The sequence below is a fragment of the Haemaphysalis longicornis genome, unplaced genomic scaffold (genome assembly GCF_048455015.1).
Source record: "Haemaphysalis longicornis isolate Haplotype H1 unplaced genomic scaffold, Haemaphysalis longicornis Haplotype H1 scaffold_2, whole genome shotgun sequence".
Classification (NCBI taxonomy): domain Eukaryota; kingdom Metazoa; phylum Arthropoda; class Arachnida; order Ixodida; family Ixodidae; genus Haemaphysalis; species Haemaphysalis longicornis.
The window spans coordinates 54,616,093-54,687,810 of record NW_027526295.1 but is presented as its reverse complement, the minus strand read 5'-3'; the positions used below and the strand labels follow the sequence as shown (position 1 = coordinate 54,687,810).

General features: G+C 47.3%; 2 protein-coding genes across 4 annotated transcripts; both read left to right on the top strand.

The window, feature by feature from the left end:
* The first annotated feature begins 33,593 nt into the window (after positions 1–33,593).
* LOC144167980 (uncharacterized) lies at positions 33,594–51,800 on the top strand. The gene is made up of 6 exons (XM_077697086.1): positions 33,594–33,749; positions 35,676–35,750; positions 39,161–39,261; positions 39,862–39,914; positions 50,729–50,847; positions 51,795–51,800. The coding sequence occupies exons 1-6, from the start codon at positions 33,594–33,596 to the stop codon at positions 51,798–51,800; spliced, it is 510 nt and encodes a 169-aa protein (XP_077553212.1).
* On the top strand, positions 44,393–69,536 carry LOC144167116 (neprilysin-1-like). Of its 3 annotated transcripts, none has more exons than XM_077696491.1 (7): positions 44,393–44,440; positions 47,806–47,873; positions 50,729–50,847; positions 52,323–52,388; positions 54,523–54,639; positions 65,907–65,983; positions 69,278–69,536. In XM_077696491.1, exons 4-7 carry the CDS (start codon positions 52,323–52,325, stop codon positions 69,375–69,377), a joined length of 360 nt encoding a protein of 119 aa, XP_077552617.1. In that variant the 5' UTR covers positions 44,393–44,440; positions 47,806–47,873; positions 50,729–50,847; the 3' UTR covers positions 69,378–69,536. The 3 variants fall into 3 exon arrangements, with proteins under 3 accessions (XP_077552617.1, XP_077552616.1, XP_077552618.1); XM_077696490.1 differs by lacking the exon at positions 44,393–44,440 and adding an exon at positions 47,412–47,546; XM_077696492.1 differs by lacking the exon at positions 44,393–44,440 and adding an exon at positions 47,595–47,673.
* The last annotated feature ends 2,182 nt before the right edge of the window (positions 69,537–71,718 follow it).

Below are 71,718 nucleotides of genomic sequence, written 5' to 3'. Positions count from 1 at the left end.
CGATAGTGTTGACCAATGTGAAGGAGAAAGTGTATGAGAAGTTACTAGACCACTGGTGCAAAAAAGAAAAGCACCGAATAGCGTTGACCAGGCATTATCAACACATGATATTCAAACCGTTTCGCCGTGGACCGGTTACCGTTATTTCTTTTCTGGTTCAGTTCCGGTTCTGGTTCAGCGTGCTCAAAAAATAACGGTTCGGGTTCGGGTTCAGTTCCGCCACACATACCGCTTTGGTTCCGGTTGCCGGTTCGGTTCGGTTCCGGTTCGAGACCCTGATATTTATATATATATATATATGAAGCAGGACCAGTTCTTGAAACCAGGTTTATTAATAATAACTAAGCCGTTTGACCTCGTTACATCTACGTTTTAACTAACGAAGTGTTTGTATTGCTTGTATTCACTGGCGAGGCGCGCATGCAGGCAACCGTGTCACTCGTTACGTTTGGTTCCGCGGGATGGCGGTACTTGTCCATGCTAAGCACATGACTACGTTGCACATTACAAACCTCGTCAAACGCAAAGAATTGCCTCGAGTCCAATGTGATTGCGATTAATAACATCTCTGTGGATGCCACCGTTCAGAATCGGGTTGAAACGGAACAGACGACGCCCGCCGGTGTTTTTTTTCAACGCCATGTCTGTGGTGCGTCGGCCGTGTCTGTGGCCGTTTCCAGTGTTGCCAAGCGAAGAGATTGACAGCTAAACGTTTAATTGAATGCCACCTGTAGCTTACTTAGGCATGGTTTTATTGCTCCTAACAGTCTAACCATGAATAATGCGTGCTAACGAAGTTGTATATCTCTTCCGGGAACAAATTGTTTCCCTTGTGAAAGTAATTGCTCATATGTACATGTCCAACCACCTTCGACACAACTCTAACCTTGCTGAACAAGGAGCCACGAAGGGGCAGCTCCCCATTTCCCGGTAATATTCAATTATCCGCACATAACCATTGCTTGGCCTATTTTATAGACCACTTCTAGATTTGAGAGCAACAGGCGAAGTCTCATCTTCGTCAGCTATAATAGAAAACAGTGTCAGTCTCTCGACACCAGTGTGAGGCAACCTCCTGCACGTCACTTCCTTCTATTTGGTCAAACAATTTGACCGGTACTAAGCAAAAATCGTTTAGTTCGTACGGCGGAAAAGCCCCTTTTCGGGAGTCGGACCCACATTTCTTACGAAGGATACCAGTGAAAGCGGAATGTAAGTGGAATATAAAAACAGCAGCTTGACTTCCATGCCCCCCGTTGCCAGAAACGAATACTGCTGCCGTCTTCCCCCTTGAGCGTGTACGAATGCAGCCATCGTCTGTCTTTACAGTTTGTGTACTCAGCGATTTCGAATTCCTTAACTAATAAACGTCTCGGGTGACTCCTCGCTAGTTTTGCAAAATTTGTTCGAGAACTAGCGTTCTTTCTATTCTGCGCCCTTTAACTTTAAAGGCCGAAGGCACCTCTGAAAGACTTCGTTAGTTTATCGTGAGCAGGTCATACCACCTAATCTTCGAGTTGCGCACTCTGATGCCTCTCCTTAAGAGAGCCAAAAATTGTTAAGCATGCTGTCAGGAGCCCTCACAGACAGGGAGGTGAAGATGCTCACGCACGCACAGAGGTCATCAGGGAACAGGCATTCGAGTGGCGGGGTTCTCATCGTGTGATCATCTCCGTATAACCTAGATTCACCGCGCCAGAAACGCTTTATGAACTGTGAAGCCGTAGTTAGGAAGCGAGAGGACCGCTTCTTCCAAGCTCAATTATTTGGAGGCGAGCGAGCAGAAATACAAGACGTCGCCCCAGGCCGATCCGCTGATGAAGAGGGATCATGGGTGACGATGAGTATGTGCAAGGGATCAAAAAGTGATGGCCGCAAGCCGGCGGTGATGATGGCTAAGAATTGATGCCCGCGGTGATAGACAAACCCTATCCGCAAAAAATGCTCACAGTATCATAAAGCGTGTTTTGCAAAAGTAAGTTGTTGGTTCGCGCATTGTTTTATGCGTGTTAAACCCATTTTGTTGATCGGTCCTAAAGCAGTGCGATATATCGAGAGAGTAATCCCTCTCACTACCCCACGCCTTTGTGCAGATTCTGTCGAGGAGCTGGGCCCGGCGCCGCTCAAGGACCTGCTGTCCAAGCTGCGGCTTACATTACCGCTCAGTGCGGACGAAGCCCGCCGCCTGGACTTGTCGTGGCTGGTGGCGACGGCGCTGCGGACGCTTGGCGTGCAGTCCTTCCTGTCGGCCCACCTGCGACCCGACGCCCAGCTCAAGGAACAGGCTGTCTGCGCTGTGAGCAAGCCGCGGCGTTTTTATCTTTTAAAAAGTCCTAGTGTCCTAGGGGTCCTCATGAGTTCCTCAGGTGGTCATCGGAATACCGTTTGTGAAGTTGAAACTGTTTGTAGCCGCCATGAAGGTGTGTGTAATTACTGCCGAAAAGAAATTCCAGAAAATTACGTTTCTGATGGGAATTCTCTAAGACAAATGAGAGATTTTTGTCCGCACTGCTTCTAAAGTCCGCTAAAGTTTCTGAACTTGACTGTAATCTTTTTCTTTTTTAATACGGAATCGCGTTCGTATGTGAAAGTAATGTGGGGCCGTAGCTCCCGGAGCTGTTTCTGAAATAGTGGGGAGTTTTCAGAATGGCACCATAAATTTTTTTGTATGACCAACCGTCAAGCATACACAGCAGCATGTGTGTGTGTGTGTGTGTGTCCGCCGAGATAAAACTACGATCGTACTTTGTTTAGTCGCTTAATATTGCGCAAATAAGAGCGTGAAGTCGACATGCCCAAGGTACGTCCTGTAGCAAAAACTGGCCTGATACCAACAAGCACATGCGAGTTGACATAGCAGTGGCTATAATTTTGTAAGACACGTTTCAATATTTTAGTTGACTTAAGTTAAAAGCACCACTCTCAATCAACGACGCCGAGAAAGAGATCAAACATATTTGGTAGGACCGGCCGCGTGCAAGAAATAATTAACCCTGCCTTACTTACAGAATGAAGCAGCCAGCTAATTAACTGGTTTTGCTTATTTATCAACATCACACTGGAAAAAGCAATAAAACAAGGTATATGTAATCCCAAAATCTTTTGTTCTGTAATGTCATGCGAAACTTGAACTTTTAATTATTTTTGACACCACAAAAAAATTGTCCAGTTGTGGAGCCAAACAAAATTGTATTTTCCGCTTAATGCAATGCTTATGGGCCTTTTCACTAATTTTAGCTGAGAAACACAGACCCTCACATGGTATTTGATGCGGGTTGGGCGCCGTTACTTATTACCAGCAATATTGAAGAACAGAGCTGGCGATCGTAGCCACTGCAGTATATCCTAATCATTGTCGGTTTTTCTTCCGGGGTGACTTTACCTAGATAACAAATGGTGCAATGATGTATGTGTGTTTAGAGGTCTAATAGTGAATTGCCACGTCACTCACGTTATGGAAACCGTGGCTACAGACGGGAGTAATGTAGGTGCTCGTTGTGTGTGACTCGCCCACCGTCATTTGACAGCTTTAGCCGCGTAAGCTGTGCGTCGCCATTACGGGTAGCCTCCTTTGTGGACATCGCCAGACGCTTGCTCCTGTTTCGCTGTAGGTACTGATTGTTGCCGAACCCTTCTCGTGGACCCGTGCTGTCAATTTTTTGCTGGCCCTTGCAGGACATCGCGCTAAAGGCCGTCTTCTTCTTTGTACGTGCCCCCAAGACGCGCCGCAACAAAAGGGGCTCCATAACTAGCCGCTCCTTGGCCTAACTCGGCCGCTCTTGCGTACAGCGTTTTAGGCCTTCCGAGTATGTTTTCGCAACATGGAGAAAGAATAAAACGATCTTAATGAGGCGCGTTGTAGGAACTCATGGCTGAAACTACGTAGCAGACACTGAACGAAACCTTTGCAGTCACACATAACACTGTCAAGCCCAAAACTGGGCATTGGCAGCATCTCACACTGAGAAGTTCACACTCCGGGCGCATGCTTCAAAAGAACAGCAGACGGTATTGGTTCTGTATTGGGACTGCTGCGTGGCACCAACGACAAAGGGCAAAAATTCCCTGGCACTTCCCCGAGGAAGAGAGTGTGTAAGTGCGAATGCACAGTTGTTGATTGCGCGATTACGGTGGATATCGTGATCTTGGAGTGGAGAGGAGGCTCCCAACACCCGCAGTCACTGAGCGGAGAGAGGGGAGGAGAGTAGCGCCCGCCGTTACGGCGAGGGCTACACGAGCGCCCTCCCGCGTCGGAATGCGGAGCGCCCGCTACGCGAGCGAGAGCTCTCCCGCCCGAAATGGAGAGGAGGCGCCCAACACCCGCAGTCACTGAGCGGAGAGAGGAGGAGGAGAGCAGCGCGCGCCCATCTCCCCCCGTTGCTAGGGAAGACGAGGAGGAAGACGAGGAGCGCGCGCACCCGCAGCTGTTGCTATGCGGACGACGGCGGCGGACGATTCAGGCTCGCTTAAGAAGTGAATTCGCACTTAAAAAGATTACAGCGAGGCTGCCACTAAACGCTTTGTGTTCAAAGATAAAAGCAGCCGTTCCCTTTGCGTCTGGGACAGACTATCAGCTGACTACGTCGAGCGGACTATCTAAATTCGGAACCCTCGCCCTCTGTCACCGACTGTGCATGAATCTAAGCAATTCGAATAGGCGGCAGTGTTTGTGCTGAAACTTCAAAAGCATGGTAACACTAGTGAACGAGGACGTGGGGAAATAGACGACAAACACAGAGGGAAAACCTTCGGTTGTTTATTCACTCGAGCAAAGCAGAAATACTAGCGATGCGGAATCTTGAAGGCGCCCTCGTGTATCTACCAGGAAGTGCGCTGAAGAAGTGTTTGGTAGAAGATAGCGCTTATAAAGTTTTAAAAATTGAGAAAAAGCCAAATATAGCTGAATAATAGGACGCTAAACAGCGAGACCAGCAGAAACACGTAAAAACAGACGCGGCACCACTTCTAAGTAAATTTTATTTGTTTAAACCCTTCGTTAAATACACTGTTTTGATTTCATCAAATCGCCTTACCAACAACGTGTGCGAACCTACACGTGTCTAAGAACTCGATTTCCTTGTCTGGCAATGCAACCGATGGTGTGCTTATGAATTTGTTTACCACCTTATGAATGAAGTATGCCTCTACAATCTCTCTTTCTTGCTTAAGTCTGACCCACTTAAAAAATGTGGCCTTTTTGAAGAGTGGAGTGCATTTGGAACCTTTCAGAGTGCACCTTTTGCGATGCTCAGCGATGCGGCTACTAGCGTTGTTCTGTACCACCCAACAGTGCTCGCGTGGCGTGTCCTTGAAACATCTGCCTGTTTGGCCAATACAAGATTTGGTAGAGCTCATAGGAATCTCGTACACAACTCCCAATGTTCATTCTGTGTAAAATTCAACGTGCTTCCTGGAGCAAAGTTGTGGCTTCCTTTGCGTCATCAGTGGGCAAACCTTCGCCAATTTCCAGGGCGGGCTCAACGCAACATTAACATCGTACCTTTGAGAAACAGTTTTGAGGTTATGCGTGATTCTGTGCCAATACGGAATAACATGAACTTTCTTTTTTTATATTTTCTTTTGCACATCACCTTCCTCCGGTTTTTGTTTATTTTTTTTCAGTTTTTGTTTATTTATTGAACCGTTGAAGATTTAAGAAACGTTTATTGCTCGATCGCTGCTATTCAAATTTCCCCCTCTGGTCCACAGGCCTTCCCTTTCCCTATAAAGGACTTTACTGCTACTATTCCCACAGGCTTATCTACTACGGCTGCCACGTTTTTCGTTTTTTCTGTAAAGGGTGCCCCACAGCATAATGAGTTGTATTGTGGTAAAGAAAACTATGGTTTGAATACGAAGTGACTCGCACTCATAGCACTACTCACGCTCGCAGTACTCGCACACCAACATTCGTTGTGCGCACGGTCAAAGCCTTCTTGTCCGTGGTAGTTAGTGAGGTAACAGAGAGTAATTTTTGAAAGCCGAAGAGCGCTTCCTATTAAATGCAAAGAATTGTGCCTGCAATTTTCTATACTACTGCAGCTGTACTTATACGTTACGTACGTCTCTGATTACGGTATTGCGACGTAAGTTTGGTCACGTAAACACGGATGCTGTCCTTAAACAACCTCTCGCAGAGCTTGCGCTGGCTCATTACGTTTATGGGACCGAATGGACCCGATTAGCTTGCTAAAATTAATACCCAATAAAGCAAGCCCGGATTAAGTTCCTCTCCCTTATCATTCGCTGTGCTGCCTTCCTCGTTTTGCTATAGTTTATCCTCGCTGAGGAAGAGACCAGTTTGAACTACGTCCGGCCATTGGTGGTAGTCGGCGATTTAAGCTTCATAGTGATATAGGCAAAAAAAATGCTAATCCATTTTGTGAAAAAACAAAAACTTCGAGCTGCGCATGGTCGCCGGTATCGATGCTTATACAACGCTAAACGGCACCATCACGGAGTGGTGGACGGTAACTATTCTCCCGGAGCAATCTTGTTTATTCTATTCCTAATCGATGCTGCGCGTTTTACGTGTTTTGCTCAAAGAGAGTGATCCTGACTTTTTTATTAATTGCATGCCCTTACCGAAAAACTTCACCTAATGCACAAACGTGTACCGTAGCACTTGAACTTCCCGGAAACTCTCGCCTTTTTTGCACATAGGTTCAGTGCTAATAAAAAATAATGTGGTTAATAGATGTTCACTTAAGCGTAAGGTAATCGCTTCCGTGATTTATAATCTAACATCGAAATGTTTGCGAATTAAAAAGAATTGTTCTCTGTCATACAGAACGGCTGCTACTACTTCAGCAACAACTATTGCATATACAGTAAAAAAGAACCATAGCTGAAATTGTAAAGAAAAAAAAACGTTTTAAAGTTTACCCTGTGAGTACAACACCCGTAAGTGCAGCACAAGCTGGCTACAAGAAATCAAAGCCCCTTTCTGAAGAGAAAAATGGTTCAAAAGCGAAGGTTTCTCTCATGAAACCTGAGTCAAAGTCAAAACTACAAACTGCTCCGACGGTTTCACAATGACGCAATCGGGTAGACCTTGGCTTCATAACGCGAGGGACCGAGGGTCGATTCCGTCCACGTTAAGCATTTTTTTCTTGGGACACTTGATGCGCTTTTGTGCGAGCCCTTTGTATAACCTGGCTTTCCTTCTGTGCGTTTCGGGCGTCACGATTTGGATATTGAACTTTGATTAGACTTTGGACATTGGCTTTCGACCAGGGAAGGCTTTGCGTTTCAACAATCTTTCACTTCGCCCTTGATCATCATCATCATCGTCGGAGAAAGTTGGCTTCCCTGCAGTGCCTTTCGGGGCAACGTTGCCATCAGTGAAGAATGGAAAGCTCCGCTTTAATAAAAAGTTGGGCCTGTTTGTGGTCGACAGGGTTCCATATACTTCCATGCGGAGAAACGAACACTGGTGAGTAACAAACCAGCGTTGTCTCTGCTGCATTTCTACCGTAGCCTCGTTTTTTTCTCGCGAATGCTTTAAATTAATAACAGGATTGTGCACAAATAAAAAATTTTCACGCAATCCTTGCAGAATGAATATCACCTCGTTAAAGTTATCTAATAGCGGAATTGATTATTCAAACTTCCTTTCGTGTAGTCCTGTCTCACAGCAAGCGCCATTTTTATTGAAAGCCTAACGTCTTTGCTGGTAATTATGATATTTATTGGCATCACAGGCCTGCCTCGAAGTACTGCTACATGTATCTCTAGTACTAGAGATAACCTAAAAGGCTCCCATGCGCAGTGGTGATCTCGCTAAGAGTAACACGGGAGCGCGTCGCCGCCGGAATATCACAGCAGCCTACCCTGACCAGCGCGATCCATCGCGCATGCGCTGTGCGTGCGGAGCGATATTTTGCTTTCTGCGCGCGTATCACTTCATCGGATCGTCTGCTCGGCGTCGGCTATGTTGCGTCTCGGCTGCTAGTGGTGCCTTGCTTTGATTCTAGATTCCTGGATTCTTGCGTGAAAACGCCCAAATATTAAAAACGATAGTTTTCTCCCGTATATTGAATGAAGGTCGTAGCGCCTGGCCACCCTTGAGTGGCCAATTTATTCTTGATAAAGATTGCGCACATGTGCTCCTTCAGTTTCACTGCAATGAGCAAAAGGATTTTAAGCGTGTAACAACTGGAAGTCTGTCGCATGCGTGTTGCGCTTGATTTGATTGATTGATTGTGGTATTTAACGCGCCGACGCAATGCAGGCGATGAGGCGCGCCGTAGTGGAGGGCTCCGGATTAATTTTGACCACCTAGGGATCTTTAACGTGCGCCGAAATCTCGCACACACGGGCGTTTTTGCTTTTCGCTTCCATCAGAAAAGCGGCCGCCGCGGCCGGGAATCGAACCCGCGACCTCGTGCTCAGCAGCGCAACGCCTTAGCCACTGAGCCACCGCGGCGTGTTGCGCTTGCTGGCGTATAATTTTATCAACAGATTACTGGTTCCCAGCATGCCCATCTGGAAGAGCAGTAATAAAGTTGAGCTGTCTTGGTACAACGTGCCAGAATGCTGCAGATTTTCATGGCACAAGTACAAAAGGACCAACGACGCGAGATTCTTCAGCTCGCACAGAGCGGGCATTCATAACGGTATATTGGTTCTTTTGTAGGAAGGCCTTCAAAAACTGTGAACCGAATAATACAAGCCTTTAAGGACGAAGGTGGTGTCCGCGGTGCCCCCAGGGTGCCTCCGCCTAGAATAACTACAGAGGACGAAGATTCCTGTATCATAGCCGCAGCAGTGCAGGACCCTTTTCACTCAGCGAAGCCATCCGGTACACGTTGGACCTGAATGTTTCCGACATTACTGTTCGCTGTCGGCTCAGAAGCGCAGGCCTCAGCAGTCGTATTGCATCGCAGAAGCCACTTTTCACAACTTCGAACAGGAACACCAGGCTGCACTTCGCAACACAGCATGCCTCCTGGACCACAGATGACCAGGGCAGAGTGATTTTTTCCGACGAGTCCACGTTCTGCCCTCGACCGGACCAGAGAGTGCGCGTTTGGTGGCTCCAAGGATGTCGGTAAGACATTCGTTGTCGTGTAAGAAATGTTGAGCGATTATTATATTTTTATCATGCAGTAGCCATCCAGACAACGTGAAAGGTGTCTCGGCCAGCGGTAAAGCAAGTGTCAGCGTATGGGGCGCGCAGTCACGACATGGCCTTGGTCCGCTCTGCCATATTACAGGCACACTGACTTCCGTGCAGTACTGCAACATTCTTGACGGTGTTCTGACACCTTATGCCCAAGGCTTGTTCCCCGATGACAATGCGCAATTTCAGCAGGACCTTTCACGGGTTCATTACTCCAGGCCGGTAAAGGATTACTTGACACAGCAACAAATACCGGTGATGGCTATGTGTCCAAATGTGCGGACCTTAACATAATCGAAAATTTGTAGGATCGTCTGAAAGCTGCCATGGTGCGCAGGCGAATTCATCCGGCCACTGCAGGCCTGATGTGGACCGCAATTATTGGCGAGTGGAAGCAAATTAGCGGTGATACGGCTTTTGTTTCGGCCCTCTACCAGACCTTGCCGTGTCGCATAGAAGCAGTGATGGTCGGGGATGGGGGGATGACAAGATATCGAGAACAATGCTGTCCTGTATCTCAAACATGCATGCAGGGATACGAAGCCTTGAATTTCGTGCTTCCATGTGCATCTAAAAGACGTTTTGTAGCACTTGCAAAAATAAAGGGCTGTTAAAATCTGCGTAATCTTTTGATTGAGTTTGCTTGAAACAAGTGCCCCAAACGGCATTCTGTAGTCCATGAAGCCGCTTGCCTCCCGCCACTTTCGTTTTTTTTGTAATTCCTCTGATGCCCTGGGGCAAAATGACCCAATAAAAAAAACAATTGCGCGAGTTACGCTGCTGTGCCGAAACCATTGCATTGGAGCGAAAGAACGAATTACTTTTTCATGTGGATGGTAGTTTCCACTCATCCATACAGTGGCTGATAGCTTCTCCGCTACACGCGCGATAAACACAGCAGACGACGCGCAGACGCTGCGATGACTCTGTGCGCGCGCTGAAAGCAGTCTGGCTCGGCATGCACAGCGCATGCATGATGGTTCGCACTGGGCACGGTAGGCTGCTCTGGTAGTACCGGCGGCAACGGGCTCCCATGTTCACCCTTGGCGAGATCACGACTGTGCTTCGTACTTATGTTTTTAACCAACGAAGTTGTCACGTGGGGCCACTGTTTTGCGTATGAGGCATGGCCTAGTTATTTCCAAGTGACGTGTTGTCGTGTTTACGCTGCTCCACCCGCACCGCCCGCTGCGGTTGTTTGCCTTCAGATTGGGGTAGTAGCTCGCCGAGGGCTCGCCGCTACGATAAACGCAGCCAGTCTATCTTCCCTCACTCCTAACTCCTCTCCAACCCGGTTTTTTCACGCCAGTATTCCGCCGGAGGCATTTTCTGCGTACACAAAACCACCGTATTTTTCTTTCGCCTAGCCATATAGAGTTCACTTTAAAATGAATACATTAGAAAGGACGCATTCTTTATCATGTATTTTACTTTTTCCAATCAACCCGATCTGTGGGCCATCGTAGGCGATAAATCTAATTGTTGAATTTATTTTTTTAAACATATTGCTTGTTGGCCTTACGAGAGATTGTTAACGTCAAGTTTTGCAGTACGCGGTTTTTTTTACTGACATTTTACGACTTCTATCGGTATGTGTCTGACACACAAAGTGACGGTTTGTCCATTTAAAACTTCGTTGCCGCACTGACGGTGAATCGAAGCTCGCTGTCGAAAGAAATACCCTGATCCTAGGGTCCTATGGTGTCTTCATGGTATGAACTCGCGAACTGTCCTTTATGCGCTTTGTATCTGTGCCATTTACCTCGGTTCCGTCGCACGCCTTTCTAATCGAGATGTGCCTTACCCCGTAAAAGCACGTCTGTCGGAAAAGCATTTCAACCATGGTAACAAGGCGACAGAATTCCTCGCGAGCAACAAAATTCCTCGCGAGCAAGGCCCGCGACAGAATTCCTCGCGGGCCTTGCTCTGCTAGCGTTATTCACTCTGCAGTTACTTATATACCCAGCCCTGTCATTACTTGGGAAGTGACGAAAGTGGCTTTATCAGTGACCACGCTAGGCACAGCAGCTGCAGTAGGCGTCAACGGAGAGCACAGTCGCTGCGCGGGATGCGCAGAGCAGGAAGCGTCGAGAGAACGTCGGCGTACATGTAGCCGGAATACCGGCTTACATTGGCTTACCTTAACATTCTCAGTCGTTACCCTAGTATTCTGAATATTCAGAGCCTCCAGTGGAGGAGATCCTTGAAATCGATTTGCCCATGCATTGGCATCGCGGAATATTCCCTCAGCCGAGTGGAGGGAGCACATGGAGTGGAGGACGGACTCGGAATACGGCGCTTACCCTGTTATTCTGAGTTCCTGCTCCACTCCAGCCTCCGGTAGAGGAGATCCTTGAATTCGATTTTCCCATGCAAAGAATTGCGGAATCCTCCCCTCAGCTGAGTGAAGGGAGCAAATGGAGTAAAGGAGGCAGTCGGAATATTGCTTTGCATGGGTAAATCTATTTAAAGGATATCCTCGACCGGAGGCGAGAGTTTAGGAGGGACTCAGGATACCAAGATTAGCCTCGCAGTTGTTTCAGAGAATAGACGAGCTAAGTGGGTTGAGCGATATCGATACTTAGCTTTGAGCTTGTCCAGCTGAACAACAGCGCAAGTTACACCAAGCTCAACCTGCGTCCGTTACCCAGAAAGGCTAGTAATCTCAACATAAAAAATGTGCCAATGCACTCCGTACAGATTGTTACCCTGTGATGCTGTGACGCGCGGCTCTACCCCCACCGCCCCCGCTCGCTGGGGGTGTTGCGGTGCCGGGTTCACGTCTTAGATGTGAGAGGGATTCTTTTTTGCTTCGTCCGATGCGCCGTTCCTACATACCAGTATCGGTATATGCGAGTGTCGCTACGTCATTCATAAGCCCAGGCAATCTATCTCTCGTCTTGCTGTAACTCCTCGCCAACGTGGGTTTTTTCGTACATGCGCATGAGGTTCTGCCGGAGAAGTTTTCTCCGTACACGGGACCACCGTATTCTCCTTTCGTTTGACCATATAAAGCTTTGCACTAAAGCAAGATAGTTAAGTACAGGTATGGTTCCTACAAAGATTTGCTGTCTGCGTTCAACGACCGCGAAGGGAGCTCCTTCGTGATGCATGCAGCGGTGGCGCTGCAGGCAATCGGAGCGCGTCCGGTCAGTGCTGGCACGGGGAGCAGTGCAGCGGAAGGCGCTCCACAGTGCTGCCTTCGTAGGTCTGGGCGATTTCAGCCGATTTTAATTACGCGTTTTCGTCCCCTCGTCGTTTCTGTCTGCACAATATATTAGCCAAATTGGTTCCTACGAATACGAAGTTTTTTTACCGAAGCATGAATTGATGGCAGTACGTTTGGCGTATCACGAGCGATCGAGCCAAACCACGGAATCGTGTCGCTGCGCTCTAACCTCCGTATCCTCTTGCAGGCAAAAGGTTTCCGCAAATACTCAGGGGCATCGGAAACATTGTCGGCACGGCCTCTTTTGGTAGCTGGGGCACATCAAGCAGAATTTCGACTACGTTGCCAAACAAAGCAGTGTTTTATTTTATTTATTTATTTCCTCCAATACTGTTACCCCTTGCGGGGTGTTACAGGGGTGGGAGGAAAATAATTTTCCACCAACATGTAACGCCAGCTCCACGATAAACAAACAAGGCATTCAGAAAACACATAATGACAGCTTACGCTCAAATGATTCAGTTGTGGGTGTGTCAATAATTACATCTGCGTCAAGATTGTGCCACTCGACAATAGTTTTTGCAAGAAAAGAATACTTGAATTCATCAACGCGTGGCCCATACGGCATCACTGCGTGAGAGTGACGTGTTTGTAGCGACACGACTCTCGCCCGGGGGGGGGGGATGCAAGTATAGCCTGGAATCCAAGTTAACTTTATAATTATACAATTCATACAAGAATCTCAACCTAGCTATTTTTTTGCGCGTTGAGAGTTCGGGCGCACCGGCACGAGATAACGCAGGTACAGACTGCGTTCATCGGTACATACAGAATATAAACCTTGCAGCTAGTCTTTGAATTCGTTCCAATTTGTTTACCAAACCCACTTGGTGCGGATCCCACACTATACTAGCGTACTCCAGTGTAGGCCGTATAACGATTGGTACGCCTACGCTTTGAGCTTTACGTAGGGTGTAGCATCTTTTAACTGTCGAATTAACAGACCGAGTTTTGGTTGAACTGATCCGCTGATGTTATCAATGTGCTCGTTCCAGTTCAAATTGTTCGTTTTTGTGACTCCGAGAAATTTAAGCTTACTGGCATGCTGAAATGGACTATTATTTGTGTAAGTAAGAGGCAATGGGGTTTTCTTGCTAGATACAGTCATATAAGCCAAATTATCAAATTATTTTTATGTCCCATGTTAATACACCAGTCGTAAATTTTTTGAAGGCTTTCGTTTAACAGCACTTGATCTCTTGAACATTCTTGAAACGACAATATATCAGGCAACCGTCCACAAATAGACATAGTTCAATGATAGAATCAATGTCATTGGCAATGTCATTTACATATAAAAAAAAACAAAATTGGTCCTAAAACTGACCCTTGCGGCTCGCTCGACATATGTATATGCCCGGCATATGCATATATTTGTATACCCCGCCGTACACTGCCACGGATATGTAAACGCCTGGGAATATTTGTGCGGTGTGTGGGCATTCCTCGAATTCTTTTGTGGCCCTTGGGATCCATCCTGACTTCTCTCTGCTTGATAGTCAAATATATGCTTGAACGGTATCTGACCAATTCCCATCGTTCAATAATTACTCCCTATCGCACTTGTTCCTCCGCATTTGATAATTTGTGAAGTATAAATGCCGAATAAAATATTACGTGTGTACGTATGCATACGATGTTTTCCGGAACTTTCATTCAACAGGTAGAAAAGAGGGTACTGTGAAATCATTTATTTTGTGCGCTTGTAATTTTTGCGAATTCCACAATTGGGAAAATTCGCTAACTTAAGGGACAGGCGAAACCTATTTTTAATAAAATCAGGCTGCCAAACAGTAACTGCGCGTGCATTCTTCATGCACAGGGCTTTTTTTTATTTTTGAATCACCGGCATATTCTGATTGAATCGCGAAATGCGCGCAGGGAAAGCCACAAAAGAGAATATGCGTAATGGCCAAACACTTTCTTTGCAGCTATTGTGAATTATGAAGAAACGTTCTTGAGACTCATGTAGTCCGATGACCATATTGCTTGCTTTATCCGCCCCCTGCTTCCTCCCCGAAGTATTTAGAAACAGGTTGTTTTTGGTAAAACATTTCACTACAGCTTTTCTTCCCCTATTTCTCGAGCTAGCCTTGCCGGCTACATGACTAACACTATTAATGCATGACGTTCAGGGATAACTCAGTAGTTTTGACAATAAAGGGACACTGAAGTGAATTTATCAACCCCCCGTTTTTGCTTGCACTGCGTAGACTGGCTCAAATTACCACACTTTTAATCGTTTATCCGGTTGATAAATCGGTAATAATTTTATAAAGAACGAAAGAAGGAAAACTAGCATGCGCGGTCTGTAGCGGCCGCACAAACTAAAGGCTGTGGCGACAGGAGGAGATGCACCTTATTTATTTCCAAGTGACGTGTTGCCGTGTTGATGCTCCTCCACCCGCACAGCCCGCTGCTGTTGTTTGCCCTCAGATTCCGGCAGTAGCTCGCCGCGTGCGCGCCGTTACGATAAACCCAGCTAGTCTATCTTCCCTCACTCCTAACTACTCTTCAACCCGGTTCTATAACGCCCGGAGATGCACAGGAAGAGATAAGCTTCCCAGGATGGCTTGGAATCGTAGCAATCACTAACCAAGGCCTACGAAGGGGATGAACTTTCTCCGCGTCACCGCAGACCATCAAATGCCATGCGCTTTTCCCGCATATTCGGAGCTTGCCTCACTCATGATGATGATGATAGTTGGGTTTTATTGGCGCAAGGCCGACTATGGCCAAAGAGCGCCAAAAAGAAGTTACTGAATTGTGATGAGACCGTAAATACTAGAACATGTGACTAAAAGACAATAAAGTGATGCAAAACAAGACAATGGAGATGGCTGGTGTATAGGGCCGGGATGATTACACGTGATATGACAAGAGCTGCAGAAAGTTCACCTCAGCTAAAAACTTAAAAACACGCTGACTAGAAAACATTGGTTCGTCGGCTAAAAAATATGACGGGTGCAAAAAAATGTGTCGTCTGTATAATTCAGGGAAATGTTTGTGTCGTGTTGTGTCAAGTGCTCTGCATGTGATTAGTATGTGGACCACGGATAGGCCCTTTCCACACCTGCTACACGTGGGTCCCGAAGTTCCAGTGAGCAGGTGGGAGTGCGTCGCACGTGTGTGGCCTATCCACAGCCTAGCCAGAGCGACTTCAGTGTATCTGTTGTGTGAGTCGGTTATGTAGCGTCCCAGTTGTGGTTTTATTACGTGTAGTTTGTTGTCTGTTTGTTGACTCCAGTGTAGTTGCCATGTGTTACGAAGCTGTCGTCTGATGTGTGTCTTTAGGTCGGTGTAAGGTACTGTTATGTCAACTGTGGTCATGAGAGCAGCAGCACCAGTCACTTGATCAGCGGTCTCATTGCCAGGGATCCCACAGTGACCTGGTACCCAGCATATGGTTATTTCTAAATCTGAAGCATATGCAGTCATTATAACCTTTAAAAGAACATTGATTACATAGTTTTTTGACGACCTTCCTGATGACAATGCCTGCACAACGCTTAGAGAATCTGTGTAGACGATGGACTTTGGAATCTTATGTTCGAGGATGTGATTTGACACGAGTAAAATGGCATGCGCTTCTGCCGTGTAAATACTGCTGTGAAAATTCATTGTTTTGATAACTCTAAAATTTGGTCCGTGCGCTGCACAAGAGACAGTAGAACCAGTTTTGGACGCGTCGCTATAGAATTATGCGCACCTGTACTTGTCCTGCAGGAACAGGAAGTGCTGCAGAATTGCATTCCTGGGTACCCTATTTTTTTCTACAAGAGTGAATGACAGGTCGCACGTTACAGGACGAAGATGCCATGGTGCGATGAAATTAGGAATGGGTGTCTTGTGCGTGTCCGAAAAGGGGACATTGAGCGCAGAAGCCTCCTCCCTAACTCTGAGAGAGAACGGTAAGGGAATAGATGGCCTGTTTAAAGAGTTGTAAATTTGATGTATCGTTCATGATGGGATTAAAAGGATGGTTGGTCAGAGAGGCGATCTTGGATGCATACAACAGGTCAACATACTCCCGCTGATGCCCTAGGCACCATTTGTCGCACTCGACATAAAGACTTTCAACAGGGCCAGTGCGGAATGCGCCACATGAGAGGCGAAGGCCAAAATGCAGCACTGGGTCGAGCATTTTCAGTGCTGTTTTTGTAGCCGACCCATACACGACACTGCCGTAGTCGAGCCGAGACCCCACCAACGCTGTGTACAGGCGCAGCGGGAGTTGTTTGTCGGCCCCATAAGACTGATGTGAGAGGACCTTAAGAAGATTCATTGTTTTTAAGCATTTGCATTTGAGCTGTCGGATATGTGGTATGAATGTAAGTTTTTCGTCGAATAAAATACCTAAAAACTTGTGCTCCTTGTTCACAGGAATTGGCACATTCGGAAGAGTGATGTCTGGGTCCGAGTGGACGCCACGCCTCCTGGAGAAGAGAACACAAGAGCTCTTCGCGGAATTAGGATTAAAGCCATTCTTGTCAGCCCAGCCGGCAAGTTTCTTGACGCCGAGCTGGACTTGACGTTCGCAGATGGACAGGTTACACGATTTAAAGGATATCTGGACGTCATCTACATACATAGAATCGGAGATTGTAGGCGGCAGTGCCTTTTCAAGAGAGTTCATTTTTACTATGAAGAGGGTGCAGCTCAACACTCCACCTTGCGGCACGCCATTTTCTTGCACGTGAACATTTGACAGTGCACAACCAACTCTGACGCGAAAGGTTCTCTCTGACATACAACTACAAAGGATGTTCAACATGTTGCCCGCAACACCGATTGACTTTAGGTCACTGAGGATACCGTACCGCCAAGCGGTGTCATACGCTTTCTCTATGTTGAAAAACACCGTAAGACAAAATTTCTTATGCACAAAGGCATCCTTTCTATATGTTTCAAGAGCTACGAGTTCATCGTTCGTTGATCGCCCCGCCCTGAAGCCTGCCTGGCAGCTCTCGAGAAGACCGTTGTACTCAAGGAAGTACACGAGCCTGCGATTTATCATCTTCTCGAAAAGCTTGCACAGGCAGCTGGTCAGGGCAATGGGTCGATAGCTAGCAGGAGAGGAAGGGTCCTTCCCTTCTTTCAAGAATGCTACAACTATGGCCTCCCTCCAAGACTTTGGAATGTGCCCCGAAAGAAATATCTTGTTGTAAAGGTGAAGGAGTGTTACAGGAGTGTCTGTGTGTAAGTGCTGTATCATTGTATATGTAATGTTGTCTGGGCCTGGAGCTGAGGGTTTACACGTGCTTAGAGCAGCCCTCAGCTCATGTAGTGAAAACAGGGAGTTGTAAGAAGTCTCTGATTTGTTGTTGTCATGTAGGGACTTCTTTTCACAAGAGGCTTTATGTTTCAGGAAAGTGTTTGTGTAGTGTGCAGAGGTTGACACGTGTTGAAAGTGTTGTGCAAGTGTGTTAGCCTGATCTTCTAGTGTGTCCCCAGTCGTGCTGACCAAGGGCAGGCTATGTGTATGTTGTCCATTAAGTTTACGTATTCGTGTCCATACCTTGCGAGTGTCTGTGTATGAATTTACGGATGTTATGAAGGAGCGCCAACTATCCCGTTTTGCCTCACGGCGCACGCGCTTTCCCAAGGCCTTTGCTCTTTTAAAAGAAATTAAGTTAGCCGACGTGGGGTACCGGCGAAGGACACCCCACGCCTTGTTCTGGGCCACTCGCGCTCGCCTGCAGTCCATGTTCCACCAGGACCTCCTTGGGTTGCGTGGGGCCCCGGAGGCCTGGGGAATGGACTTTGCGGCGTCGTCGAGGATGTGCGCCGTGAGCAGTTGGGTCGCCTCTTCTACGTGTAGGTGTTTTATGGATGTGTAGTGCAATGTAGATGTTTTTGTCAATGTACTCCAGTTTTCTCTTCCCTCATTGAACCTTTTATGAGAGGGGGAAGTGTTTGAGCCTTTGCCTATGTATGTCAATTTGGTGGGGAAGTGGTCACTACTATATTGGTTTGTGTCCACATGCCACTCAAGAAATGGGAAAAGAACTGCAGAGCCAAGAGCCAAGTCAAGATGTGAATAACTGTTTTGTCCTATGTTATAATATGTAGGTTCGTTTTTGTTAAAAAGGCATGCTACCGATGATGTTAGAAATTTTTCAATTACGCGACCTCGGGCATCTGTGCGGGAAGAGCCCCAGATTGAATTATCTGCATATAGGTCGCCTAAGACTAAGTACGGTTAAGGTAGTTGATCTATCAGGGCCTCAAAATCAGTGTTCGATAGTTGGTAATCCGGAGGGATGTAGAGGGAGCATACCGTTATTATCCTATCATAAATAATTGTTCGAATTGCGACAGCTTCAAGCATGGTGTTTAGGTGGATGGTGTGACAGGCTAAGGATTTTCGGGCTACTATGGCCACACCACCTCAAGAATAAGTGCAAGTGTGCCTGTCTTTTCGAAAAACCAAGTAGCTATTCAAGAAGTTAGTATGTTTACTATTTAGGTGTGTTTCCTGAAGACACATGAGACTTGGCTGATGTGAATGAAGTATCTCGTACACATAATATAGATTGTTGATAACGCCTCTACAGTTCCATTGAATGATGTTGTCTGTTCCCATTATTTACATTTAAGAATGACTGGAGTGTGTGTGTGTGTGTGTTCATGTGTCGTCTTTCGGGGCTGTTACTCTGGGATTGGGCTTTTTCGGCCGGTCTGTAGGCTTGGAAGTCGGTGGGCGCTCCTTGCGCTGCGTTGCAGGCAGGAACGGCCCGACATCCATCTCGTCGTCGGATGTCCGAGGGGTGCCCGACGGACCGGGCCCCCCGGACTTGGCCCCCCCTCGGGAGCCCTTTGTTTGAGCCGCCACCGCCGAGGGCGTCCGGGGCGCCAGAGGTGGCACGCGCGGTGCGGTGACGTTGGGAACCGGTGCGGGGCCCGTGGTGTCCATCACCTCCGTACCCTCCAACGCACTGGAGGATGGGGAGACAGAGGCGGGAGCGGCACCGGTCCCGACGGAAGACGTTGCCATCACAACCACTGCTGCCTCAGCAAGCGGCGTGGTGGCGGGTTGGGCTGCCAGAGGCAACCCAGGGGGGGGGGGGGGGGGGGGGGGCGCAAGGAGGGAGCAGGTCAGACTCGCTGAACTGGGTCCCTGTGGACACCAGACGCCGTTCCGCCCCCCGGGGAGCCGCGTCGGCGTACCTCCCCAGGGGGAAAGAGGCGAACCTCTTTCGCCCCTCTGGGAGGGCGATGTTCTCAGTTACCTTTATGTTGATTATCTTTTTTTCCAGTTGGAATTTTTCACACTTGCGGGAGTACGCTGCATGCGGCCCGCCACAGTTGACACAACAGAGGGTGTCGGATGGACAGTTGTCAGTCGGATGATCGTGCGCCGCGCACTTTACGCACGTCGTTCGGCCACGGCAACAGTTTGTACCATGCCCGAACCGCTGGCACTTAAAACAGCGCCGCGGATTCGGGATGTACGGACGGATGGAACAACAGATAAAACCTGCATGTATGTGTTGTGGAAGAACTGCCCGGTCAAAAGTCAAGATAATGTGCTTGGTGGGAATCTCCCTGTCGTCTCTGCGGATAGTGATGCGTCTCACGGCAGTGACGCCCTGACCCTTCAAGCCGGCAAGGAGATCCGCATCCGTTTCGTTCAGAAGATCTGTTTCGGATATCGCACCCTGCGAGCTGTTGAGGCTCCGATGGGGTGTGACCCTGATGTCGAGATCAGCCAGTCTAGTCTGAGCTAGAAGCTTTGAAGACTGCTGCTTGTCATTTATTTCGATTAGGAGTTCACCAGACCTTTGTTTTTTGCACTTATACGATTTTCCTATTATTGCTTCAAGATACTTGGCGATCAGGAAGACTGACTGAGATGCTAGAGGGTGGGTTGGATAGAGGGACTCCATGACAAGAAATCGAGAGTAATGATCTGGTTCAGGAAATGTCAAAGCTGGCAATGGAGGAAACGATACTTCGGTGCGGCCCCTTTTAGGGGGCCGATCACGGTTGGGGGGGGGGGGGGGGGGGCGGGTTTAGACAATACCATACGGCATAGTATAAAAGCAGGGAGACGGGGGTACTTTCTTCTTTGACCTTACCCTGGTAGTCAAAGAGGTCCTGGAGCTCCCTGCCTGGTACACAGGAAGGGAGCCCATCGGCCGGAGCTTGACCAAGGCTCCGACGGCCACCGTTAGAGGCTTCTACCCTTCACCTTAAAAACACATCACCATGGTAGGTCACAGCTTATGTTGGGGGGCTCGGGGTCCGTGGTATCGCCAGTACCGTCACCAAAATTACTCAAGGTGCCCCGTGCGGGATTGCCTCACTCATGCCTGTGTCGTAAAACGTGTGTTGGAACCAGTGCAAGGGTCTGCTGATTCTGGCCTGTGCCCACTGCACGCAAGTAGTCGGTGCTTGTAGCAACAGCACGCCAACGAGAACTCGCTAGCGCGTCAGTATCAGTTAGCGCGCGTTCTACGAACTTGCTCGTGGAGCAGTGAACGTTACTGCCCAAGAATGGTGAACTCAGTTTAGAAAACATCGGCCGCAAACGAAAAAATCCACTTACAAAAAAAAGCATGTACCCTCGGGGATTCGAACTTGCGAATTGCAAAACAATACTCCTAGCGCTTCAGACTACTCGGCCACGAGCCAGCGCGGACGAGAGTGGATATATGAGGTATATAATGTACAAACAGTTTACAGTTTTATTTAGTTTTAGCATTTCAAGTACTTTCGGTGACTATTTGTTGTATAGCACTGGTGCAATAAGCGTTCCCCCGAACTTCCACAATATCGCACGGCTAGAAATTGCATTTCTTAGACGGAAAAGCGTTCGCAGATGTGTAGGTCTTGCTGCTAACCGCTGTGCTTGTTCATCAACCGCAAAAAAGTGCTTCCTGCTCCCTAGTTTTGCGCTGTACGGTAAAAGTTTCAGATTATTTTATTTCCTTAGTACCTATATTGACTTCGCTGCCTCTTCTAACGCCTTCAAGTGGACTTAAATTTTAATACTACCGTACAAGTCAGCGAAGCGTCGCAGGTGCACTTGTGCAGCGCTTGTGTGGAGCGACCCGCTCTCGGAGCCTGATACAGTACAAACAAATAAAGTAAAGAAAGGCACATTCTTTCATTCACAAACGTGTTGTGCCTTAGTTTCAACTGAACGAGTGAATTTGGACGACCCGTCGGCAGCCGGTGGACTAAACGCTGGGCTGACTGACTCGTTCGGAAGGTTGGCGAGCCGTCCAGTATGTAGCGCAGCTCATCTCCTCCTGACGTCACACGAAAACGCCACAGAAAAAGGGTGAGGGTGCAGAGAGGAGAACAGCATATTTCAATTGATTTTTCTACTAAATAAATCCGCGTAAACGAGCTCCGAGCGATCGAAACTAGGCCTATGTACTCCGACTACAGTTTGCGCTTGTAATGCCGCAATGTTTACAAATCCCTTCAGTGTCCCTTTACTTGAAACAAACACTGAGCGTGGGGCTGCTGGGCTCTGTTTGAACAGATCTCACTGTCTGAACATTGCGCGAAATAATGGATAAAGCAGCGGTGGCGAAAGGGCTACTCTCCTTGCTGCAATTTTATGCTTCGGTCTCACTCCCGAAGGTCAGCGGCCCCAAATGGGTTCCATAGCCAGATTCGCAAAAACCTCGGGCCATCCACCGCGGTGGCCCAGTGGCTAAGGCGTTGCGCTGCTGAGCACGAGGTTTCGGGTTTGATTCCCGGCCGCTGCGGCCGCTTTTCTGATGGAGGCAAAAAGCAAAAACGCCCGAGTGTACGAGATTTCGGCGCACGTTAAAGATCCCCAGGTGGTCAAAATTAATCCGGAGCCCTCCACTACGGTGCGCCTCATAGCCTTCGTAGTGTCGGCGGGGTTAAACACTCAAATCAATCAATCAATCAATCAATCAATCAATCAATCAATCAATCAATCAATCAATCAATCAATCAATCAATCATTCAATCAATCAAAAAACTCGGGCCGCCAATATGAAGGGCCTTATAGTGGTTTCATCGCAACTTCAATTGTGAGCTGAAGTACATCAAGGTGTTGGATTTTAATGCTGTAACTGGCCGACAAACCCCGATATACGCCCGCTCTCCGCGGCAGTAGCGCCAGGTAGGGCGGGGCACTGGCCGGCCGGTGGCCACTCTCTCTCTCGCGGCGGCTGCGGCGCTCCGATGCTCGCAGCGCCCTCTTCTCAGCGCTGGCGTACATCAGCGGCGTGGACACGCCTCCCCATAGAGAAGGTGCGGGGACGGCAGACTAGCAATTATTTCTAGGGACCATAGTACAGGCAGTGCAGGGCTCGCCAGGCTCAACCGTTTTTCTACATTTAATATGTTCTTGAAATGCTGAACCTGAATTTTCGGGTTCCTGGTGAGTGCTGCTAGATATTGAAGTAACAGGCAGCATACTTGTCGCTTCTTACTATCCGGAGGGTGTGGTAGAGGGAGTCTGGGACAAATGTGTAACTGCGGGACACGCGTGTGTTTCGAAATGGCGCAAATTGTTCCTATAAGTACAGTGTACTTACAAGAAGGTAAGATGTGTCGTGCGGGGAGGGTTGGGGGAACCAATGGAGAGCGGGGGTCCCTTTTGGGATGAAAAGATTGTATAAAACGCAGGCGTTTCCAAAGCACTCCTGTTGTAGCCAGCGCAACTTATAATTTTTAAATCAAAGTAAACTTTTATTTTAGGGGTTTAGAAAATGTTACATCATAAAGTAAAGAAATAAGGCTATTTATGGCAACAAATCATGATTAATTTGACAAACAAATATTCTGAAACCAACTGGTAAGCAGCGGCCGCCAGGGGCGCTGCTTACAACAGGAGTTCCTCCGCAGAAATTACCATCGCAAAAGCGACACTAATCTGCCCCGAACAACACACCTATTTCTCATTGTGAGAGAACACTAGAAGATCATGTTATGATCTAAAATATGATCACGCTTATCACTTCACGCTTATCACGTTATGATAACCGTGAAGTCGTTCTAAACACAGCCAGCAAAGCTAGATTCAGTGAGAAGCTCAGTTTTCCAGCAGAGCCACGCGCCTTTGTCCCTGCCCGCGCAGATTGGCGCCCCCGACGAGTTAATGGAGTCGCCAATGGCAGACGACAACGTGATACGGCTTTCGTGGTACCAGGGGCTGATGGCCAAGGCGTTCTTCTACCTTGTGCAAGACGAGGGCTACGCGTCCCGTCTAGCAGAGGACACGTTCAACCTGGAGAATGACATTGCCCTGGTGAGAGCACTCGGGGCAACTTCCCAAGAGCCATCGTTTGTCTTGCACTTCTAACGCAAAGATTTTGCCTCTATTTGGCTGTGAGGGTGGAGGCTTGAGTGAGTTAGTGTGCCATAGGTAGAAAAATGCGCAAATTGACGAATACGCGATTAGGACAATGGCACAAACATAGCACTGACTCTCAAGTGGAAGTCTATTGTCTCTCATCTTCCTTGTTTATTGTCTTAGTACTTGATAACATGGCATTTATACTGCGTATGAGACAATCAACTCACAGTTGGGAGTCACCACCGTCTTTGTGCCTTCCTTTCTGACTTGTATTTGTCTTTTTGCGCGGTTTTTATTATTTTACTGTTTTGACTGCTATTTGGAAACTAAGGCTTTGTTTCATTTTTTGAAAGCGTGAATTTTTGTTTTCATGTGCTGGGGAGGAGGAGAGGTTGCCTCGAAGCTGCCGCATGTTTTCCAATATGGCACTGCACGCAATGCATTTTTTTATTGAAACCGAGGCAGTACTTCTGGAACGCCGACTGGACGACACTTTGCTCGTGGCATGTCTCCGTCACGGAAAGGATAAGCAAGGTGTCACGACGCCAAGCTTCATAAGGAAGCGTGGCAGACCACCCGAGAGGAGAAACAAGAAGAACGCCGGGATTTCGAAGAAACCAAAACGCTGAAGTACATACGTGGTCAACAAGGAAACCAAGAACGCATAGTAATAGTTAAAAATACGTACTTTATTGTAAATCTCCAGATCTGGGTGCACCGTTTCGAATTATAAAGTACTGCTTGACTAAGACTCCCTCAAGTGCCGCTAGGGGCTGAGAATTTCTTTTAGTAATATTTTTCTAGAACCACCGTGTGGCGTGCACTGCGTATGCGACACTGGTTTTACTGGTAGCACAATTATTTACGGTACTTGCAAATATTACCTGCCGTGCGTCGGAGCCTGCGTCGCGGTTGGAGCCTCAATGTCTCGCAATTAATTCTGTCACCCTGCCTCGCTGACACCGTGCTGAATAAAAACCCTCTGCGTATTCACACCCTGTTTTGCCAGTTTTAGTCAGCTTCTCAAAGTGTGTTAAGGTTGATGTAGCAGAATTAAAAGTGTACGGCCTTCATCCGGCGTGAAATACGTTGAGATTGTTAAGACTGCCATAGCCATACAGTCGCATTTTCGCTAGGCTTTTCAGCCAGGCTAAATATCGCTGCTGTATCCGTTGATTATATGGTGGCAGATAAAGACGCACTACCCAGCATCAACCTGCCTCCCATAAGTGTGGGTTCGATGCTAGAGCTGATCGCGGGCGGGGAACAATTACGGTGAACCGTTTCGTATAAGCCTTGCGTGGCTGTCCCGTCGGTCGGCGCCATTCTGTTCGGTATAAGACACTGAAACCGCCTCCGCCTTCTACTAGTTCGTTTACAACACTAGCAACATTCTTTTTATTAAGTGCTGAAGGGGACTAGGAGTTCCATTTGCCAGTAATTTAAAGAACGGTGGAACAAATCCTTGAAGACACGTATACTAGGATAGAGTTGGTCAACACACATAGTGGAACTAGCAACAGTTTAATGAATAAAATTTCGAGAAATATCAGGGCATGCGTCGTAAAAACTAAAGTAAAATGTCAAGTTGATGATGCAACTCAATGTCGGCTGTTTTTCTAGTGTTCAGCTTCTATGCCTGATACCTTTAGTGAGGGAACACTGACGCACTTATCAAAACCGTGCTTTCGGATTTGATAAGCATCGATAAGCTCCCTCTCGCACTATGTCGCTTCGGATACCGGATAGCTCGGACGGACATGTGTCCCCTGCTTTAGAAATGCTTCATTAGCCGCACGAGGAGGACCGTACGTGTCTTGTTCGCGTTCACACAGCGAGCTCACTGTTTATCCGACAAGCGCCGTCTGACACACCTATACCGCCAGTATGGGCTTTTCTTTGCGGTATTGCGGTAATTCCTACCAGCGGCATGTTAAAAAACACGTCAAAGCAGAAGAGAGCTCGGGCATGAAACGCGCCGGGTCAAACCGTTTTATTATACGCAATGAACGTCCTTCCTGGGAAGGCACAGAGCAAACCAGCGGCGCACTCAAGCAGGGTGCAAGCGTCTTTGGACAAACTGCGCCCATGTCTTGTAAAACTAAGTCTGCTAATAGAGCAAAAAAGGTAAATATAGACGAACGCGATAGCTTGTAAGCGTACTGCAGGAAGCGCTAATTAACCAAATGTGCCAACACAACCACCGCCCCTCAGCAGGCGGCGCTTCTCTTCGCCTGAAGTGCGAGGGAAAAGCCGTTAGATAGCAGGATCGCTGCTTTATGATGGACATGGAGGAATCAATGACGTACATGCATTTAAATGACGGTGTCCAAAAACACGCTCGAAAGGGTGGGAAAGCGGCGACAAACCTTGCAGGGAAAGTGTGAGCTTTGCGCTGCACGCAAAAAAGTTATACTTGGCACAAATGACGTTTGCCACCCAAGCTAACGACTGCGCTTGTTCATTCAGTCTGCTCCAAACGCCTTTCAGGGTCCCTTAAAATGGTGTAGTGGGATGTTTTGAAATGGCAGCGACTGTGAATGGCTGAACGCAGTCGTGCGGTTTTTCTGTTGCAGGCCAAGATGGTGGATGCGCCAGGTGACTCGGCTCCCCTTTACGAACGCCTGGTCGTCAAGAACCTGCTCCCTCTTCCCCAAGTACTGTCCCCGATGTGGGCGCACATGTTTGTTTATTCTTCTAGGAGCAGGAGTATTTATTCTAGGCATTTCTCAATACCCACGGTCCGAACTTTGTACTGAGTGCGGCTGCAAAGCAATTCGAATACAGCTATTCAATATTCAATAAGCAACTATAGATATAATCACCGCAGTAGCGAATATATATGCAAAAGACACCATACCTTAGAATTCACCACACCATAAAAACCCACCCAGTGGAAATGAACGGGTCTTATCAAAAATTATTTTCGTTCGAGAAAATGTAACTAAGTTCGCCCGACCTTGCGGTTGTGGTTACCCTTTGGGACGCCTGGTACTATTAAGCTAACAATATGCACGCCGCCAACATTCACCGAACTTGTTGCAAGATAATGCAGTACATTTGGAGAAATGTAATCTCAGCTTTGCTCAGCAGTGGGTCCAAAGGGTGCCAAGCCGTAAGCTCCTTCGAACTTAGCTCAGCTAAACCTGCAGTGTTTACTGCTCTCCCCATGACTGAAGTCGTCCATTCGGGTTTTGTCGTTAGGTGCAACTCAATTGATTTCTGGGTTGCGAAAACATTCAATGGCCAATTAATCAAGAAATCCAGCTTCAGCGTTAGTGTTGGTGTCGGAAGGTGAGAACGGATCCACTTGGTTTCAGAGCTTTCCATAGCCCGAGCTCCCTTCCAATCAACAATAACACATGTAGACGACGACGGAGCTAGACAACGCTTGTCACTTGCAGGGTCACGCGGTGCATAGATGAGAGTTGCACCTGTGGCTGGGATTGCAAACTTGGGAGGGACTTTAAGCACACACCCCGCTGACGGGGCACAGCCCCGAAATAGCTTCTATTAACCGCAGCGTGAAACTCGCAGGAGCACTCAGTGGCGTCCATTTGGACATTAACGCTTTCGCATTAACAACTCATTAGGAGTACTTAGGTGTACTCGGACTTTCTGATGCTGCACTTTCAATCTGTTACCGTTCTTATTCTTAAGTAGAAAGTCCTCCCGGCAGAATGAGACATGAAGCATCAAAAGTTATTCGCCTTCCCCAAGGCCCGTGTGGCAAACGTTGTAAGTTTGAAATTGTATTGCTTTTCAATCTCTCCCTAGTGGAGCTGGACAGAGTTTCTGTCCACGCTTTTCGGCGTCAAGAAGTCGTCGCTCGGCGAAGACGTCTACGTTCTTGTTGGCTCAGTGGATTTCCTGCGCCACCTTGTTCCAGTCTTCGGGAACAGTTCGAAGTAAGCCATGCATAGGCTTCCGCGCCTATTTTATTTCGTATGGCACATTAGGCGCCTTAATCTGGGGATGAGATATACGTGTTCTTGGGAGTGCTGCGTGTGAACTGTGTTGGAAGTGATGAAGCTTAGCTTATCGGTTTGTATCACATTTCGCCGTAAAGCACAGAGACGTGCACATCTAAACGCTTCACATAAGTAGCGTGTTATTCCAAGCAAAGTTTTTCCTCCTGTCTAAAACAAAATTGCGCCTCCGTCGAAGGTAGGACCTTGAGAGGTTGGTGGTATGTATTAGAATGAAACAGCACCAACGGGACAGACAAGAACAGGCGCGCTTACGTCGCGAACTTAAAAAGGGACATTTTTTCTATATATCAGGACGAGTAGTTTCAAAGTGAGAGACAACTACTAATTAAGAATTCTTGAAGTTACAACAAAGTAAATGTACACATCATTGCTCCGATTCCCGGCCTGATAAATGAATGCCCCTTGTAGAGAGCGAGGACAAAGGCATGTTTTCGCAGTTTTCAGTGAGTCTCGAATATTTAACTCAGACGTTTAGATAGTACTGTACGGGGCGGGGAAGTGGGCTTTTTTGAGTTTCTATCATTTGTACTTTGTGATAAGGGGAAGGCATCCACCTGTCTGAAATTTGCAGTCGAAAGCTTCGTTTACTACATTAGAAGCAGCTTGTTGGCCCTGTGTCGAACGTACCTTAAGGGACGAGTCCGTTTGCGAATTAGCTCGACACAAAAATACTGGAAAAGCTTTCAATAGACTTCCTCCCTCATGCGGCTCAAAGCGGTAGACGTGGTTTCTCTTGCTAGTTTCGTTTCGTTTTAAAGACGATAGTCTTCTTGTCTGACGATCTGTCTGTTTCTCTGTCTGTGTTTCTCTCTGTCTGTCTGTCTGTGTGTATGTCTCTCTGTTTGTCTGTCTGCCTGTCTGTCTGTCTGACAAAATGTAAATTTGTATTTTTTAAAAATAACTAGCCTTTTGTAGCTCACTCAGTTTAATTTGAACCACAAAATATTTTTGTAATCGAAAAGAAAGCGCGAAAGATATTCAAAACTTTCACATTTGGCCATGCATTGACATAATATGGGAAGTAATTCCGTAATATTGGCCACCCTGAAAAAAATCCTTATCGGTGTGTAACTGCCCTACAGCATTCAAGTGACGCGATCCAACAGAACTGGAGGCTTGGGGATGACCCCGGTGGACGGCCACCAATGACACAAATAAGGTTCTGCGACTTCATAGAGAAGCCGCCGGAAAGTGCCTGGGAAGTCACGGCTGCTTAGCCTGCGTTATTTTGTATCTCGATTATCTCTTTGAAGTTTGCAAAAATTTTACATTGCTGTTACAGCGAGCAAGCCGTCCTTGTAATGAACAAAACTAGCCTTTCGTTTTCATGGCCTCTGTGATCTCGGAACGCATATTCGGAAGTTTCAATGCCCTTAAACACCGAAAGAAATCAATAACACCCCAATCCATTCAAAAGTTTGCGTTTTGAATTCATTTTTCGTTTACCATAGTCCATTTTCATCAAATCGTATACTGTGGTTGGAAAGGAGCCTGGGTCGGCACTTCTTTCTGAGCCAGAAAGGCAGGCGGGACGCAGAGTGGGCAAGGCTGCACGATGCAGTTGCCTGGTGTTCTTGCATTGCCTTCCCGCTTGTTTGTCGCTAAAGTAAAAGCAAGCGGGGATACCGATGCAAGGTCAGGGAAAGCGACACGTGCCACTAGATATACTGGTTAAAGTGAATTAATACTGCGCATTTACATACGAGTACCGGCGAAGTACTAAAAATGAAATGCGCAGAATAAGGGGCGAGTTTCGCATGTTCACATAGACGCACCATACTAACCAAGCATAATTTTTTGTGGTGAGATAATGACTCACGGACAACGTACAGCGTAATCTATTGCGGGTTACATCAGCACATGGCACTAAGTGCCCACAGGGGAAAGGTATCTCCCCTTTGTTCTGCTGTGCTTATCAAAAACGGTATTTTACATCGTCATGCAGAAAAATCCAATAAACATTTGTTCTCGTTATTCTTCTTCACTTCTCGTTAACAGTTCTCAAATCGAAAACACTACAAACGCCTCCGTGTTCACTGTTGAGCGCAAGCGTCAGCAGCTGCCTTCTTACAAATGTTGCACCGATTATTCACACACGCTTGTTTGTTTGAAAATGTCGCGCTTAGATTGCTTGCTTTTTACGGCTTAGTTAGTTCATGTAAGCATTGTCCATATGATTTTCTTTGTTAGTCTAACTGGAAAATCGTTTGGCGCACCTAGGTCTGCATGAATTCTCTGAATGCGAAAGCTCTGTGGCTTCCCCTGGCGAAACGCAAGCAGACTTGGGTTCCCCGACGACTGATTTTTACATCTTTCAGTTCATGACATTCAAGTGTTTAGGTGCGCTGTTTGACGTGGACAGCTCAGGTAAATGGGAAGCACCACAGACTAGGCGAACGAAAACATGCTTCACCTCGCCTGTGCTTGTTCTTCCCGTTTGTCTTGACAAACAGCGCACCTAAACGCTTCGATATGATCCATAACCAACCAGCCGAATGCCAAGCGCTGCAGAATGACGTCCTGCGCTGCGCAGTGCCACATCTTATAGCACATTATTCTAGAAAAAAACAGAGGGAATAAACAGCTTTAATTGCGAGTTAATTGGTGGTAGAGGGTGAGAGCAACAGCCGTTGTGGGGGGCGTCCGCTAGTCCGGGATTGCTTGGTCCTCGCTCGCTGCTCGTGCCCTCTCTATCGGCATGCGCTGCATCAAGAGCTACACCAACTATACTATACTGTATTATACTACCAGCTACAGCAACTACGCTTGTACGTGGGACGGGGATTTGGTGTGATGGGTGGCGATTTTTGGCGTTCCCATACAACTGGGTATGCACGCCGCTATCATTGACCGAATTTGCTTAGTTTGTGGTATGTGTTTGTCACCCGATCGCGTTGTGGCAAAAGTTGAACCACGGGATTACCTTACAGTGTTTGGTCAAAGCTGGATTTGTCGTTTGAAGGATTACACAGTGCTTTCGCGATAATAAACATGCGGGCTTTCACATTACCGGGTCAAACTTAGAGAGAGAGAGACAGCAACGTAGGGAGAAGGATGGAGCTTCTATGCCTCAGAACGCTGAAACAACCAGGTGGACAAGACGCCATTCTGAAGCACGCTTTGTTTTGTTTCCATTCGTTTATGTGCTTCATTTTTGCGAGCAGTTGGTACGCCATACCTTCACATCACTCCGGCATCCTCGGCCGTGCAGGGCGAGTCTGGCCACCCTGGTTGCGTGGCGTGTGCTCGTCGCCGTGTCTCCGCTGCTTCCGAGGCCGCTAGACGAACTGTCGCGGTTGCAGGCCCAGGGTGAACCCATGCTTGCCTGCTACGCACTTCTCGAGCCGGTTCTCGGTGCTACTTTTGCGGCGACCCTGATGCGTCGCCACCAGTCCATCAGTGTGCACAAGGTTCTAATTTCTGTGAACTCCGATTACAGATATGAGGCGATTTGTTAGAGCGGTATCTTTAGTGCGCCATTTCTCACGAGGTCATCTATCATGTCGCAATGACCTTGAACCACCGTAGCGCAAGTGTTGCAGGTATGAGGTCAGGTCACGCGACCCGCTGCAGAGAGGCGTCACAGCTTCGCTCGCTCGGGGCCTCTCAGCTGCAGTACCACGTGACTTGGCGAAAGTTTAAAGGCTGCTTCGTCGGCGCTTAGTCGCTTAGCCTTGCAATAGATGGAGCGCCGGCTGCGCCGTCGGTGCCTCTGCCTCAGCGAAAGCGGCAAGCTAAATCCAATCATCCAGTAGATGTAACCACACGGCAGGCTGCAAAAAGCGGGAACGTGTGCTGTCATTTTTTTGTATGTTATTTTTCAAGTGCAGAGCAGTTTAGTGTTTCGCCTTGTTGTCGTAGCTCGCTCGCTGGACCCAAGTTGCCCCACACGGTGTTCTGTCGTTGAGGCATAATACAAAGGCTTCGAAAGCCAGGCAGTTTATACAGTAAAAGCTCGTTGATTCGGATCTCACGGGACCGGGAAAAATGTCCGAATTATCCGAATTCCAAATTAATGAATGAATAGGAAAAACAACATGAAGATCACGTTGCAGAAGCATACCTTTATTTGCTGAAGTATTTTGTAATATTCATCTGCTTTGTTGCGAATATTCCGGCTGACATTACAACTTTTCTTAACTCTTCCAAGTGGCCAACAGCACACAAACTGTCGGAACTGCTCAGGCAAACGTCCTTCAATATCAAAAGCGGCTCCGAGACTTCTCGTAAGGTGCGATAAGGTCGCGGCTGCACCTTCTCGCATGACTCTTCGTCAGAATCGTGGTTGATGACGATGGCAATGCCTCTCAGGTTTCTGTTTCACTGCAGTGGTTCCAGTGCTGCTAATTTACCACACTTTTGTGCAGCGGCAGCCGTCAGGATTTGTCCGAATGAAGCGGTGCGGGGCCGAATTCTGACAAAATAACGAAGGTTTGGTCCCATAGACTAACATGCGCTTTGGCCGGGACCAATAGAGCCGTCCGAATTATCCGAATTTCTGAATTAACGGGTGTCCAATTAACGAGCTTTTACTGTATATGTAATAACCTTTCGAAACTCGTGAACCGCTGGCGCTTGTCAAACATCACTCGTTTGTGTAGCGCTTACACAACTGAACGTACATTTGAGGCAAAATATACGTTATTATCCTGCAGCGCCCGCGTTCATTTATTTGGGGACGCTCGTTGGTTTGGTTTTTGCTATAGTAAGCGAAAACAAATGGCAGTGCAACGCCGGCACGGGCGGGTGGAAAAGCAAGCACAAAAAGAACAGGACTCCCGCTGGTGCAGTTTCAGGCAGGAGCGCGCGAGCACTGCGAAAGCGGAAAATATGAATTGCATTGGGCGGTGGCAGTGAGCGGATAATGTCTCTACAGCCCATTATGGCGGATCACTGCTGTGCACTTCCTACCGCTTTCACATTGAGAGGAACGGCTTTAATTTCTGCAACGGATATGCACTGCACAAAGAGCAGAGACAGAGAAAGAGAATAAACGTTTCTTGTGCCAAAACAAGAAAAAAACAATGTGAGTAGCAGAAAAATATATTTTCGCAGTTTTAACGGCACCATGCTGGGTTACTTTGATTTCCTGATGCAAAAACAAGCTTTGATTACCTTTTAGTACGCTGTGACCAAGGACAAAAAACGTAACCTTTTTTGGATCCCCATTTCCTCCCAGTTTTTCTCCTTTACGCACGCCTGCAGCCTTTTTGTAAATGTGACGAGTGAACCTCCCGCGAATTCTCGTGAGTATGATTGTTGGGGAGAAACGACACAGGACCAACCTTCGGGCATCAGACTAAAAGGAAATCTTGAAAATGTAGCAAACATCGATTGCCATTTTCTTCAGATGCGTGCAAATGGTTTTTCTTATTTTCGTGAAACGTAGTTTGGCTACAAGGACTACCATTTGTGGTGGTGATGGTGGAAAGTATACTCACCCGTTCACCTTGAGCCAATCCACTTGTGTAGCCCACAATTGCACAATGAGCTCCTCGACGAATATAGAAGAAAGGGGGGACCCGTGGGCGACCATTATTGACGTCATTCATTCTCGCGCATTTCCCATTTAATCCACAAGTCACACCGTCATAGCGTTGCGCCCTATAACAGAGTAGACTAATACTGGTCCCATAAGGATATGCTGAAGGGCTGGTTGGTGCATAATACTTCTGTGAAAAACAGAGAACGACGGGAGGAAGGAAAGGAACCACACAACCGAAATTTGTCATCTGGCTGGTGTAACATCACGGGCTCAACGCTGATCAGTCAGAAGAAAATCGGGGCCCGAAACGCTCGCACTGATTGGTAGATGCCGGAAGAAAAGGGCCAACCAAAGTGGGTGCCACGATATTGCAACAAAGGTTTTCAAACGAAGAGTTGGACCATAGTGAGGCACTAGTCGAAATGTTTCACGTTGGCAGGTCACAACAGCCTGACAGTCTGACATGCATCCTTATGGTACCACAGTTCCTCAAAGGGTTATTTATGCTAGATAATTTTTGGTGTCTCCAGATCAGGACGCTGCTGCAACAGGTGCAAGAGGGAGTCCTTCAGCTGCTCAAGGCCTCGCCCATCATGACCAACGAAATGATCTCCGTGGTCAGTGACAAGGTGCGGCAATGTTTCCAACTTGCTCTTTCTGCCTCTAGTTTTTTTTGTGTGGTAACTATGCAGGTGAAGCATCAAGGTAACAAGCTTTCTCTGGAGTTGCTGGTTGTGTACCGCGCCCATGTATGCCATTCAGTGAAATGAAGTCAACAAATAAGACATATCATAATGGCAACATATGTACAAAACAGCAACGTGTTTTTTTATCCCTACAACTTATACTGTGTATATAACTATACCATCCCATAGGTTCCTCTAATGGCACTTAAAAACCAGCCAGCGGTACAACACGCATATAGGCGTCAAAATGTTTAAGAAGTGTAGCAGGGTCCTATAATCCTACATAGGCTAAATCCATGATTTGGACTTTGTATAAACCTCAAGAACTACAGGGATGGCCACTGAGGATGTTGAACGATCAGCCTGAAAGCTGCGTACTCTGGCAACGCCGTCACCTTTAACAGCGCGCAGAATGATGAAGCTCAGGATTGTAGCGAATTTGGCTATTCAGCAACTATCATGGAGCAGCAATTCAGCCACTATAAGGACGGCTGAAAGAAAAGGGACGAGTGCACAGTACGCGATCTTTCTAGCCCTGGTTTTATCCGGCTCGGTACAGGCCTGTCGGTTCAGGCACTGTTTATGTACTCTGGCAATTCGGGCTGAGATAAAATATAAAAATATATATATATGAGATAAACGGTAAAAAAATAGTCTAACCTTCCCCTATGCCTTCTTTGGCGTTGTAGACTGCCGGCATTTCTTTCTGTATTTCCTAACGAGCCCCTCATTTCCAAACCCTATTATCGCGCGAAAGCTTAGCGAGGGCCTCGGTTCTGGCAGCCTTGATGCCAAGGTAGCATAAGAGGGTTTCCCGCCAGTTGACCGCTCATGACAGGCTGTAGACGTTCGCGTCACGCCCCGGGGGTTTAAAAAGAAGGTCCCCTTCTCCCCGTGTAGTCTGAGTGGCGCTGGCTACCACCCTCAAGCGTCAGATACAGTTGGAGTAAATATAAATACCCCAGAAAGTGAAGCAGAACACAGTCGCCCAGATAGCCGAATTGGTAAGGCATTCGAGATCTAATCGAAAGGCGTGGGTTCGGTCCCCACTCTGGGCGCGTGTTTTTCTTTCTTACTTTCTCACGTAATTAATAAAAATTCATAATAATGTAATGTCACTAACGGTAAAAAAATAGTCTAACCTTCCCCTATGCCTTCTTTGGCGTTGTAGACTGCCGGCATTTCTTTCTATATATATATATATATATATATATATATATATATATATATATATATATATATATATATATATTCGATCAGCGGTGTCCTGTGCTTGTTTCTGCTAAGCTTTTGGCCCCCTCAAAAACGTGTCGCTGACACCTCGTGAGCTTCGTCATTGAAACGGGGTTCTGTCAGTGACGTTTTTTTCTCCTCCCGCCCGCTATCCCAGGTTTTATAACGATAACACCTCGACAATGCCGAGGTGCACGATAAAGTGTAAAGAGAGGCGAAAATATGGTAGGTCGGCGAGCGTAGACAAGAGTGAGAGAGCGACTTGGAAGCCCTTTGCGGCCGTCCAAGCGCGGATATATTTCCGGTGGATCAGCAACAGGAGCAACGCAGCACGCGCTTTCACGCACCAAATAGCTTGTTACTGACTGGAAACTTCGAGCAGGGTACTAACCCAGTTTCAACGTCAGCGTAAACTTCAATTACCATGCTATTCTGGCAAGAGTAAGGAACTCAAACGTATCAAAAAACGTTAATGATTGCAAAACCAACGCAATGTAATTTCGCCACCTTGTATATTGATCCCCACAGGTGCGCCTTACCTATCATCAAGTAGTGTTATCGCACCGGGCCATGTTTTAATTTACTGTTGTGCATGTGCAAAATCTATTCTTGACAGTCGTGTACGTTGTTTTGCAGATGCGCGATATAAAATGGCACATCTTCCCTATGCACATGGAGGGCGTCAAAGACATGGACTCCATTTTTGAAAAGGTAAACTTTGTGGCGGGCAGCATTCCCTATTTTAGTGCGTACTCATCTCTCGCTTCGTCTTCGCCGGAAAAGCGTACGAGCCTTCATGAGGTGAAATGGAAAAGGGGTTCTGTGCGCGTTGGTGCAGCACAAAAAACATTGTGAACCTGTAGGAGTTAGACTTCAGTGCAGACGTTATTATTAGTTCTTGCGTTTGTTAAAGCTGCTTATGATTTACAATTTTGTCTTTGAAACCCATCAGAAGAAATACCCATATCAAGGAATCTGGAAGTGTCCTTAACGCATAATGTATCGGTAGCTCTGTATACAACAGCTTGAGTTGAAACCTACAGAAACGTTGGCTTAAAATATTTCCCTTCTCAACGGCACGAGAAATTATTTTGTCTCTATCCTTTCAGAGTAAAGGCTACTTTCTCAAGGAAACAATGACGACAAATAACTGTGCGACGTATACTGCCATAGCTCAGTTAAGGGTCTCTGGCTTTTTTCGCCGTCTGCCGGTGTGCTGGCATGTATTTATTGTGATAGTTTTTAAGAAATGCGGAGTAAAACTTGCTAAAGACAGCAAAGGGAGTGCATTTCGTGAAACTACGCTCTAGACTAGATATTTTTGAAAATGTTTTTTTTTTCACAAATAGTGCCTGTCGCATTCACAGCACAATCACCCAAAAATTATTGGGTATAAAACTTAGCACTACATGCCTCCAAAGTGCAAGTGAATGTCATACGCGGCAGTGCTTTGTAAACGTAGGAGGATAAACAAGCAGGTTATGCAGAAAGAACCACCGCTGTTTAGTTTTCGATATTAGTTTTTGATATCATTTGCTGCTTGGCATCAAAAACTTAAATTCAAACCACGTCCAAAGAGTAGCATGGTGCAGGGGTGATAAGTGCCAGAGCCTAATTTGCCGAATCAGGATATATAGTGCTTTTGTGTGATGATCTGTCGGAAATCTTGGGAGGGCGTCCTTTGGCAACTGAAAACACAGGTTTCACAAAACAAGAAGAATTCCGGTTGTTTGGAAGCCAACGGAAGCTACATTTAACAAGGATATTCCTCGTCATTTGCTGGGGGTGGCGTAGTATGGCGTTTGCAAAACCTTGTGTTCACAACCAATGTAGTATCGTCCTAACACGCACGCAGGCGCACATCACGACTTCTCAACTTCAAAGTTTGGGTTGAAATGGTTCTTTCTGTGGGTGTAATCAGAGCATTCAACAACTCATCATCCAATCCCCTAGAATGATGTGTGTCCCATCACAATTAGTCTTTTATGAAAAACACCGCCCTTGATTTTCTCCTGTAGTTTCCTTTGATTTTCTCCCAAATCAAAAGTCTTAGACAAGGCCGACTGACACAATGAGATCGTGCACAGCAGCGCATGACGGAGAAAAAGCAAAGGCCATCCGCCCTGATAAGCTTTCTTTAAAAATCTAAAAAGGCACTGCACTGCCAAAGCAAGGCTTCATTATCGCTTACCCACAGACAATACAATTACACATACGTTCCAGATTTCACTCCTTCATTGCCCATGGTGTTTTGTGAGCCCAGCTGATTTTTTTGAGTATATTTAGGGTTGTGGGCCTCGGTTGTCTGGCGTTCGCTTTTCCCAAAAGACTTTTGTCACATAGCTGTGCATGTTTTCTGTGATTTACGCAGACATGGATTAAAAACTGCTTCCGTAGTCGAAGGTCTTAGAGATAAGAGCAGTCACATTGAGGGACAAGCGCTGAGTACATCCTGCAAATTCCACGACGCGGAATTACTTCGCCTTTTTACCGTGAGGAATGAACACCTGATACTTTTTTTAGGGAGGGGAACTGCACAGAAGGTGGTACTTATCCAACTGGATAAAATGTACTGCAACCAAAGTTGACATAGTTGGTATGTATTCATGTTGAAATGTAACAGGGCAGTGAAAGACGAGGGACACAGAAGAAATTCACAAGATGCTGCCCGTCTTGTGAATTTCTTCTGTGTCCCTCCTCGTTTATTACGCCGTTGCATTTCATCATGAATAAATTGTAGTGCCGGCGGTCTTTGTCGGCTGTCTGTGAAGTAAGCTTTGCAGGTGGAGTGCAGAGTACTAGTATTGTCCTAGTATAGTCCGAGCAGCGGCACCTTAAGTGTGCTGTAGCAAAATGCACAGTTGGGCTAGTTGGTGGCTTCTCAAATTTGTGGTCAAGATGAACAGCCACGGGTAGATTACATGACTACTAATAGCAACTAATAGATTAAAGTAGTAGTTCTGTATCGTATTTTCTCCCTCGTCCCTGGGTTGTGAGAGCTTTCACCACCACTCTGAATTGTGCGTAAGCACTGTGTCGAAGGAAACAGCTGCTACAGCTGGTGGTATACTGAACTAGATGGGAAAGCAGTCAGCACACAATAAAGTTAATAAACATGATTTAGCATGCTTGCAGGGTAGAAGGAAGAGGTGAGCTGGAAATAAACCTACATGCTAGAACTAAAACGTTGAAGCAGCAAATTGAAGTACAAACCCAACTCCCACACCAGATTTCTTCCTATGGACTTCTACCAGACTTCTTGCTACGGTTATCACAAGCCAATGTTCTTTCAACACTCAGGCTGAAAATTCCCTTTTGGTTCAGCGTCTTAGATTCTGACTCATTCTTGATGATATTAAAGACATAATTTAGCCGTTGCGGGGGGGTTCGCACCTAAAATGCTGTCTAGCTGTAAGCGGGAAAAAATGCGAAAGTAAAGCACGAATCTTTCCGGGGTCCTTTAGGAGCGCAACCTGCGTAACTGACGAAATACTTAAGTACAGGCCAGAATTGGGACATGGTAGGAGAAAAAAACGTTGTTATGCGAAACAGAAATCGTACAGAAAAGCTACGGCCAACCGGTCAGAAGTTGTGTTTGCTACTGCAAGTATCTCACCCGTTATTATTAGAGAGGTGGGTTTAAGCACCTGGGCATTTCATGAGAGACGGGACCTTATTCCTTATATTCGTGAGGTTTGGACTGAAATCGCGGCTTCTTTCTTAATAAAGACGTGCATCCGGGTCTTTCCCTAAGAACGTTTTCTACAAGATGCTGAGTTTTCGGTGTGCACTCGGGGACATTTGAGCAGAAGCTGCTTCAGCTCTGGGAGCACTGAAGGGTTCTGTCCGCCATTTCAAAATACACCGGCCTAACAACACTAAAATATTTTTATAACTTCTTAGCAAAACCTCTTATTCTCCTTTCCTCCCAGTCTCAAAATTTAGTAAATTTATTAATCTCACAATCGTGACGCTTTCAATTGACTTCTCAGTGCGCAATAATGGCTGTTCGTCTCGCATAGTTTTCTACACTTTTAAATTTCTGCCCTTCAAATTTTTGTACGGCACTTAACCTTCAACTATGGATTTTATAAAGTGAAAGAAATCATTTGCTCCGACAGGCTCGTGACATCAGCTCATCTCGTGTACTGGACGGCTTCTTCACACTGTCTTCGTTGGCACTGCAAAGCCGTTGGTCACTGACGGCGCCACCGCCACAGAGGTATACTGCTCGGAATGCTCTGGCTTCGGCGCCTACTCCCGGCACGTGTTTTCCATACTGTCTTCACTTCCTACAAAAGCGGTGCACGTGTAACATCTTAGAAATCGTCAATTAATAGGTGTTATTGCGTCAGCTAGCAATAATTTTGTCGGTAAACTCCTGCCACACAAAAAACTAACATTTAAAATATGAGCGGGGCATGACGGTAAGCGTGAAAGTTAAGCCGAAAGTCATTGTGCTTCTAACTGTAGTCCTACCGAGCTTCTTTGGCAACTTAAAATATGTGGCCAATCTGCTGGCTGGCCTCCATAAACAACTTACGTGAAATTGTGCTTAAGAATATCCAGAATATTATCCCAGGTTATCTGGAATACATGGCATCTTACCGGAGAACAAACTGCTTACAGAAAGCAAATAAAAAAATGTTTTTTTTTCTCTAGAGACTCAGTTTGCACGCACTGCCAAATGGCAGGTCGTATTAAGGGATACACACCAAAATTATTAGTGACGCTTAATTTGTACCTCCCCAAACATGTACATTTTCCTCGAGACCATGCTCTTTCGTCGGTGCTTTCTTTAAATGATTCCTTTTGTTTGCAGCTGGACGTTCCTGGACACGTCTCCCTTCTACGACGTATTTAGAAATATTTTAGGTAAGACATTCGCCACGTAAGAGAAAAGTTGAGCCCGCTTTCCAGCTCGTAATCTGGGCTAAAAGAGTAACGCATTTGTTGGGTGTCTGGACTTTGCTTTCGAGATAAGTGATAACAGCTAGACATTTACCTACTGGTATACAACTATAATCATTACTGTAAATTGTATCATCATTAGGTAACATCTTCCTTCCTAAACATTTATTTTTGCACCTCGTTTCTACGCCTCTAACGTTTTCTTGCTTTCTCAAACCAACCTATGATTGGCACCGGCGCTCGGCTGCCGGCGGCAGTTTAAGCATGAAAAGGAAATGAGAGAGACTAAGTGTGTCTTTTGATTAGAAATCCGCAGTTTCTGGGATAACGGAATAAAAGTAGCAGGGAATGATCATTTATTTAACTTTGTTGCGTTGTAGATATCCCGGTCTTAGAATTCGACATATCTATGCTTTCAAATTTCCCATTTGGGCTCATAGAGTCCCAAAATACAACATTCATTTAGCTTGGCCACCCTCCCTGTCTCGTGTACGGAAATAGACTCAAAGCCAATATTGTTATTAAGGTTCACAGAAGCTTCTGTCATTGCTGAGGCACACTGAACGCCTATCCAGCATCTTTTCCGCTTCCACCGACACGTTCTCTATTCCTCGCACAATGCCGAACTGACCCCCGAGAACTAGCCGACGTGGACAAATGGCCCATTCGCCTGTTCAGAGTCAACGGTGACATTATCTTTAAAGGGGTGCTCTGTACTAGACGCTTCCTGTTTTGACGTCAGTCTCATTTATGAGCCATCTTCTCTCCACTTCTCAAACTTTCTTTGACTCACTTTCGTCTGCCTTTCTCTTCTAGAAAAGCGTATAAGAGTGCGCTTATTTTCCGGTTCTATAATCAATTCACTGACAGTGTGCTTAGTTTGGAGAGAGACGCTCTTTAAAAAGAGGGCCGTATTCCCCCGATCAGTCTATGAAATGAAGAACAGCGGAAACTTGACAAGACGAAAAGCCAACATAAGCGCTTTCTTGAAAAAGCACTTGTGTTGTTGCTTTCTATTCGTCCTTGTAATAGTAGGAGATTTTATCGCACAACTTAACACCTGAGGCAATCCAGGAGTTAACAAAAAAGGTCAGCACCTAAACAAAGACATCCAAAAGAATAATCTACATTTTTTATTATCTTCGATGTGCCTACCAGAATTGAGATTAGTGTCTGCAGAGACACCACGCCGGATTTCAGGTTAACTTATCATGTTGAAGAACCCATTCGGGAATGGCTGTAGGAAACGCTGGTCAGTGATCTTGTTATTATATAGCTGCTGCTCCCCTATAACACAGCCGAACAACAAAAAACAGGAGCATCCCGCATTACTGATTGGCGGAAATTTGGAGAGATGACACGAAGAGGCCTTACTGAAGAAATCGAGAAATTGACCGAGCAGATGCTGGAAGCAGCAAAAACAAAACAGACTACGGAGCTAATGCCAACGCAGGACTGCATGGCTATAGATGTCCATCTTATGCGCCTTTGTGAAGCCCTGGCTGGGTATCAAAAACTGTGGGCGAAATGTAGAACAAATCAAAAGCTTATCCTTATCCGTAACCTTATCGCTCAACCGACCCAAGACAACTATGTCAACGAAATTGGCCTCAATCTTGCACGACGCTAAAGGGAACCCTTGGAACTCGTCACAAGTGGCATCTCCTTCGCTCCCTAATGGGTAGGAAAGGAACGAAATCAGCAACTTCGCATCAACTTAAACGCCTCTTTCTTAATTATCAAGGCACAGATGAAGTTTTACTGGAAGAACTAAGGAAACCATGGTAATACACAAGTGACCAGACCCGAGTCCCCCGGGAACCGTACATGGGCGGTACTAATCATGAAATGGATGCTGCATTCACCATATCTGAAATTGCAGCAGCGGTCCGAAACTTTATCCGCAATACTACACCAGGAAATGACAAGATTCGAAACAAGCTGCTATAAAATTTGGACACCATGGCGTCGGAGACCCTATTAGAAAACAGACAAGCTCCCATCTCAGAAGAAACACGCCGACATTACTTTGATACCAGAACCCGGTAAGCCACTATTCCCACACTATCTGCCACCCGTTTTCCTTAAATCTTGCGCAGGGAAGTTATTAGTACACATGGTACAACATTGCTTTTTTTATATTGAAGATAATGGGCATTTTCCATCAAATGTGTCTGTATCCCGCCTCCCTCTATCCGCACAAGATATCCTGCTGCAACTTAAGAAGAAATAATAGGCAGCATTTCCAATCCGCACAAAAGATGCATACTAGCCTGAGGTATCAAACGTGCGTTTGATAATGTCAACCACCAGGACATCCTACGGACTTCCACCAATTGCCTGTGGGAAGAGACTATATAACTATGTTGCGGCCTTTCTGACAGGACGCGCGGCAACCATCGCAATCGCACCTCCATTCAAAAACATTTAAAACGATACCGAGGGGCACTCCACAAAGTTTCCCGACATCACCACTTCTATGGAATATAACAATGAAAGACTTCCCTTGGAGACTCAATGACATCCCGCATCTACGGCATGCGCTTTACGCGGACGTCTTAACCCTTTGGGCCCCCACGGGATTCGTAGGAGAACAGCAAGACGACCTGCAATTAGCCATCGACAACGCAAACGAGTACCCTCGAGCCCGTGGCCTACAATGCGCCTCAGAAAAATCAGCTGTGCTTACATTAATCTCTGTGAAAGCCCCTCAGAGAGAGAAAAACAGCCCTGAGCCATAACTCAGAATACAGGCCAAATTAGTTCCGATCGTGCCCTATCACCATTATTTAGGCTTTGTGATTCCCAAAAATGGCTTGGACTCCAAAAAATCGCCCCTTTCAACCAAGCCCTCAGTTAGCTGACGTATCCTATACATCGGGTGTCAAATATAAGGTTTAGCTTGCTAGATTCGGATACCGTGCGCATCATACAAGCGCTGCTCATCAGCAGGATCGCATACGGCACTCCATGTCTTGCCCTTAAAACAACACTGAAGACAACACTGAGTACATATTTCTACAAGCTTACAAGATCGCCTGAGGACTGCCATCAAAGACATCCCCGAGACGTATTCCCAGTTGCTCCAACTGAGAGTACATAATACTTGGAAGGAGATACAGGGAGCACGCCGCACGTCTCAGATTGAACAACTGAAGCAACAGCTCCCGCGGGAAGGAATACTTTGAGACATATATAGGATATGCCACGCCACCCATGCAATACCTCAGGACACGTGTTCCATTACAGATCCGACAGCCCATTCGAGTTCTACGAATACCACGTAACATGCACCCCGTAGATAAGTAGGCACGCCGCATCCACAGAGCTAAAGCCGTGAATGCAAAGTATTCAAATAACCCATTAATAACATGGAGCGACGCAGCCGTATATCCAAACCAACCAGCACACGTCGCTGCGTTGTTGACGCGGTGGGTGAGAAAAGTTGTGATTACTGTGGCGGCCGCAGCCAGCAAGGATTTCACCAAAATACTAACTGACTTGCAAGCGGCATGTAGAAGTTATAGCGGGGACGCATCACTACGCCCGCACTGAACGTTCTTGAAACAATTGCAGAGCTACCTAAGCTGCACATAATCTGGGTTCCTGGGCACGAATACATCGACGGTAACGAGGCGGCTCACGCCGCTGGCTGCGCGTACATAGACCGGGCCCTTACCCGCGACGGAACGATCACCGATGTCATCAAAGGGAACCCACTTCTCTGGCATTCGGACGTCCTTCTACTTTATAGACTTGGCAGAAGAAAATTCCAACCACCTTATCCTCGGTTAACCAGACAAAAAGCGAACACACTTCGGCGATTGCAGACAAATTGCTAGCCCCACAGCACCCTCCTCCATTCTATCTACACCACTCAGTATCCCTCCCTTTGCAATTTCTGTACCCACGCCCAGCACCCTGTACCACCAGGTATGGGAGGGCCAACAAACTCCAGACCTACCCTTTATCCCCTTCCCATCTTTTGAGCTGTGGATGACGACTTGCTAAAAAGGACCTGGGCGGCAAGTCGCAGCCTCGGTATCCCGTAACGGTAATGCCCTCCACTGGGGAAGTGTGCAGTTGCAAGCACTTACGCTCATCAATAAATGTTTGTTATCTCTCTATCGTCCCGTCGGGTCCACGCAGCTCTATCATTATAAATGGAGCAGTTCTCGTTCACAAATTTTCAGCACTTTTCCCAACTCGAGCAATTGATTACCCGGTCGCTGCGCCCTTCAAGAAACTCATTTGGCAGGGGAAGCAAATCTTGAGGCACGGGCGTTTTTGCCCTTTCACTGCCATGTAATATGCAACCGCAGTGGCCGCGAATCACACCCGCATCGTTAGTCGCAAAAGTACATCAAGAATACTAATTTTCCGACAGGATCTTCGAAATTCACATTCGGTTAAACCTTTCTTCTGTGGTTTTTTACAGTTGTTCCCTTTACGTCTGTGCAGAAGCCCTTTCTATATGAAAACCTGTTTCCGTAAGTCTTCCAGCTTTACATTTTTTAAAGAACGAGTTATTCCAAAATGTCACAAGGCCACAAGGTCTACTCCAGAGGTGAAATCACAACGGGCAAATTAGATCGCTGAATAGCGGAGGACTCATGGACCATTTGGGGCGAGTACTTGTCAAGTAATGAATTATGCCGATTAGGCAAATATCTTCCACATCTTGAATTGGCACAATTTGAAAGGTTCACCGTGAAATTCCTTGGGTCTGACATAAAATTTATGATAAAGTGATTAAAGGTGTGTGAAAGTGCTGTTTGTATTAGGTGGTGCCATTCGTAATACTTGAAAGATGCGTTATTGCAAGTTTGGTGATCTCTAAAGACTTCGTACGGAGAGTGGTTGTAAGTGATCAAAGACTACCGAAATTCAGCGCACGGTTGCGCTGGGCATACAGCTGTTCATATATATTCCGATGAAGCAAAGTAAACCTACAGACAGTCAATCAAAATTTTTGTCCATTGCGATAGCTCAAAATGTAGGAACCATAGAGCAACAAATGGTGGTAGAATTTTTGATGATAGCGAATGCAGACGAAAAGGGGATGAGCGAAGTGTTGAGCTGAAAGACCACACAAACTATATATTTTTTTAATTCAATGAGAATTTCAGGGTTAATGTTTTTATAAAGTCATATAAAAATAACTGGAAACTGTACTATGTAATATTATTACCGTAGAAAGAACCGGCAGCACTGCGGAATGTCAACTTTTTATAGGCAGACGCATCTACCCTACTGATCCCTCTGCCAATGAAACTGATAGCATCCTTCGCCCGTTACGCAAGCTTGCGGGTAGATTCAGATTTATACTAGGTGCCCACGCACTGGATGATTTGGCGTGCCCCAATGTACCGTGTTCTGTTTGACGTACGTTGGTCAGATTGTTTTTCTGCACCCATTGAGGCTTTTGCTCCACCGGTACAGCTCTTTTTCCATCTCTCGCGCGGGTGCGCACCACGGTGGAATTGCAAATATGCATACTCACAAACACTAGCGCGTCAATCCACACACGGGACCTCCCTCACGCTCCACCCAACCTCTCGCCCAGATTCAGTGCCTGAAGACCCAGAGACAAACGATCCAACAGTGAACCGTTCGTCTCGGTGGACGTTACATCTCGATAGAACTTCTGGCTCGGTAGATCTTCCATCTCGGTGGATATACGGACTCGATTGGATCTTTTGTCTCGTTGGACCTTTCGTCTCGCAGATCACATAACCGACTGGATTGTCTGACTCGGTGTACCTTCAGGCCACAAGAGCCGCCCAGGCGTGCCGCGTGCTGACTACTTGCGTTTTTTTTGCAGTGAAGATGGTAGCCTCTGGTTGTTCGGCAAATTTCGTGTTGTAAACAAAAACGCCAGGCAGCACACAGCAGTTCTCACTCAAGACGCCGTGCGCATGCGTCAGTGTAATCAAGCGTGCAGCCTACAGCTCAGTATTCGTGTAAAGAAAAAACCACAAAACAACATGGAAAACGCATGATGGCTGTTAAGTCGCCGGTGAACAATAGAACCCCCCCCCCTCAAGTGTTCTGATAAAGATTAGGTTTACAGCTTCTCTCGAAAAGGGAGAAGGGTTGAAGTCATTCGCGGGCTAGGGCATGCGTCAGGCTTGGCAGGACCCAACATTTATTACCCAAGGCGCTAGCGCAAGCGTGAGGGCCAAGCATTTGCCGCCGCAGAAGTCGAGCGCAAACGACAAGCCCACCGAGATGGCGAGAAACATTTCATACCCTCCTCCATCACAATTTCTAGTGGTTTACAACAGCTTTGCGGGACACCCTCTTTGGCAGGCGGCATAGCGGCCATTTTTTTTCCGCTTCACTGTCGTTCGTTCTCTCCCTCTTGTCTCCGTGCTGTATTGTCTGTTCTCCAGGCAAGCGCACACCCGTTAAAGACTTCAGACACGCGCACACATTATTTGTGATCGAGTGACTGTGCGCTGAAAGGTGACAATAGGCACGTTCTTACTAGTTGTCCATATATGGTTATACACCCGACAAGGTTTTTTTCAACTGCTCCTGCGGTGGTGATGGAAGAAACGCCCCACTGGTATCTGCTTCGATGGAATAAACTGCTCACATGTCTCGACACCGCACTTGTGCATGCGCTCTAAGGCACTGCCTCGTGCGCAATATTCCGTAGACCGTCCGGAAACAGTGGTACGTCATTTTACAAAATGACAGTACGCAACGACGATGTCGGCACGGCTTTCGCTGCAGAGAGGTCACAAACTATGGCACAGACGTTGGTAGTCCCACACTGCGTTCGAATGAGTTTTTTTTTTGACAGCCTTCAGACAACGCTCCTTCCAGTGTCTACATCAGGGCGCCTTGTCGCGCTGTGCTTTTTACAATGAATCCGAACCGGCTGGTTTCCCTTTTGTTTCTATTAGCGGATGTCTGATTGGGCATGCAACCACCGAGTAGGTCCACATGTCCGTCGGTGTATTGCACTATAGTGATTCAAAATCGGATTACCTGCACCACTTCATGCTAACGGAATTTCATGGATTACTTCTAGCGTTTTCCGCCTCTTTCCCGCCGAAACAATACATTTACAATCCTTTCCTAAAGAAAGTTCAGAAAACCGCGAAAGCTTCAAGTTCGTCCAACCTTCACTTAAAGTGGGTCCAATCGACCGTCAAACCTTGAAAGACCGAAATCGCGAACAAAGAACGATTCTGTGTGATATTTTTTCGCGCACGAAGTAAGCGCAGCTAGGAACGATCTAAATGCATCCCGATACGATGTTTACGAGGTAAAGGTGTGCTATTCTACTCCGTCTTCTTGATTGTTGCGTGTCTTGGTTGATCCAGAACCATTCCTTTCTCGTGATTTCCAAGTAACCGTTTTGACACAACAGAAGCTCGCTTTCGCGCATGCGCCTAGTGTTCAGCGATCTTATCGGAGCTTTCGGTCGACAACCCAGTCTATGTGAAAATTCATTAGTTTCTTGGCAGAACGCTATCGGTCCCACAAAGGAAGCTCTCGCTTTTAAATGTTGCACCTTCACGAGTGTTTGTTAGACGTAGTATGATGCTGCTTCCGCATACGGTTTGTCGCTCGTGAAAGCAGGTACAACTTCCCTGGCCATTATAAAACTTGTAAGCTGAAGTCGCGCAAGCCAAGTCCTTGAGCTTAGTCACCTGCAACGAAGCAACAGCCTGGGATTAAGGATTCTCAGCGCTGCAGCGAAAGTTGTGTAGATATCCGGCTCGTCGTAAAAAAAACAGTGAAACATGAGCCTACATTAATACAGCCGAGTTCAAACAACTTCCAATAACTTCTCGAACGGGCTTCGTGAGTATTCTAAAATGCACTTTTATAATCGCAGGCCAATCTACGTCGCGCGATTCGGGTTCACCGCCGCTAGGCAGCTGCTTCAAGCCGTGCTACCGCCAGGTAATTCCGGACTGTTCTATTTCTTCACCTGTCGATCACTCCTTCCTGGAGAAAATCTGCTCCGTCAGGGGTCAAGACTTGTTTCGTAAACAATTTTTCAGGGGGGCGGGCGGCAATAAGGAACCATATCCACGTAGACAACACGTTTGGACATGCGGCAAGCGAAACTCAACGTTCACGCACGAGGAAGGAAAACACTGTAATCCAGCGAAGGTCAGGAGCGTATTCAGAAAGAGATTGTCTTTCCTCCCCCAAATATGGAGCTTGCATGTTCCGCTTATCAGTCGGGGAAGAGAATGCATAGGGATACTGACAGCAAGTCATTTTTCGAGACGCGGATCAGCACATGCGAGAGATTGTTGAGGCTGCGGAAATGCAGCGGATAGGTGACTGCGTCACTTCGACGTCCATATATTTCAGTTTCAAAGAGCTGGCCTTCTTAGATAAACATTTATCCCACGTGCGTGGCTGACAAATGCGTGGGGGGTTGTGCAGTGTTGTCATAACCTTCATTGTCATTTCAGCGTGTTGTGATTTTTTTCTATTTATATGTTTCGTGGTTGTCATTAAAATTCAGTTGTAAGTAGTGCTCGGCCTTGTATTCCTCGTCCTCTGTTCTCTTTGCTGCGCTCAACAAAGATGTAATGGATTACCAACTTGCTCGTACCGACATGTTGCTAAGCGAGTAGAAATTTCATATAGAGAAAAGGTACACGTAGTCAAGAAACTGCATAGCCTCTTTTTATTCACGTGTTTTTCATGCGTGTTCGGTTCCTTTATAGTGGAGATGTATGTAGTGAAGCAACGAATATAGCAAAAACAAATCTCAAATTTTCTATCCACGCAATTAAGTGCACGCAGCAGCGTTTCGTGAATGGCCCATTCGACGGCCATGTAGACTTGTGCGTTCGCTCCGCCGCAAATGTGTGCCTGCAGCCACTCGCTGTAGTGGTAAGGCATCCGCATACTACGTGGGGATTTTTGATCATTTTTGCGTGTTGCTTGCGTCAAACTGAAGTGATCGTGCTGAAGTGACTTCGTTTTGGGCCACTTGGATGCTGAAATTCGACTCGAGATCGCGAAATGCAGAGAGGCGCAGGTAATTCACCCTTCAATCAATACTTTAAGGAACTAGACAATCTGCAAGCCGTTTGACACAATGCAATTTTGCTTATGTGGCAGTCATCTGGAAGATTGGCCTGTTGAGGCAACGGTTCCTGGAAAAACTCACGCCAAAGCCATTTGCGGTGACCTTCGGTGTTGCGCTATTCGCATTCCTATGGTTTTGCCACATGTATCTTTTGGCCAACTGTCCACCCCCCGCTGCTCCAGTACTTGTTCCTCCCTCGGACCCCTTTGTAGAATCCACGCAATACCGCAAGGACACGGTGAGGTAGAAAACAGAACGACTTGACATATACAGTTCATTCAGAACGGTTGCACAGAAAAAAAGATATCAAGAACGTGGTGACTAGCGCACAAATTTTATTTTTATTAACGGGGCCCTCGAGCACTTACCATCGACTACTAGGAATATATTTTGGGGTAAAGGCTATTGTCCCAGCAATCTCCTCCCGCAAGAACTATGGAAATCCCTTCACTATCACCGAAACTACCCGCGATGAGAAATTGCGCATAATCATTCCCTTTCAACTCGACAGCGGACAACGCGACGAAAGCTGCGCGCTCTCTCAGGGAGAGGGAGGCGGCTCGCGGCGTTCTTTTAGGCGGCCTCGGATATAATAAATGCCAGGGATTTTTCCTCGTTTCTCCGCAACGTAGATGTGTCTATTTCCGGTCTGGTGCCACAAAAAAAGGAGGCATGAGTGCCTGCTCGCAAGCAAGCGCTTGGGCTAGTAGGGCGTTTTTGAAGCAGTAAACGTTTGTTGTCGAGTGGTCTGGTTGAAAGCGGAGTATTGAGCTAATCCCTCAAACTCTGCGCGCACTCAAAGCACAAAATAAACGCCAAAACTGCACCTACAGGTTAAAGCGTAGAGGAGGTTCGCACACGGCACTGACGACGGCGTATCGTCACAGAAAATGCGAGAAGTTAGCCGCGAAGTTGACCAGTGACAGCCGATCAGACAGCCATGGCCTCTATGACGTCGTTTAGGCCATGCCATGAGGTGCATAATGAGGAGAACTGAAGAAAGCGCTGTTGTGTTTGCCGCGTGTTTCACAGCGATTTGCGGGGTCACCCACTTCACGTCGACGTGTAATAGTTGGCTCAGGTATTTCTCGTAGTGTAATCTAAGCGTCACGCAGGTTTACTTGCACTGCCCAAAGAGTGTTACAGGGTCCTTTTAATGTAAAATTCTTGCTTCTTGGAAGCACGAAGCATTCTACCGCCAGGCGTAAACTAGTTGGCCGGTGGTTTTTATGACGCGTTACAAAGCGTCTCGTGCGAGGCGTAAACGAGTATCTAACTCTTTTAGTACCGTGACTACATGAGACGACGATTACGACAACAGGAGATACCTACAGACCGACCTCCTCAGGGGCTTCGCCCCTAGGACACCATACAAGATACCAGACAACTCTGCGAGGCCTACGTCCTGCACTATACGCAGACTTATGACGCCATGACGACGATGATGATGTGTTTACACCTCAGTCAGGGAGGGTGTGCCTGCGCGCGCATATCAAAGAGCGGCAAAGGCTGATCGCGTGTCCCGTAACCTTGGCACAAGGCATTTTGCTGATGCCGAGGCTTCTAATTTGGTCCGTATGCTGGAAACTTCTGCAAGACAAGTTACGGTAGCCATGCAGTTTTCTGTAATCATTTCGATGCCTGGTAGCTTTGACAGCTCACCAGCTTCTAGTGGCAAAATGAATTTGGCCATCTCCTCACGCAGGCTGGCAGGTGGACAGCAGCGGATACTTCCGGGCTTGGTGGTCGGAGAGCGCACGCAATGTGTACCAGCGGCGGACGTTCTGCCTCGCCAAGCAGTACGTCGACAACAGTCATCTGCCGGTGAGTTTTCTACAGCTGAGCTACCATAGGCTATGTTGTGATCAAAACTGCGCTTGTCCAAAGGGTGTGTAAAAGAAGTGGCGTCGACAAAATTTATTCTTGCGGCAAAGACAACTTTCTGGTGGATGCTCTGTAGCTCTCAATACAATGTCGTCCTGTCTTATGTGCCCTTTATATCTAATATTTCGCACCAACTATCCCTGCCAGTCCATTCTTGGCAGCTCCAATGGTCTTCAAGGCGCGTTTGTTAAAAAAAAAACCGTCCGCCTGTATCACGCGTGCAATTTGTGTTAACAAAAGGGCTCCTCAATTGCTGTAAGTAGTCTAGATCTGATTTTTGCTATTTAGTAAACTACGTTCCATTCGCGAAAAGCGGGGTGCCTCATACAAAATAATCTCTTTCAAAAGTTACAGCATGACGGCTAAAAAAGGTACCACCAAAATCAGGCAAACGAGGAAGCGCCTGCGTGTCTCATGTTTTACTTTAGCGCTCTTTTTAAAGCATATGGAGCACGCTGCCCAATCAAAACCCTGACAATATGGACTTGTTTGAAGCATAAACATTGGTTATGTCATGCTTTAGCGCTCTTTTTCAAAGCAAGAAGTACACCTCGCAAACAAAACCTTGAAAATATCGAGTCGTTTGAAAGATAATCATTAGTTAGCTCTCCTCTGGTGATAATCAGCAACCAAATAAAACCAGCTTTTAAAGTTTCCAGTGAGATTGCCATACAGATTTGAAATCTTTGTAAAGTTGCGAGTAGAGAAAAATAACGAGCCCAGGAGATAAAACGATCTCCGTTCAACGTTAATTCGTTTCTAACGGTCGTACAGCAACTCTCACACTTTGTATTCGTTACACTTCATGAAACATGTGGGGAGAATGCAGGCATAACTCAATTATTTTCACTTAGAAGTGTTCCCAATTTCTTTTTTTGTGCACGCAGGCATAATAATAGGTTTCAATGTCTGTATAGCCGGGGCTTCACTGTGCCCTTCGAGGCACACCACGATATCTGAGGAACGTAGATCCAATCACGCAGAAATTAGGGCAGCTTTGTAGGCCCTTTATCGTTTTCTGAGTAATCTACTTCGCACAACTTGGCGCACGCCAAACGAACTGTGACTTTTGGTTTGGTTTGATTCGCGAAATTTGAAGCTGAGACTACAAACGTGTGTACCGTGTAAAGAAGTATGGCTTTGTCGTTCTTGTGTTTTGAATGGAGTTTGAATTCTGTGATACAACAAAAAGGCGGTGTGCCAAAACATTTATTCACAAGTCCCTGCCTCTAAGCACTAACCTATCATTGAACTTATTAGCACCTAAGTTTCCAAGGATCATTTGCTTGGAACTAGGGGTATTTGCTTTACTGGGTTATGCCGCGTTCGTGTTTGCTTATACCCCTGCTCGGCGACTTTCCCTATAGCCTTGAAATTTCTAGCCGTTTTTTTCTCATGTTTTCCCCGTCGCTCAGATGAACGGCACAGCTTCGGTTCGGGAAAGCGTCTTTGACAATGTCGCTGTTCAAGTAGCCCATATGGTAAGAATATGTATGCCTCAAAATGCTCTGATGCACGCGTTACGGTAGCTCGGAAACGTTGTCAATGCTCGACAACATGCACCAACTTTGAATGCCAACACTTAAAGACTTTAACTGTTGGAAGACCAAATGACGTGTATTGGCGCAACCTTTCGCAATACATATTTAACCTTGCGGAAAAAAATGGTTTGAAAATCACTCAAGCCAGTGAGAAAATTCTACTGCAGAAATTCTATAGCACATTTAACAAAATGCGGACGTCATCGAAAACAGGAATAAACTGCCTGCACGTATTCCTGAATGCACTGATGTTAAAGCGTCTGAAACTTTTCTTCCAAATGCGCAGCTGCAAGAATTAAGGGCGAGCGATGAATGCGCTGTAGCCTGCGCCGCTTCTGTGTCCCAAGTCTGAACAAAGTTTAATCGTAGTCAGCGCCCCTTGCCTTGCGAATGTCGTGGAGACCCCGGACGCTGAGACACAGGGCAGGCGGTTGGCACAAATTCCCACCAACTCACCTCTACCTGCACCTTTCCACGAGCGACCTTTCGGAGAGCCTCGCCTGTCTCAGTGGGCTGCCAACGCCGCTCGTCCTCAGGGCATCTTTGGCTCTGAAAGCATAAATTCAAGCCTATGTATTGGTAATTGAATAGACGCTTGTTAATGCTAAAGGTTTAGGTAACTCTCTTGGTCGACACTTCGGCTTCGAGGCTGAGAGGTGGCTCCTAAATAGCCGATGGATGTCGCATGAATGGCCGATGGCTTGAGGAACAAAATGCAGGTGTAAGAATGGCCGGAGTTACGCCAAATTTCTTTAAGAAGCTCCTGTAACAAATTGGAGTGTTTAAGCTGAAAAAAAGGGGTAAATTTGGGTAAACCAATTGAGCCCCATAAATACGGGATGTGAGACAAGTACGCATCCTACACACGCGGCCGATTCGTGGCTTTAGCTTACAGAGGTGGGAACTGAGTTAATGCGTGGTGTCCTTCGACTTAGACACGTGCGTTGGAGACATGTACTGGGCCTACGTGATTCGTCTGAGCATGCTAATCACATAGGACGCAATTCAGCTGGATCCATAGCTGGATCGAAGAACTTTGGGACCCTCGTCTGTATATTTAATGAATCCTAACTTGTGTTTTATCACACGCTAATTCTAACCAAGTAACAAAGGAAGTTTTCGCAAAATGGCCGCTTTGCTTGGCATAAGCAGTAGCACCCTTTCGCGTCATCTGCTGGACCCTGTTAATGCACGCAACGGTCGCCTCAAAAGCTGTGCTAGCAGCTTGAAAGAGAGATAATTGGATCGAATTTAGCCAACTTTATTACAAAATACGGGTTTGTCTTGTAATAAAGGGGTGAAAAGGAGCGGAGGAGGAGAGTGTACCTACATTGGGGGGACGAAAAGGCGCAAAGGGAAAAAATTACGCCCACTTCCCCTCGCGGGAACCCTGGTGTGATGCGACGCTGAGGGGTGTTCAAGCGCAAGCGGAGAGCAACCGTTGATCGAAAGGCCGCCGGAGAGCGGCACACCGGTTATATGCGCAGCGCGCCCGAAGGAGAGGAGACCGCGGAGAGAGAGAGTACTGGACATGCGCAGCACCACGCGCAGCGCCGCCCACCGGGGGAGTGAGAGCGCGCGGGGCGGCACACCCGCAGATGTTGAGAGAGAGTGTTCGCTCTCACCTGGGCACGCGCCGGCGCCAGTGCGTCTGCCGCGGCTATGACGCAACACAATCCACTTTATTCCAATCCAATCCAAATCCAATCCAATTCAATCCAAGCCAAGCCAATCCAAGCCAATTCAATCGAATCCAATCCAATGCCCTTCGCGAGAGAGTATTCGCTATCGGAGAGGAGAGGGGGTGAGCGGAGGAGAGTGCAGACGCCGACAACGACGGACGCACGCAGGAAGGACAGGGCCGCCGACAAAAGATGCTCTCAGCGTCGCATCTAAAAGTGATAATGTTACTTGGAGGACACGTTCAAAAACTGTTCACTTAAACTTTCCCATTCATTTAATAATAAGGAGTAATAAAGGTTCGTTGTAATTTTCCTTCTTTGGAAGCGTCCGCGGCTTCAGGGCCTGCAGGAGTGTGCACTAGATGAGGCCCACGCCTATGTTCTTTGTGCAGGTGTACTCGACCATCGTAAAGTACAACCGCCCGCCGTTCGTCGGCCGCGAGTTCCAGTGGCGCCTCGGCGACAACAACATGACTACCGAGCAGCTCTTTTTCTACGCCTACGCCCTGGTACGTACGCCTCATTCAGGAAACTCGCTGAGGGAGGGAAAAGTGCAATGAAACGACTATGTCTATGCACTCCATCGAATATCTCCCTACAAAACAGCAGCGCGTGATCATTAAATGCCATCATCAAACAAGACATCACCATTAAACCTGAATTTCTGAAATCAAAAGTACCATAGAGTCAAACTCACATATAACGAACTCGGATAGAGCGAAGTATGCTTTATAGCCAACACTCAAAATTCTGCCATTATGTACGTAAAATGTATTTCTTATGGCGAATTAAGAACACTCAAACTTCGTCTGCCATTACGCATGTAAAATTTATTTTGTATGGCGAACTAAACGTTGGATAGACCGAATTTTGAGCACGCGCGATTGGAAGCGCTATCGGAAGCGCGCTTCCGTAAAACGCAGCAACGGCGGCAATATGCTTGTAAATGACAAACTGAAGATTAATCGGTTGCCTGCAATCGAAATGATCTGTCGTGCATGGCAAGACGGGACTCGAGACACAATCCGTAACTCCTTCCACCATGCTGGACAGTGTCAAGAGGGCGCAGAAGTTGCGAGGGCAGTGCAAGGCGACAGCCATATGGCCACGTTTTTGGGGAGAACTCACCGACACTCCGGACGCTCTGTCAGAAAAAGTTGCCTTCGAGAACTTTTTGGCGGTCGACGATGACGTTGCTGTGACAGCGACTGGTTGGATTCTGAATCTGTTGCTTACGTGATGGCGCCTGGTGCCGGCGCCACCAATTAGCCGTCGCCGAAAGACGATCGCCCTCCCCCGTCGTTGCACGAAGCCCTTTCTCCTGGCGGTACTGCGCCTAAATACAGGGACGAGGACTGGAGTTCGTCGAAATGACGTCACATGTCCAAAATGCGATTCTCATTGATGGTGCTAACTGCAATGTTCAGGCGAAGGTTAGTGCCTTTTCTCTGCGACAAATCTTTTAAGCGTATATTACTTTTCATGATAAGTGGCATGGTCTTCCTTTCGTTATCGCGTTTTCAATAAACTGTGTACTTTGTGTCTGACGAATTTAATACTGAAATTCGTTATAAGTGCGTTCGGCTATATGAAACTATTTTGTATAGCGAACTAATAGCGTTGAATCACGCTGTTCGTTACAGCCGAGTTTGACTGTACTTTGGGGGCAACTACAGGCACATTGTCAGTTTCATTCAGTTATCACGACTGTCGCTGCTTGTATAGTTTACTGGGGCACTTAAAAGGACCTTGGAGCACTTTAAAACTTCGTTGTTTACAAAATCTGCAAAGCTTTCAGAACCTACCAAACTTGGGCATCCCGTTCATGGATTACGTGGCCACGAAATGCCCAATCACTGCTTCTGCCCTACACCCAAGAAATAACCTAAAAACATACTCAAAGTAGTCTTTTTCTTTCTTGACCTAGGAATTGTTGGCGCGCTGGAATAACGTCAATCAATGGGCATCACTAATATTAATTGGCTTCCTTGCAGCAGCAGCAGACAACGCTTTCGGTAGCCACTCTGAAGAAACTTTTGACAAAACAAAGCACAAATAAAAGACCCATCCGCTGTGACGAGCAAATCACGCAGTGCCGCTCTGTGCTGCCGACATCTGTAGTTTTTTCAGTGCTTCCAGGCACGAAGAGGAGAGTTTATCGGCAGCGTTGCAGAGGGGTCCATTTCAGCCTGTTCGATTGATTTGAGTCCGAAAGGCGACGCGGCAATGGGATTTTTTAAATGGACGTGAGACTGTGAAGGCAGCTGTCATATTCACTCACCAGTCTTCGTGAGTGGTATGCGGGGAATGTGGGTGGGTATTTCGTCGTCGGAAACAAGTTGTAATTGGTGAATTGGCCCCGAGCTTCTAACGCAGGGTACCTTGACAAAACAGCCTGCGACGAAGCAGCACAGGTCAAAGCACCACGCGACAAAACAGCAACATGTCAGAACAGCAGGACACGAATGACCCTGAGCAGCACGCCCCTGAAACAGGTGGGGGTTTTCTCCCAGACCCTATTGGTTACCGTGTAATCATTCATCTGCGCGCGATCTTCACTCTAAGCGCATCTTAGACACAAGAAAATAGCTACAATTACTTTCGTGCTGTGGCCTTAATTTCAACACCGAAAATCTAAAAATTTGCATGAACCAAATTTCAAAAACTCACCAAGTCATTCCTCTTTCAATCATAAAGTTTCTCGCTGAATTTGCAGAGCCGAAACCATTTTACTTTTTTTTTGCTAATCAAGGTCCGATGAATGAGACTTTCACAGATTTAAATCTTTTTTCGCGGCATTCTATACCTGCAACTTCCGTAAATTGCAGTGTGGAAGGACTGTGCGATTTTTGTGTCATAAATTTCGGCTTCAATGACATTTTTCCGCGGTCCTACAATACTCCTTGTTATAGCTTCACGATAACCTTTCGATCAAACCTGAATCCTAATGGTCCAACCAACACAATGCAGCGTAGTCTCAGAAATCTGACGCGTCTTCGTTGCTCCGCGCTAAGCCGCCCCATGGCGCACGACACGCCCACTAAAAAGAATCCGTGCCATACTCTTCTGTGAAGGTTAATGACCAGCTGAGCTGTTTCTGGATTATTGTTTGTTTACAAACTTCCGCTTAAACCGCGCCGTCGCGCTGGGGAAGTGTTCAGAAAAATTGCGGCAGCGCGGGCGTCTTGTGTTTTCCGCATCGCGGTATTCGAGCTACTGACAGAGATAGAGCTTACGTTTGGCGTTCTTACATTGTGTGTGCGACACACAATGTGAGAAACCCAACTTTCAAAGACAACGCTTGTACCAATCTCCTTAAAGTCGGCTTCACTTGTATATATCAATGCATTGTTGTGAAGACATTTATTTAGGGGCACCATACACCGTCTATATCAGAATATGAAGCTGTGGAGGCAAATATAAGGCAGAAAGGAGTGTTTGTGGCAGGGAAAAATAGGGGACCGGCCTTTTCCGGTCTACGCATGCAAAAAACTAAACACGGTGGAGTTGGCCTGCAGCAACTCGATGTAAAAAAAATGGCTGGTAATTACGATACTCTCTAATGCGATATTTGAGCACAGCATCAGTGCTCTAAGGCAGCTCTCACTCGTTGGTTCTCTCGACGACAGCGATGATGAGCTTCTGCGCCGGCGGTGCGAAGTGCGTCTGAAGAAGAGACCGTGAACTGCGTCTTATGCCCCTTCCCCTCCACCACTGCACACTTCAGGGGAGCGCTGGCTCGCGCAACCAAAGCAAACCACCATTCTCTCCAAATTTAGCAGCACTCTCTTCCTTTGCTTTATTTCATTGTTCGCTTTTTCTTTCACTCGTCGGTCTTGCCATACATAGTTCACTCGGTCACGACGGCGACGCGGCTCAGCCCAGAGACAGCCGCCAAGGGCTGCGCCCTAAAAAAGAAAGAGTGGTGCCGCGAAAAGTGTTTCGCTAAACAGGTATTACAAAATACACCGCATTTTTAAGGTTTTCCGTCCAGCAGGAGGCATGGGGATGCGTTTTAGCACACGGAAGCGGCGCTCTGTTACCCCAAACATTGTTTTTTTTTCTCGTGGTCATCTGTGCCTTTGCACAAATGCAATCAAGCGGCTTCTGCTAGAAAGAACCGCTCTTTTTTTGGCACTAATATTTTTTTGCGTTTTGGCGACGTGTGGTAGCGGAGGGTGTCGCCGGGAAGTAACCGACGCCTCAAAGTGCAGATAATACGCTGCATGGGGCTCACCGCGGTGGCTCAGTGGATTAGGCTCTGCGCTGCTGAGCCCAAGGACGCGGGTTCGATTCCGGACCGTGGCGGCCGCTTTCCTGGTGGAAGCTAAAAGCAGTAACACTGGTGTGTTCGAGATTTTGGCGCCCGTTATAGATCCCAATGTGGGCAAATTTATTCCGGAGCCCTTCACTACGGCACTCCTCATAACCTGTATAGTTCCGGCGCGTAAACTGCATAGTGAATCAACGCTGCACGGGGATGGGTCACATAATGCAGGATTCGTCGAAGGGCTATCGTTTCAGCTATTGCGAGGGGTATTGTAAAACAGCGCAAAAGAGTCATTGCAACAGAAATGTTTGCTACAAAATTCACACGATCTCTTTAAACAGCATGCCCGGAAGATTTGCGTTATTAAGGCAAGATAAAAAGTTTTGAGACAGGTTACAAATCTATAATAAAGTCGCATTCATCTGATCCAGCTCAGCAAACATATGCAAGAAATGTTTTTGGCTTTACAAGCCAAGCGACGACTGATATGACCGAAAGAGGACTCCTTGTATTATTTATTTTTATTTTGTTCTTAATTTATTGGTTGAGCCTATTGATTGTCCAAATTGAAAGTAAGACCATCGTAAAACCCGCACTGAACAAGACGATGTCGTGCGCAATTACAAGTCGCTCAAATTGTCACGTGAACGGATGGTGGGGTGGTCTTAACCAGCTCGGAGCAATGGACACCGGGAAGGCGTTGATGTGTTTAACAACATACATTTAATACACACACAAAAAACCCTCCGGCAAAGCACTCAACATTTAAACTACACCCAAACGATAAACACTCAAACCTCTACAATCCCAAAATACAACTCACATACAAACCCCTACTTAACAGCTCAATATGCAATTCAAATCAAAACTCAAAAGTCTCTACAATAATGTCCTACACTAAGTACACTCTAAAGGCGTCCCTATTGGACTGGCCTACCCCGGTCGTCGGCGCTGACGTGTCGCACCCTTGCGTGGCCGCGACTCGGTGGTAGCCGTCTTCTCGCTTCGGTGCCGGCGTTCGATGCGCGCGGTAACTCGCTGGACGGCGTGGGCTCCGCGCGTCCTCACTTCTTTCTTCTGTGGCTACCACCTGGTAGCCGCTCTCGCTGGAGGTCCTCGATGCCGGCGTTCGACGCGCGCGGTCATCTCTTCAGCGGCGTGCTTCCTCGGTGGCTACCCCCTGGTAGCCGCTGCCGCTGGGCGTTCCAGGTAGGCTTGGCACGAACGTAGCCTTTCGGGGCCGTCGAGACGAACGTCGACGGAGCGTGGACGCTGGCCGCTGGTGCCCGACCGATGCCGCTGGGGCCACGAAGACACAGGTTCTTGGTTCACCGAGGATAACGGTGCCGATGCGAAGTCGGCCCGCTCCCGCCCAGGCTCGGATGGCGTGGTCGATGGCCTCGCCGCGTCCCCCTGGCTCGTTCGTTGAAGCGCACGTGCTCCGGCCGCCTCCTGCTTTCTTCGGTTGTTTGCCTCCCCCTTCTCTTTGTGCGCCCCGCTTTTATACCCTCTGGGCTCTCCCGTGGCGCACTCCCATTGGCTTCTTGCCTCTGCTAGGTCCTTATATGGCCATCTCGCCACTTGTCACCTGCGCGGCCTTTCCTGATTGGCCGACCAGTGTGCTGCCACCTTTTCCCAGGATTCCTTGGTGCGTCGGCGCTGGCGCTTGCTGATTGGCGCGCTCCTGGCGCGCCCTTCAAAATTCTCGTTCCTCTGTTCTTTTCTCCTATTTTTCGGGGGTTTTGGTGCGTCCCCCTCTCAGGGGGTGCCCTGACACATGACAATTACCCCCTGCTTTAAGAGTTTTTTCTCAAAAAACTGCTTCAGCTTGGCCGCCGCTGCCCTCTTGTTTCACGTGGTTGGGGAGGTGTCTCGACCACCGAAGTCCTCGTTTTCCACCACCATCACTCACTTCTCATGAGTACACTGTTCGCCACCACTGCACACTTCTCTCGTCCCACTTTTCACTACACACTTCACTTCAATTTTTTCACCTTTGGCTGTAGTTCACTTGTGCCCCGAACACACACACTTGGTTTACACAACTTTCCCGTTTTATCACCAATACATTACTTTCTTAAACACCAATCTACTCAAACACACTCCTCTAGCACATCACAGCAATCAAACACTTCAGTGAACTCTTATTGGACAACACTCTATCAAGCGGCACAAACTAACGTTTTTCCTCCTTCTACTCCTCAACCGCACTTTGCAACTACTTCTTTTATATCTACACTTCATGCACATACTCCAAACTACTCATACAATTTGCTCTAACTTCACCAAAATCACACACTTCGATAATCTAATATTAAACACCACTATTCTCATTATATACATTTACACGAAGCTTGCCTTTTCACTCTACTACACTATTGAGACTCTACCAAAGCCACACAATCATTCGTCACCGTTATGGGCCCTATTCCTTTCCGAGTCAACTCCGTGGTTTCCTTCAGGTTCGTTGACCTATGGCTACATCTTCACCTTCTTCCGCCTCAACCATTCAGCACCTTTCGCTACACAATCCAATTGGTTATCACAACTATCTTCCTTCATATTGCTCGTGTGTCGGTGGCACACAGCCTGGATCGATGGTCGCGCTACAAACCACCGCTTTACAATTCCACCTGCCACTCTTCGCTTGCGCGCTGCTTTTTGCCCCCTACGAGGTCGCAAGCTCCTTAGCGCGTCACCTCTTTGTCGTGAGGTACCCTTCTCGTGGTCACTGTGGGCGTTTTTCTCAACCTGTCTCATCTTGGCGCCTCCTCTGTTCATTCGCCCTTCTCCGCGCCTTGTCTGTGCAACTTTTAGAGTCAGATCGGCTTTCAATTTGGTATTCCTGTTGTATTTTGCATCCGGCCTACTTCTGGACGACTCTGATTTTCTGCACAGCTTTCTCTTTTGATTATTTGCAGGCTTTTCCTTACAGCCGTGGCCATGCTCTTGCTTATCCGTAGCTCGCAACGTCGTTTTGTCTGGGATCACTCGCCCCTGCACGGCCTCCCTGTCACACTTCTCTAGATCTAGCTCTTCATCGACGTCACAGAACTTGGACTGAGGGCGCAGTTGTAGTTGTTCATTAAACTCGTTACGCGGCTGTACACTTTTGCCCGTTGTAATAGCCTCCAATGGCGAAGTGCCCGCCTTAATAGCCTCGCAACTGGCTCTGGCCTTATCAGCGACAAAGCTACTCTCCATACACACAGGCATTTTGGAAGAACCACCACTAAGGCCTTCTGGTCTGATGCTACTCCCTGCGCTTCGTATAGCAGACACCCCATTTACACTTGTTAATATTTTGGAGACCATACAATCAGCTAAGTCCCTTGCGCTACAAGGTGGCACAAAGCTGTCCTCGTCCGGCGCGTTCTCGGTGCGCTCACCTCCAAGCGCCTGGCCTGCGCTTAAGCCACGCCCGGCCAGTTCACTGTCTCGCGCTTCGAACGCGCCTTTCTCCTGTCTGAATAAAGAATCGTTTTCTTTGTGTTCATTTTTACTCGCGGCCTGATTGCGATCTGCTACCTGCGTTCTTTCTATCTCACGTGCCTCGTCGTGATCTGCGCCCTGCGTTCTTTCTATCGCACGTGACTCATCGCGGCCGGTGGCGGCCCGCGTGCCTTCTGGCTCACGTGCGGCGCGTTCAACGCTCTCTTTGCGAGTCCCTTCTTCGAGCCACTGCTTCAATTCTGCATGTGCTCGCTGCAACTCTGCCCGTTTTAACTCAATTTCTCTCTTTTTCTCCTCAATCCTTTTCTCCTCCTCAATGCTTCTTTTCTCCGTCTCAAAATTTCTCTCCTCTGCCAAAAACATTCTTTCCTCCACCTCTGACCTTTCCTTTCCTTTGTGAGATTCTTCGTCCAACAATTCAAAAAACTGCTTCTTGTTCAAACCTCGCGTTTGAACCAACGTCAACAACCTTCCCAAATACATTCTCGCACCTGGTAAGACACGTGACAGGGCCCGATGGAAATATCCTGGGGGAGGATAATCAATCCTGGCAGTTGATATGCCAAGATCCTGGCAGGCTCGCCAATTATTTGTCACGTGAACGGATGGTGGGGTGGTCTTAACCAGCTCGGAGCAATGGACACCGGGAAGGCGTTGATGTGTTTAACAACATACATTTAATACACACACAAAAACCCTCAGGCAAAGCACTCATATTTAAACTACACCCAAACGATAAACACTCAAACCTCTACAATCCCAAAATACAACTCACATACAAACCCCTACTTAACAGCTCAATATGCAATTCAAATCAACACTCAAAAGTCTCTACAATAACGTCCTACACTAAGTACACCCTAAATGCGTCCCTATTGGACTGGCCTACCCCGGTCGTCGGCGCTGACGTGTCGCACCCTTGCGTGGCCGCGACTCGGTGGTAGCCGTCTTCTCGCTTCGGTGCCGGCGTTCGATGCGCGCGGTTACTCGCTGGACGGCGTGGGCTTCCCGCGTCCTCACTTCTTTCTTCTGTGGCTACCCCCTGGTAGCCGCTCTCGCTGGAGGTCCTCGATGCCGGCGTTCGACGCGCGCGGTCATCTCTTCAACGGCGTGCTTCCTCGGTGGCTACCCCCTGGCAGCCGCTGCCGCTGGACATTCCAGGTAAGCTTGGCACGAACGTAGCCTTTCGGGGCCGTCGAGACGAACGTCGACGGAGCGTGGACGCTGGCCGCTTGTGCCCGACCGATGCCGCTGGGGCCACAGACACAGGTTCGTGGTGCACCGAGGATGACGGTGCCGATGCGAAGTCGGCCCGCTCCCGCCCCAGGCTCGGATGGCGTGGTCGATGGCCTGGCCGCGTCCCCCTGGCTCGTTCGTTGAAGCGCACGTGCTGCGGCCGCCTCCTGCTTTCTTCGGTTGTTTGCCTCCCCCTTCTCTTTGTGCGCCCCGCTTTTATACCCTCTGGGCTCTCCCGTGGCGCACTCCCATTGGCTTCTTGCCTCTGCTATGTCCTTATATGGCCATCTCGCCACTTGTCACCTGTGTGGCCTTCCCTGATTGGCCGACCAGTGTGCTGCCACCTTTTCCCAAGATTCCTTGGTGCGTCGGCGCTGCCGCTTGCTGATTGGCGCGCTCCTGGCGCGCCCTTCAAAATTCTCGTTCCTCTGTTCTTTTCTCCTATTTTTCGGGGGTTTTGGTGCGTCTCCCTCTCAGGGGGTGCCCTGACACATGACACAAATATTGCCCATCTGTTCCTTTCCATGGCTTTTCTTTTATATCACTTTTCCTAAATACCTTCTCCATAGGCATTCTGCAAATAATTTCACTAAATCTGTGCGCCTTTTATGACTCGTTTCCCAAAACAACACTTCCCACCTATCTTGTGAAGAGTTATCCTGTCCGCGCGTTCCTTGTGTGTGTCTTCCAGAAGTTATAGGCCTATGTGCGTTTCTCCTAATCTCTGTTCCCTCAACGATTCCATCACTGCAGTTGTTTCAGCTAATTCAAAGGCTTTTTTGGAATCAATAAGTGATATGAAAAGATGTTCATTATACTACGCACATTTAATCATTACCATGTTGATGACATGAATGTCATCCATCGCTGAGAAATAGTTCTTACGCCGAGCCTGCTTCCGCGCTTGTTATAAACCCGGGCCATCAAGTAAGGGGTTAAGAGATGTATCTTGGCGAACAACCTGTTATCGACACAGAGTAGGCTGATAGAAATTCATAAGGTCTGTAGCATGATGTTTTTTAATTAGAAATATGCGTTATTTTTCAAGCTAAGTTGCATGTTTATGCCTTGAGCCATTCTGAGGACGCTTTTGCTACCTTTCCTAGCCCAACATTACCGCAATATATTAGTATATCATCGGCGTCCCGTCACCACATGCGGCTTTACTTTTCCACTTCCTTGAGCGCGTTTTCTCAACTACTTCACTTGCATTCCGTTTTACTACCATCCCACTCGCCAAACCTACTATCGGTAAAAGAATCACGATTCTGGCACCGACTGCAAATCGGCACATACTATAACTGATACAACTTCGCTGCCCTCTTCAAAATCTCCCCTTCATATATCGCTGCCCGGAAGGTTAAGGAAGTAGTGACACAAACTTTCAAACCTCAGATAACTATGTAAAACGCTTCCTTTTCATATGCAATAGCCCCTCTGAAGTTTAAACGCTAACCGTTAAGAACACATGTTAAATCCATTTCAATCCTTGCGCGCACGAGAAAACTCATCCGCACCTTCGAGCAAGCCCATGACATCATCAGAGCTACGACACAAACGACCGACGTCAGCGCTCCCATGACGTATCGAGGCGCACGCGGTGCTGTTCACGCGCGCTTTTCCAAGCCTTGTGCAACACGTCACAGTTTGTGGCACTGACGTCGCGTGCGAACACGGCCATTCGGGCTGTTCTGGCACGCGCACGCGCACCCAGACCGAAATCGACTGGGGTGCGACGAAAACCGTGACGTTAAGTGCGCCTTCCGGTCATGGCGGCTGCCTCTGTGTTCGCTTGACAGAAACCGAAACTGTCACGAATAAACGGAGCTGTAAGTAATTGTTTATGCTGCGTTCGACAATCTAATGTGGCATTCTATGATTCGTGGGCTCGCCGGCAGGTATAGCCGCGAAAAAAGCGTAACACAAAAATTTTGTGTCACTACTCCTTTAAGCCCCTGCTACCACTCCCTACCTCACCCTCTTCCTCTAACACCTCCCCCTTTCTCCTAGCGGGGGGAATGCGCAGGGGGAGAAGCTAGCACCTGCTGGAGCAGCGCAGACTGATCGAGCAGGCCACCCAAACAGCGGCGGTGCGCTGTCGCCTGAACCGAGGAAGATGCCTCTCCGCGTTTTTTTTTTTTTCCTTTTTCATTTCTTTTTGCAGCCAAAGCCCCAGGTGCCCTATTCTGCGAAAAACCGTAGTTGTTTCTGGTCGAGGAAGTGGCCGTCGCTGCAAAGGGTGATGGTATTTGATCACCACAGTAGCACCACAGTGCACTGCTACTGCGGCATATCCACGATGCCAGCGGTAGAACAAAAGCTGCTCATGTTCCTTTATTCCTGGCACATTATCAGTCGGGGGAGGGGGGGGCGCAGGAGGGAGAGGAGGGGGCGAGCCAGGAATCGGGTGCTTTGAGGGGCAATGTACCCGCTTCAGAAACTTATAAAAATCATAAACGGAGACGTAAAAGGTGCAAATCAATGGAAGTATCGCCCTTGTTCACTTCCACAGTACGGAAGCAAACTTATGTGCCCCGAGGAATTTTTCGCGGCACAATAAACGTTTTACCTACGTGCATGTACCTTAACCTCGTCGGTTGTTGGTGCTGGAACCTCGCCAGCTTACTCAGAACTATATGACGGTATTCCCCTCGACAGTGAACAACTATTACTACCCGGCAGAATTATAATACACCAATTTGCTTTTGTAGCGAAACGCAAGTTTCTAACCGTATTCGCGCCACCTACTTTTCTATACATGACAAGCTTTAGCGTCACTACAAAGTAAGTCACCCCTCTCGTTGCATGCTTTTACAGAATATGTGCTCGGCGCTGAGCTCAAGGTTGGACTATGAGCGGAGGATGCGGGGACCGGTCGCCCCTGCCAGTCTAAGGTGAGAGGAAAGACGGCCTTCTCCACGTCTTACTACTATATTACAATTCATGACTGGGTACACTGCATCGGTCGTACGCAACATCCGCACCTACAGGACAAGTTATCTGACTGAGTCTCACATGGGGCGATTTGCTTGTAGTTCCTGGTAAGGGAAGAGCGAGAAAAATAGGAGCCATTCTACTGTGTGAAGCTGGATGGCCAACCAAGCTGTTTTAGATACATACGTCATGGCACGTGGTTACATAGACGAGAAGCATTTATGTTTCTGTTCATTTGGTTATAACAGTGACCATGGCTTGTTAAATTGGTTAGCGAAACTCCGAATGACTACTCTTTCATCCTATATACTAACGCAAACGTAGGGCTGTCCATTTCCCTGACGTAGAAGCTTATGTACTTACAACAGACATCAAATCTGCAACGTTTAGTACTCCACTGTGAATAAGCAAATAAAACTGGGCTTAATAGTACAAACTTCCTAACGTCGAATTTTCACACACTTTCATTCTGAATGATAGCGATAAAACAATGGTTACTGCTGTTTTCTGTAAGAATACTCCTCCCGTAGGTGCACGTATTGGCAGAAGACCAAAATCCTGTACGGCCATAACTTCACTCTGAAATAGCTGTTTTTTGGAAATTAAATGAAACGAGGCCTAATGGTAAAGTCGTCTTAGCTCCTGATTCACACCCGATATTCTTAGAAAGGTTTGATATAACAAAAGTTCCGGCCGTTTTCTGCTTAGCATTCCCAATTATGTTGGATTTGCTGCAACGCCTCTTTGCTTACGCAAAACAAACATTGCTTTGCTTGCACAAAACATTACAGTGTATGAAGGTGGATAACCTGGGTAGCATTTTTTTAGCACACGACCTTAAACGGACATTGAAGTAAATTTGTCAAGCTCCTGTTTTTGCTTGCACTGCGAAGACTGGCTCAAATGAACACGCTTTTGATCGTTTATCCGGGCAATAAGGCGATATTTATTTTATAAGGTCAGAAAGAAGAAAAACTACCATCCGCGGTTTGCGGCGGCTGCACCAACTAACCGCAGTGACGTCAGGTAATGGTGCTACGTGATTGGACGATGTCCAAACTTAGCATTCAAACAAGTTTCGGTTTTGGTTCTGTGATACAACATGCTTGGCATCTCGCGTTATCGTTGGATGGGCATTCTCGACATATCAGTAATTGCTATACCGCGTTTCTCCAATGTTTTCGGCTGTAAAATACGTCATGTAAGGCTACCAGGACGACTTGGAATCGTAGAAATCACTAGCCGAGGCCTACGCAGTGGATGAACGCGCTCCGCGTCACAGCAGACGCTCCTATGCCATGTGCATTTCCCCCATCTTCGGAGCTTGCCTCACTCATGCCTGTATCGTAAAAAGTGTGTTCGCAACAGGCTAAGGGGCTGCTGATTCTAGCCTGTGCCCACTGTCCGCAAGCAGTCGGCGCTTTTGGCAACAGCACGCCAACAAAAACTCGCTAGCGCGTCAATATCAGTGCGCACGCGTCCTGCGGAATCGCTCGTGTAGCAATGAATTTTACAGCGCAAAAATATCGAATTCAGTATAGAAAACATCGGCCGAAAACGAAAAAATCAACTCATAAAAAAACGTGCTCTCGCAGATTTGAACTTGCGACTTGCAGAATAACATACCTAGCGCGCGACACCACTCGGCCATAACCCAGAGCTGCCAGTGTTGGAAATATATATGGTATACAATATATGACCAGTTTACATTTTCATTAGTTTGATCACTGCAAGGAGCATAGATGACTACTTGTTCTATAGTGCTCGTGCAGTAGGTGTTCACGAAGTGTCCACTATATCTCATGTCTAGCAATTGCATTTCTTAGAAGAAAAAGCGTTCGCAGATGTATGATCGTGCTGCTGACCGCTGTGCTTGTTCACCCACACACCGGAAAAAAAGTGCTTTCTGCACCCTAGTTTTTGGTGTACGGTAAAAGTGTCCATTGATTTTATTTCCTTAGTACCTATATTAACTTTCCTGACTCTTCTTCCGCCTTCAATTCGCCTTAGATTTTCCTTCTCGTGCCAGTCAGGGAAGCGTCGCCTGTGTGATTGTGAAGCGCTTGTGTGAAGCGACCTGGACTTTGAGCTTGATACAGTGTACAAACTAACAAATTCAAGAAAGGCACATTCTTCCATTCACGGAGGTGTCGTGGCTTAGTTTCAACTGAGCGAACCAATTGGGACGACCCGTCGGCGGCCAGCGGACTAAACGGTGGGCCGACGGACTCTGTCGGAAGGTCATCGAGCCGTGCAGTAGCGCAGTCAAACCAAGTCATTTTTTTCCTGACGTCACACGAAAACGCAACAGAAAATGGGCGAGGATGCAGACAGGAGGACAGCATTTTCGAATTGATTTTTCTACTAAATAAATTCGTGTAAAAGCACCCGTAGTGGTCAAAACACGGCCTGCCCGGCCGGGACTCTGGACTAAAATTTGTGCTAGTAATCCCACAACGCTTACAATTTACTTCAGTGTCCCTTTAAAGCGAGAGAGAATTTAATGACAGGGGTGGGCTAATCAGGATGTAAATGAAAGGTAGAAAACTTTTGGTGTTCACGGCGGTCATTCATAAGAAAGACATATATATACGCACACACCTTTTTTTGGTGTGCTAATCTTGGAAATGGTTCCTATGAGTAACTTATTCTCGTAAAGTGCATATCAAACTAATGATGCGTATACGCTTAAGATACGAGCCATACTGAGGTCTGGAAAATGCTTTCTATTATCAACTCATCTACTCGAGGTGAATATCGAAGTCAAGAGACACATAATCTCGCGGTACAAATCTAGTCTTTAAGGGCTTGCGACTTCTGTGGGAACCACTTATTACAGGCATACCAGAACGTTCGTTTTCCAATGTCTCGGGCTTTAAAGACGCATGGGGCTCGGCAGCTTTGTTGCCGAGGAAAGGAAACAAACCTCAATCCTAGCCATATGAACTTCTCTAAAAACGCATAATCTTAGTCATAAGCAGTTTCTTTGTACAAAAAAATACATGCTCATTGTGGTCTATGTGTGATATGGGTATTTTATACAACGTCGCTGGTCAAGCCAGCTTAACAAGGCGTAAAGGCTCCCAATTTTTTACCATAGAGAAAACGCTAGTTTTCTTGTCAAAAGACGACAATAATTAAATAATTCAGTGATACCAGGTGTTTCAGCAGACGATAAAGCAGAAAATAAAGCGCATTAGCAACGAGTAACGCCACCGTGGTCACTCTTTCGTGCCTGCTACGTTTTTCCGCAGGGTGAACGTGCCACTGCAGAACATGCGTGCGTTCTCCGAGGCCTTTGGATGCGACGAGCGGGCGAAGATGAACCCGGAGCGCAGGTGCATCTTGTGGTGACTGGTGAACCCGCAAAAGACATCTTCGACCGCCTTGCTGCCCCAATAATCTTTGACCTCTTATCTATCCATACTGCCTGCTCGTATACAAATGCACTATGTTTATCGCAATTTTGTTCCTTCATTATTAAAGTTTTGAATAAAGCACCAAGCATTTTTATATGTGGGTTAGGTATTTTCTACTCGCGATATATTGCAAAAAGCCCAATAAGGAGTTTTGCCTGCAGCCTTGAGTTCCTCGAAAACCTAGTTACGGACGAAATACAGGGACAAGGTTTGTGGCCTGGAGTGCGCATGTCACCAATTGGCGGGCGCAGAGCTGCAAGTAAGTGTCTGTCCTTGTCTCTAGTTCGGGCGGTCGTCATTTTAAAAACGATAGTCCTTTTTATAGGCTTCTTGAGGAACCTCCTTACTGTGTTAAGGGTTCATGAGCCCGGCCCGGCCCGACGAAGCGACAACATACAAAAAACAGAAATCACCGGTTTATTCCGGACAACGAAAAAACAACGTGTGCATAAAACTACATGTGCATAAATATCGGCTTGAGGGAAAACTTACCCCGCCCAGACACTGGGAGGATTGACAGATTGAGAGCTCTTTCTTGATTCGGTGGATGGTGTTGCATGGCCGTTCTTAGTTGGTAGAGCGATTTGTCTGGTTAATAACAGCTTAAAACTGAACGGCATGTGAGCAACTTGACACCCAATAAAGCACTGCACCAATTGTGCAGAAAATAACACGGCGCTTTCCTTAAGACTCACGACGTTTTCCGAGTCCATTGTCAGAAAACGCACCATGCGCGCCCAACACTTGCACTGCTTAGTCGTTGTTTCGGTTGTCTGCCCCTTGCTGCGCCCATTCTGACCATCCGCTGCCGCCGAGCTGTTCCGTCTAACTCTCCTGGCTGCACTCGTGAGAGCCGCTTTTAAGCCCGACTTGGTAGATGCACGCATGTTCCGGACGGGATTCACACTACACATGTGGCCGTTGCGCGCTGGCTGTTCATCACACCCGCGCCCATTGGGTATATGACCGGTAGGGGGCTGATGTCCACAGTGTTTGTCGCGCTATCATAACCACGCTCGGGGCACACAATACGTAGGCGCTGCGTCCATACACTATTTAGACGATAACATTTTGGTCAGTCTGTCGGTATGTCCCTCGATTCAACCTTTCCCCCAAAAGATGAAACACTTCGTCAAAAAGGTGTACATGTAAGCAGATCCGTTCAAACCTATTTAAACTCCTGGAGCAAGTTATACATATCCCCATAATTTAGCACACAGGAAGCCTTACGCACATTCGAGGCAAAATTCAAGCTAACGTAACCGGGAGTGCAGGCGTTTTTTTAGTTACAAGTACCCGTCTGGTTGGTTCTTGTGATAGCAAGGGAAAAAAAAGAACGTGTGAAACAGATGGCACGGAAACGGCAAACGACAAACGGCAGAGGAACTTGCAAGCGGCGCTGTTTGTGCGGAAGATGCTGAGTGAAGAAAGAGAAAGTTTTCTCAAACAACTGGCGATAGTTAGCCACACTTTTGTCAACGTGCCTGAACTGCACGAGATTCACGGGGCGCCGTGCCGAGCGCAGCAGCGTCGGCCACGGCCAGGCTCGAGCGGGAGGCCGTGCGCCGGAAGAACGAAAACGGAGACGAGCGCGTTTCCAAGGGATATAAAGTGGAACCTAGCCATCCTGATGTGCTGGCTCGGGGCACACCACCGCGCGATACAAGCCCAGACGCCGAAACATTCCGGCATATCAGCTTAGTGATTTCTATTTATACAGATCTAAACTAAATATTTTCGTAAGTTTGAGAAATGTGATAAAGGTCACTGAACTGTTATAATCGCTATTTGTCAGGACAACGCCGCCTGTATAAACAGTGCCTAACGCGTGAACGAAAAATGGCCAAATAGCCACTCTCCGGTTGCTCTTTCCTGCCCTTCCCCGCTCCGTAGCATTCCTGCGTGCTTTCATGTCCGCCGGCCAGCGCTGCTTCTCGAAAACTATGTAAAATACTAGTTGACACTTTGTGTAGCGTTCTCCAGGTGGCGCTCCTACGACTTCTTCTTTTTGACCATGCCTGTCTGTCTTGGTCTGTCGCTGACCGCCTTAGCCTCGGAGCAAAATCACTTGGGCTGCCACAAGCTGATGCCTGCTTTGCACGCTTATCTAGTTGGATCACGGGCTCCGAAATTTTCTGAGTGTTCCATCCCCCCTCTGTCCCCTCCGCATTTAGGTCTTTTGTCCCCGCTGTTTGCACTCCGCATCGGTACGTACTGTTATAATTGAGGACTGTACTGTAGATACGCCCGGACAGCATGACGGACCCCTCAGCTGC

Coding starts and splice junctions, on each gene's coding strand:
- LOC144167980 (XM_077697086.1), top strand. CDS start 33,594: ATGGTACCACAGTTCCTCAAAGGGTTATTTATGCTAGATAATTTTTGG. Junction 35,751..39,160: donor TGGACTCCATTTTTGAAAAG/GTAAACTTTGTG, acceptor TTGCTCCGACAG/GCTCGTGACATCAGCTCATC. Junction 39,262..39,861: donor ACGGCGCCACCGCCACAGAG/GTATACTGCTCG, acceptor TTTTGTTTGCAG/CTGGACGTTCCTGGACACGT.
- LOC144167116 (XM_077696491.1), top strand. CDS start 52,323: ATGAACGGCACAGCTTCGGTTCGGGAAAGCGTCTTTGACAATGTCGCT. Junction 52,389..54,522: donor CTGTTCAAGTAGCCCATATG/GTAAGAATATGT, acceptor TTCTTTGTGCAG/GTGTACTCGACCATCGTAAA. Junction 65,984..69,277: donor GTCGCCCCTGCCAGTCTAAG/GTGAGAGGAAAG, acceptor GTTTTTCCGCAG/GGTGAACGTGCCACTGCAGA.